The sequence below is a fragment of the Vicia villosa genome, linkage group LG1 (genome assembly GCF_029867415.1).
Source record: "Vicia villosa cultivar HV-30 ecotype Madison, WI linkage group LG1, Vvil1.0, whole genome shotgun sequence".
Classification (NCBI taxonomy): Eukaryota; Viridiplantae; Streptophyta; class Magnoliopsida; order Fabales; family Fabaceae; genus Vicia; species Vicia villosa.
The window spans coordinates 137,940,540-138,003,500 of record NC_081180.1 but is presented as its reverse complement, the minus strand read 5'-3'; the positions used below and the strand labels follow the sequence as shown (position 1 = coordinate 138,003,500).

At 36.0% G+C, this 62,961-nt stretch overlaps 2 protein-coding genes and 1 long non-coding RNA gene across 3 annotated transcripts; all 3 read left to right on the top strand.

The window, feature by feature from the left end:
• The first annotated feature begins 13,482 nt into the window (after positions 1-13,482).
• LOC131617900 (uncharacterized) lies at positions 13,483-15,541 on the top strand. Its single transcript, XR_009288700.1, has 3 exons — positions 13,483-13,866; positions 14,639-14,774; positions 15,187-15,541. It is a non-coding gene; the product is annotated as an uncharacterized LOC131617900 (long non-coding RNA).
• A 2,503-nt stretch (positions 15,542-18,044) lies between these two features.
• Positions 18,045-19,712, top strand: LOC131617888 (uncharacterized). Its single transcript, XM_058889161.1, has 3 exons — positions 18,045-18,890; positions 19,156-19,299; positions 19,482-19,712. The coding sequence occupies exons 1-3, from the start codon at positions 18,045-18,047 to the stop codon at positions 19,710-19,712; spliced, it is 1,221 nt and encodes a 406-aa protein (XP_058745144.1).
• A 6,510-nt stretch (positions 19,713-26,222) lies between these two features.
• Positions 26,223-28,529, top strand: LOC131617876 (cell division control protein 2 homolog D-like). Its single transcript, XM_058889150.1, has 8 exons — positions 26,223-26,380; positions 26,533-26,768; positions 26,860-27,001; positions 27,099-27,160; positions 27,248-27,359; positions 27,624-27,717; positions 27,829-28,037; positions 28,131-28,529. The coding sequence occupies exons 2-8, from the start codon at positions 26,533-26,535 to the stop codon at positions 28,221-28,223; spliced, it is 948 nt and encodes a 315-aa protein (XP_058745133.1). The 5' UTR covers positions 26,223-26,380; the 3' UTR covers positions 28,224-28,529.
• Positions 28,530-62,961: the final 34,432 nt, after the last annotated feature.

Genomic DNA, 62,961 nt, shown 5'->3' with positions numbered 1-62,961 from the left:
GACCCTTGATCCCATGCCAAATTTATTGATTAATGATGCATGATGTGTTAGATGACCTAATGGATGGATGCAAATGAATGCAATGCTTAAGCCAGTTAAAAACTAAAAGGGTGGGACAAATTTGGGGTATGACAGCTGCCCCTATTTAATCGTCTTAAACATTGAAGGTGAGATTGGTGCAGGCCTTTCGAACATTCAAGGTAGAAGATGATTAAATATCAAAGTACCAGAAATTTGTCCGGAAGAGGGGGTGGTGTAAGTGTTACCCTTATTTTTTGTTTTGATATCTGCTGGGGAAAAGAGAATATTGTTTTTCTGGTGGAGAAAATACAGTGAATAATTGGATTTGAATGGTGATAGCTTGTAACATAGCCCAGGTGCCAATACAAGGTTCTCAAAGGGAGTGATTGATGTATGTGACAATGATTGGAAAAGAAATAGGTTTGACAGAAAGGTAAAGTAAGATAGACGAATGTTCTAATACAAACGAGTATCGAAAGAAGATACAGACGAGTACCAAAGAAAAGACACAGACGAGTGTTTTAAAAAAAATACAGACGAGTATTGACGAAAGATACAGACGAGTACCAAAGGAACGACACAGACGAGTGTTTAAACAAATACAGACGAGTATTGAAGGAATGACACCGACGAGTGTTTGACTCAATACAGACGAGCGTTGAAGAAGATACAGATGAGTATCGAAGGAAAGACACTGACGAGTGCTTGACTCAATACAGACGAGTATCGAAAGAAGATACAGACGAGCATAAAAGGATAACACAGACGAATGTTGAGTCAATACAGACGAGTATCGAAAGGAGATACAGACGAGTACCAAGGAATAACACAGACGAGCGTTGAATCAATACAGACGAGTATCGAAAGGAGATACAGACGAGTACCAAGGAATAACACAGATGAGCGTTGAATCAATACAGACGAGTATCGAAAGGAGATACAGACGAGCATCAAGGAATAACACAAACGAGTGTTTGAGAACAATACAGACCAGTATCAAAAGAAGATACGGACGAGTACCAAAAGAATAACACAGACGAGTGTTTGACTCAATACAGACGAGTATCAAAGGAATAACACAGACGAGCGTTGAATCAATACAGACGAGTATCGAAAGGAGATACAGACGAGTACCAAAAGGAGAAACGCAGACGAGCGTTTGGAACAATACAGACGAGTATCGAAAGAAGATAGAGACGAGTACCGAAGGAAAGACACAGACAAGTGTTTTTTAAAAAAATACAGACGAGTATTGACGAAAGATACAGACGAGCATCGAAAGAGGATACATACGAGTATCGAAGGAATGACACAGACGAGTGTTTGGCTCAATACAGACGAGTATCGAAAGAAGATACATATGAGTACCAAAAGGATTACACAGACGAGCGTTTGGATCAATACAGACGAGTATCAAAGGAATAACACATACGAGTGTGGAAGAAAGATACGGACGAGCATCGAAAGAAGATACAGACGAGTACCGAAAGGATAACACAAATGAGCGTTTAGATCAATACAGACGAGTATCAAAAGAAGATACAGACGAGTACCAAAAGGATAACACAAACGAGCGTTTGGATCAATACAGACGAGTATCGAATTAACATACAAACGAGTATCAAAGGAATAACACAGACGAGTGTTTGGAACAATACAAACGAGTATCGAAAGAAGATACAGACGAGTACCAAAGGAATGACACAAACGAGTGTTTAGAACAATAAAAACGAGTATCGAAAGGAGATAGAGACGAGTACCAAAGGAACGACACATACGAGTGTTTGAGAAGCTTGGTAGATGGACTTACTGGGGATTGGGAATTGGTTTTGAAATGATTTGCCAGAACGGAAGGCAAAGGATTCACAACACGGGGGTTGGACCTGAAAATTTTGTCCGCATGAGGGAAAGTGACCACAGAGACTAGTGACGACTAGACTCGACCCAAAAGACAGCAGTACATACTGAAGAATCATGGGAATATTGATGCTTGCAAAGCATAAGACTTACATTAATCCCTCGGGCCAAAGGCGTGGTGTAACTCTTCAAGAGCGGCAATTATTCGAATTTCCACACACCAAGTATGGTTATTCAAACGATTGAAAAATGAGATGGGTTGAATGCCCACCCTCCTTCACACTCTAATCTGCACGCAGCATACGGGAAATAACCTCGGAGACAACGATTATGTCGAAGAAAGACATTGTGTCCGATCCGTGCTGGAGAGAGAAGACGAGACTTCTTCTGGGGATATATATTACTTCGTGCCTTCTGGGCACATGCAAACTGGCTTATGCATTGATGCATGTTTGGAATTCTTTGTGTGGCGTAATGCTCCACTTTGATGGATATGCTACGCTTTTGAGGATGCAATGTTATATGCAGTGAATACTATATGCAGAGTGCCCAATAAAGGCATTAGTGAGGTAAACACCAGGGATAATCCCCTTAGTGTTAAGAATTATGTAGAGATGCCAATAGATATTGGACTTTGACTTGCAAGATACCACTTCTGGTTGTTGGCTTGTAGAGTGTAGAATAACTTCTGACTTCTCACCATGTGCCACTGTTTGGAGGATTTTCAGCTTGAGAGGATAAGGCATCCAGATAATGGGACTAGACTGGGGAAGCGGAACAACTCTCAGGAGAAATAAACTCTGGTGCTCGAGGAATGGAACAACTCTCAGGAGAAATAAACTCTTGTGCTTGGGGAGAGAATATGTTTCTAGGAGAAATCCGACGCTCAGGGAGAGGCAAGATAACTCAAAAGATTGTGTCCCAAGCTTCCCGACCCATGAAGGAATTTTCCCTAAAGGATCCTTGGAGAGATTTGTCGAATCTCGACGTAACTACCCTAGATTGGTTGAACTCAAGAGAGATTCCTCGACTTGATTGCCCCAGATTGATCGAAGCTTGAAGAGATTTTTCGACATGATTGCCCCAAATATGCTGAATTTGAGAGGTCAAACCTCGATTCAATTGCCCCTGATTAGGTACGTTTTACTGGGATCCTCAGGCTTTCATTGTTTTGAAGTCAAACAAACATGGAAACACTTTACCACGCTCAACGGAGTCTTCAAACTCTTCCCCTCAGGGTAATCAAAGAAAGCATCAACTGTTCATGCCCAATGGAGTTTTTAGAGAACCTGCTTCTTGATGGTCAACATTTGAAATGATTGGATTTTCACTCCACGGGGTCCTTAAGTCTCGTTACTGTGACATGATCGAGCTCTTCACTGATTCTCATCATGGAAATTTCTTTAATGTTAAGCAAATGTTTTGCATGCAGAAAAATGTTAATTCTAAGAATGATAATCCTAATGCAAAGCCTATGTTAGTCTTGAAGTTTTAAAACTTTTTATGAAATGAGGTTGCGACCTCTTGTGACTGAATCACTAGTTGACACAACCTCGATTTTTGCATATAGAAGATAAAGCAAACGTACGATACCAACATGGATATGAGTCTCGCTTCATTGGGAGTCAGTTAAACGCTATCTCATCGGAGTGTGCTTTCGAAATAAACCCTACTTCAATTAGGACTTTTAAGGGTTGTAACTTGGTCGGGTTCACGGTTTTCAGAAAACAAAGGATTTTTAGGCTCAAAATTATTTGGTACCCACCCCCTTCGTGACGTTCTCCATTCCTAGGTTCAATTAACTCAACATGAGTGTTCATCCCTCACAAGGAATTTGGAATGGTTGAGGAATCAATGAGGTTTTTCGGACATGGCAGTCACTCACTTTCTTATTCTTTTGATTGATTACCACACGACTTTGTTTTTCGCCTGACGATTTCATCATCATTTTTTTTTATTCATTTTTTGCCATTTCTTTTTTTTTTTGCTTATTTTTTTTACAAGTCGTGTGACCTCGCTTTGTCTTTGATTTGTTGGAAGTGATATGACTGCCTCATTATTCGGTTGATGAGGGATAACCATTGTGGCATCGTCATCTTTTGACCTCTTGACGGAATAAGGATAACCATTGCGGTTTTGACATTCCTCAACCTTCTGAAGGATAACCATTGTTGTATCCTTAGATGCATATCCTTTTGGTGAGTTTTGAACACTCGATCAAGTTAAATGAATGCTACCCTGCCCCAAGGTTAAAATAAGGGTCTTTATGATTAGAAAAGAAACTCCTACTTCAAGGCTCAAAGGGGTTATCGAGGGTCTATCTCCCTTATATCTCCGGTGTTTGGGGATTTGAAATAATGCCTATACATCATCAGTAGGGTTTTATTCAAAGGCACACAATTGGAGATTTTTGCGTTTTTATTTTTCATCATTCTCCCTCAGCGTTTTGCCTAAGCAAGCGATTAGTAAAGTTGGTATCGTAATGCTAAAAACATTTTATGAGTGAAAACGAATGGATTTCTTCAAGACAAACATAATCAATGTGTTATGTTTTTCATTCAGAAATTAACAATTTTTTTACAAGCTAGCAATGCTTAAACAAACAATGAAATGTTACAAATGAGAATGCAATGAAGAATTGAATGGCCGCCATTGTTGAGGAGACTTGACTCCGTATGGACTTATTGCTCTTGAATACTTCCTGCAGTTTTGAGACCTCATAGGGACTTCAATTTATGCATGAACCTCTTGGAGTGAACGACACACAATCCTCAGTTGAATGGCTTTGTGCTCCAGCATGGTAGTCACTTAGCATTGTCATGTGTTTCTTCCAAACACTTCACATTACTTCAAAAGAGAACTCCAACAAAGATACCCAAGAGTTGTCGATTTTGCCTTACTTTAGGGATTCGAGCAATGTGAGTGATGCAATGCTCAAGATAAGAGTACGTCTTGCTTATCCCTCGATCGGGAGCCCCAAGCAACTTCCACACATGCACAAGAGATGATTACCAACTTAGCTTCAATATCCAAACCATCTGGAGTGAGTAAATGACCTTTATAGCTCTTGATATCAGGCACTAGGCACAAATACGCAATGTCTAACTCAAAGGAGTCACGACCTTTAATGGCTTTCAACCTTTTCTCCAAGAGGTCGAACCTTTTGTCAAATTCAATACTTGGAAACTTGAAGACTTCAATGATCAAATTGTTCTCATGATGTGTTTCCTCCTTAAGAGTGATAAGAATCTCAACTATGCTTCAGACATTTGAATCCATAAGACCTTCTCTTGAGGTGAGATTAACATTTGCATTTGGCTTCTGAGGAACTTGTCTCAACTCTTCGTGTCTAAGAGAAAAACTTGAAGAGCCTCCATACATTGATTCATGTTAATCCCCATTTCTGGTCTCATCTCAGTCAAAAACCTCACGGAGTTGTTCCAATGTTAACTTTTGAGCACGTAGCGGTGAGAAGTCAATTGTCTTGTTGATGTCAAAGTATGAATAGAAAGGGCCTACATAAGTTTCTGAGAGACCTATGAAATGCATGATATTATGAATGCAATGTTTCATTTCCAAGGGATCCTAAAGTCCTTTCACATTCTTTTTTTTTTCTTTTTGAAATCAAAACTTTGTTTTGTATAGAATATCTTTTCTTTCCCTTTTTTCTGCTTTTCTATTTCCTTTTTTCTATTTATTTTTTTCTCTTTTTTTTTGTTTTTGGAAATAGACTTTAGGATCCCTCATAAATGAAGTGGATAAAGCATTGATGTTATGCAATGCAAAAGCATGGGATCAATGGTCCACACAATCTGAGTGACATTTGTACAATCTCTGGTTAAATGATGTAGAACCTCTGCATAGGTCAAATGTCACGGGATCAAAGGTTCGACGCCTTTTTCGAAACACCAGAATATCAAGCACCATGAGAACAGACCAAATAAAGGTCCGGCCACAAATATGAAGAAGCAGTGGTATGTAGGAGCCAAGGTTTCCTGTCCCACCCCAATCTCACGGGTGTGTAGTCTAGACACGGACAAGTGGTCCCTAATGGTCACTAGGGTCTACAGTTCCCATGGGGTACAAAGTGTTTGAGGCAACAAGTGTGTCAGACACAGTGTTCCATGAAAGATCCTCGCCCAGTTGTGGTACCCCATGTCAAACTCGATCATAGCAAGTGCTACAGGAGTCAACATGAGCATCCACGCTAATCCTATGTGTCACTGGCCTGGGTAGTGGGCCTTTTACCTCACACAAACCCCCCACCTGCAAAACAAAGCAAAAAAATATGTGGCCCCCACGGGGACCCATAATATAGTCCAGATGCATGCGGAAAGTAAACATGATATGCACGCGGAAAATAGACATGATATGCAAGCATATATATATATATATATATATATATATATATATATATATATATATATATATATATATATATATACAAATGATGCAAACATATAAGAAACAAATAAACACCCAATAAAATAAAACAAACAAAGGCTAGGATCGACTCACTAAGTACGGACCCGCAATAGGTCTAACGTCCCCAGCAGAGTCGCTAGCTGTCGCACGCTCGCGAAAAATGAACAGAGTCGCCACCAATATATTTATCCCATAAGGGAAAGGAATATCAGAAAACCTAAGAAAGGATAAGAACAGGGTCTTCCGACCAGAGAATCTAGGTACGGGAGTCGGTTACGCGGGGGAAAAGTATTAGCACCCCTCACGCCCATCGTACTCGATGGTATCCACCTATGTTCGTTTCTATCTAAAGGGTGTATATCTATGTCTAAAACCTAAATGCGAATGCATGCAAAATGTAGGGAAAAGAAAGAATTGTACTCGCACGGGCCCTACCCCGCTGCCTACGTATCCTTTTCAGGAATCAGAGTTACCGTAGCTCGGCTCAAGATTTTCTGTTTGTTTTTGTGTTTTTTAGTTGGGCGGAGTTAACGTTCGCGCTCTTGCATAAGGGACGACCTACGATGCGTACGAGCGGAAATAACATTGCCCTTAAGAAAAGAGATGAGAGAGAGATTTTGAGTGTTTCGAGGAAATCCCTTAAGCAAGGGAAACTCGAGTTACTCTTTGGTTGGTGTTTTTTAGAAATTGGGAACTTATGCTCGAATGGTTCCCTTAAGCAAGGGAGATCCAAGCACTCGAATGATTCCCTTAAGCAAGGGAGATTCAAGCTTCCATTCTCTATTTAATGATTTTTCAACCTTTATTAATGTTTTTTAAGTGTTTTCTTTGTATTTTTTAAAGGGATTTTATTTTGAGTATTTATTAAGTGTTTTAGTGTTGAAAAAGAAAAAGAAATGATGAGGGGAAACTAACCTAAGAAAGTCTAACCAAAAATTGTTGTTTATGTACCAAGGAATATCTACCTAAAGTTATGATGGTAACGGGATAGATTCTAAAAGGAACATTAAAATGGTATTAACATAGGCCAAAGTATGGCCCAAAAACAAGCAACAAAATCACACAAGGATTATACAAAAATAACATAGAAATGCTACGAAATAAATAAAAGAAACTATTCAAGCATTAGCACAAAATACTACTATTTTTATGAGTTTTTGAAGTGGGAAACTTTACCAATTAATGACTAAAAGATTACTAAAAACCTAGAGTTTATTAGGGAAAAGAACTAATAATATTTTTTTATATGGCATTTTGTTTATGTCAACAATTCCTAAAAGAATCTAGCAATTAAACTCTAAAATATTAACTGAGATTTACCTAGAAATAATGATCTTTTTATTGTTTTTATGACCAAAAAAATGAAAAAAACTATAGAAAGGTGATGTTGTAGAAAGTACAATTCAAATGTAAGTATTTTATATTATCGTATCCACAGGGATTGGAGCGATATCAAAACCGTTCAACAATGTCTATAGTTCTAAGCATAAGGTTTCAAGTTTGTTTGGTTGAAAGTTACGGAAAGTAAAAATGCGTAAATAACGAAGGATAAGTTTAGAGGAATAGACTTGTTGGGAATTGGTTTTCATCCACCGATTCAATATGTAAATCTTAGATCATTTATACATAATGTATGCTTGTTTCAATATCATCACGTATTGCTCACAACAAAGTTCATGTCTAAACGTTTGTTGAGATTTCTACCTTATGGTTTAATCGACGATTTCTCAGCCTATTAAACGATACGGTAGCATTAAGTTTCAATACTTGAAGTGAATATTAAACCTAAATCTATGTCTAGCATTTAGAGTTTAATAGTTGTTATCTTGGATCGAGATTAGAATCGTATTTGTCAATATCAATTCAATCCATGAAATAAACGGTAAAACGAAGATAACAACGATAATGATTCAAACATAAATTATATATAACGCCATGATCAAAGAAAATACATATTGTTTGGTGAACTACGACCAATCCCAACAAGAGAGGGATTTAGCTACTCATGGTAGTTTGAAGCTCAATGGAAGATTTGAGTTGGAACGACATCAATGACGATTTCTCGACTCTCGATGTATCTCCAGCTCCTTCTCCCTAAAAACCTCTTATATTTCTATTCTACTGCTATTACAAAAGTGTTACAATGATAGAAACTGAATGAATGCTTTCTGAAATGAGTTCTGCTCCTTTTATAGCAGTTTTGGCCGCCTGAGTTCGCTACGCGAACAGAAGTTCGCTACAGCGAACGTTTGCTTCAGGGTTAAGTCTTTGTTGAACCGCCAGAGTTCGCTACGCGAAGGATATTTCGCTACAACGAATTTTTTCTTCAGCTTTAAGAAATTCAAATCTTCTAGAAACCACCAAACTTCGCTACAGCGAAATATGGTTCGCTGCAGCGAATGTACCTCGCTACTGCTTGCTGCTAGCGAAACTGGGAAGTTTGATTCTGACTTCATTCGCTACAACGAAATATAGTTCGCTGCAGCGAATCGGGCCTTCGCTACCATTCGCTACCTTTCGCTGCAGCGAATGCATTGTTTCTGGATTTTTGCCTTTGAGTGCCTGGAGTTCGCTACAGCGAAATATAGTTCGCTGCAGCGAATGCTCTGTTTTCTGGTTTTTGCTTTAAGGCCAAATCCTGCACAAAAACAAACCAAGCCAAGTAATCTTGCACAATAATAGTTTATTCAATAATTGGGGGTTTTTATGTGAGAAATAGGTCAAATAAGCAAGATAAGTGCTATGTTATAATAAGTCATTTTAGCATGAATAAAGCACTTATCAAACTCTCCCCAACTGTAATCTTTGCTTGTCCTCAATCAAAGTAAAAACAAAAGCAAGAGTTTCTAAACCACCTTCACATGATTAACCAAATTTCTCAATGAAGTATAGGAGGCACATGGCTCTTTGAAGTTTGAACATCCAAGGATAAATGTTTTATGACTTCCTTTAGTACTTAGACATATTCATGAAACAAGTCTTCCACATAAAAACCATGTCAATCAATCCAAAGCACTAAACATGTTAATCATGAATCACACTTACCACATTTTTTGTATAAGTGAAAATGATGAGGTATGTTGATCTCTCACATGACAAATTTTGCTAACATCTAGATCAATTCATACTTTCATCCAAGCAAGATATGTTGATAAGCAAGAACATAGATCACTAAGGTCTTTTATGGTTGTAATGTGGCCAAGGTACCAAGGAAGTGTCATTTCTAGGGGTAATGGAAACAAAAAGGTTGTTGATTTTTCTTTTTAGAAGAGCATTCATAAATTGTGATTCTTCTACACATATCACTCATCCTACCTTTCTTGTTTCTTTCTTTTTGAATTCTTTCTTGTTGTTCATTTCTTTTTCTTTTTTTTTTCTTTTCTTACTTTCTATTTCTTCTTTTGATTCTCATATCTCTTTATTTTCTTTTGAAGAAAGTATTTTTTTCTCTTTTCTTCCCAACTTGAACAACACCTTACTTGCTATGAATGCTCATTAAGATTTGGCAAAAGATATCATGGTTTGAAGGTTTTATTCAAGGAAAAATAGAATCTATCATTTATGAACTTTTTATGATTTTCAAAGATATAGAACAATATCCATTAAGTGGTTTACTTAATGTATTGTTCAGTTCATCAATGATAGATTCATAGTCATATGGCTCAAAAAGGGTTTGCAAAAGATCACTTACTCACAAAGGATAATGAGGCTATATTTGGTTTAGTAGTTATGCTCAATTTCAAAGAATTTGCCTTGATCCCTTCTATGTCTTTGCAATTACCAACATAAATGCAAGATTAAGCATGAATCAAACGAGTTAAAACAAGAATTTATCAGTCTCCTTAGCATATTGTGAACAATGGAAGGTTACCTCACTTTCTTGTTTTAGAACTTAGTGATTCATATGAAAACATGTCATGGCATAGGTTTGAATGAACTAGTTTTATGCAGCCTACTCATGTCATGTATATGCTAAATTCTAAGAAAGCATTAAACATGTACCTTGGATAGTGCAATCCTTTCAACTCATGTCCTTAACCTTGTTCTTTTGGTTTAAGTGAAATTGATCTTCCACTCTATGCTTCTTCTTTCAATTCATCGTTAGAGGATAACAAGCATCATGAATTGGTCATAAGTCATCTATAGCTCAAAAGTGAAAACACACAAAAAATGAAGAAGATGGCATGATTGGCAAAGATTTTTGCTGAACTTGCTGCGTTCGCTGCAGCGAAGCAGGGCTTCGCGTAGCGAACTCTGCATAATTCTGTTTTCTGCAGAATTTTCTTTGTGCTATGTCATGCCATTTTCTTCCTACTAATCTATTAATTATGCATAAAGGAAATGAAAGCAATGAAAAGTTGGGTTACCTCCCAACAAGTGCTTGTTTAACGTCGTTAGCTCGACGCCTATTTCGACTAAGCTTTATGGTGGTTTGTATGAATTCGTCAAAATGTCCTTGCCACCATACTTTGGCCTTTCTTTCTTGTCCATTTCTTTTAATGCTTCCAGGCCTAATTCATCATGAGCTTTATCTTTGGAATAATCATCCTCCTTGTGTTGAAACAATGTGAAATTGATTTCTCCCTCTTTGTGCCTTACCTTCATTTTCCTTTCATCCACGTCAATCATCATTCTTGCCAATTTTATGAAGGGACGACCTAAGATTGCAGGGCCGTCTTCATTACCGTTCATGCTTATTACCACAAAGTCAGTTGAACATTGAAAACTCTCCAATTTGATCTTTACGTCTTTCATCACGCCAATTGGTTTTGTGGTTGACTTGTCAGCAAGTTGTAATTTCATTGTCGTAGGGCTCAAATGAAGATCTTCAATCTTTCTCATGGTGTGGATAATGGAAGAAGATTGACGCTTGATCCAAGATCAACTAAAGCATTATCAAAATAGATATTTCCAATGGTAACTGGTAAGGTAACTTGTCCAGGATCGGTCGCCTTTGCTTCATCCTTCTTTTCATTGTTTTCTTCTTGATTTTCCATCACCACCATCTTTTCTTTTTCACTCTCCCCAACTTTATTTTCAACCACTTCTACTTTTATTGTTGTGATTGAATTGCAATTCTCTTTTGGATTGGTTTGAGTAGATGCGGTGAACGTACCCCATGTCAAACTCGATCATAGCAAGTGCTACAGGAGTCAACATGAGCATCCACACTAATTCTATGTGTCACTGGCCTAGGTAGTGGGCCTTTTACCTCACACAAACCCCCCACCTGCAAAACAAAGCAAAAAAATATGTGGCCCCCACGGGGACCCATAATATAGTCCAGATGCATGCGGAAAGTAAACATGATATGCACGCGGAAAATAGACATGATATGCAAGCATATATATATATATATATATATATATATATATATATATATATATATACAAATGATGCAAACATATAAGAAACAAATAAACACCCAATAAAATAAAACAAACAAAGGCTAGGATCGACTCACTAAGTACGGACCCGCAATAGGTCTAACGTCCCCAGCAGAGTCGCTAGCTGTCGCACGCTCGCGAAAAATGAACAGAGTCGCCACCAATATATTTATCCCATAAGGGAAAGGAATATCAGAAAACCTAAGAAAGGATAAGAACAGGGTCTTGCGACCAGAGAATCTAGGTACGGGAGTCGGTTACGCGGGGGGAAAGTATTAGCACCCCTCACGCCCATCGTACTCGATGGTATCCACCTATGTTCGTTTCTATCTAAAGGGTGTATATCTATGTCTAAAACCTAAATGCGAATGCATGCAAAATGTAGGGAAAAGAAAGAATTGTACTCGCACGGGCCCTACCCCGCTGCCTACGTATCCTTTTCAGGAATCAGAGTTACCGTAGCTCGGCTCAAGATTTTCTGTTTGTTTTTGTGTTTTATAGTTGGGCGGAGTTAACGTTCGCGCTCTTGCATAAGGGACGACCTACGATGCGTACGAGCGGAAATAACATTGCCCTTAAGAAAAGAGATGAGAGAGAGAGATTTTGAGTGTTTCGAGGAAATCCCTTAAGCAAGGGAAACTCGAGTTACTCTTTGGTTGGTGCTTTTTAGAAATTGGGAACTTATGCTCGAATGGTTCCCTTAAGCAAGGGAGATCCAAGCACTCGAATGATTCCCTTAAGCAAGGGAGATTCAAGCTTCTATTCCCTATTTAATGATTTTTCAACCTTTATTAATGTTTTTTAAGTGTTTTCTTTGTATTTTTTAAAGGGATTTTATTTTGAGTATTTATTAAGTATTTTAGTGTTGAAAAAGAAAAAGAAATGATGAGGGGAAACTAACCTAAGAAAGTCTAACCTAAAATTGTTGTTTATGTACCAAGGAATATCTACCTAAAGTTATGATGGTAACGGGATAGATTCTAAAAGGAACATTAAAATGGTATTAACATAGGCCAAAGTTTGGCCCAAAAACAAGCAACAAAATCACACAAGGATTATACAAAAATAACATAGAAATGCTACGAAAGAAATAAAAGAAACTATTCAAACATTAGCACAAAATACTACTATTTTTATGAGTTTTTGAAGTGGGAAACTTTACCAATTAATGACTAAAAGATTACTAAAAACCTAGAGTTTATTAGGGAAAAGAACTAATAATATTTTTTTATATGGCATTTTGTTTATGTCAACAATTCCTAAAAGAATCTAGCAATTAAACTCTAAAATATTAACTGAGATTTACCTAGAAATAATGATTTTTTTATTGTTTTTATGACCAAAAAAATGAAAAAACTATAGAAAGGACCCAATTCTAACTTGTAAAAATACAACTTCAGGGGGGTGTGAACTGGAAAATGGTGGTGCAGTCAATGAACTGACGCATGCCCAAAGGGAAGGCCCATCAGAATTGTTTGTTTTTTTGTTTCAGAATTAAAAAAAGGAGGGGGTGCATGGGCCTAAAGGAGGTGCAGAGTGAAGCAAGTACGCTAGGGCCCAGGGCATTTGTTTGACCCAATCAGATTTTTTGTATCTTTTTTTCAGTTATTGAATTAAAGTAAAAAAAAAAGAATTAAAAAGAAAATTGATCAAACGGTGCGTTTTAGGGCTAAACGCGTGTGACCTTTGAGATTTCATCTTTCAAGCTCAATTTTCCAATCTAGTTCTTCTCTCTACTTGCTTGCCTCACCGGAGCAATTTCCAGCGGACCTCTCCGCCGTCGCTGCACCATACCAACCTGAAGACTACTCGAAACGAGAGCCACCAAACACGAAACTTGACAAGAATTACTCCCTGAATCTAAACCCTTCATCAATTTCCCCTATGAGCAAGCCTAACGCATGGATCAGAGGCCACCAGTGAAAAAAAAACCTAACCATCCCCAAACCCAAAATCGAACCTAAATTCCTTCAATTATTGCAACACGAAGCTCAAACAACACCTCAATCAAAGAAGATTAAAGAGGTTTCAGGCTTACCGACCGGAGCAGTTCCGGCGACTCTTCAACGGCGATGACGGTAACAGAAAACTAGTAGCTCGACGCGAAATAAACGCGGAGTCTTGAAGAGGAACCTCAGCTTGAAGCAAATACGAAGATGGTGACGACGAACCTTAGGTAACTTGTTCCTGATTCTGCTTCGTCCTACAATTCCTTCTATCCTCTTCTTCTTCTCTTTTCTTTTTGCAATTTTCGTTCTGTTGCCTTGTGTTGTTGTTATGATGCGAAATTGAGAGTAGAGTGTTGAGGATGATGATGATCTGAGGTGGTGAGGTTGCAGTGAGGTGAGGATTGAAGGCCAAGCTCAACTGTTCAGAGCTTCCATTGATGAAGCACTGACAGCTATAGGTTCATGAGCTTTAGTGAGGTGAGGTGAGAGATTGAGAGGAATGCAGAGTGAACTGAGGGAGAAGGTGAAGATGAATGGAGTAGAAGAAAAATGGTGTGAGATTGTGATGAATGGTGAAAATGGCGTGGAAGAATTTGAATTGTGGAGGGAGATTGATTTATATAGAGTTCATGAGAGGATGTGAGCCATTGGATTAAGGAATTCGGTTATGAGATGGAGGGTGGGATTTGAATCAGTTGGAGCTGTTTGGAGAGTTAGTTATTCTGTTTTGGTGGTTGTTGGTTGAAGTTAGTTATGGTTATTTAAGGGGGGAGTTGGAAGAAGTTAGTTAACATTCTGTTAGGGGTGGTTATAGGTGGTTAGAGAGGTAAAAAAATCTGTTAGAAGTTAGTTGAGACAGTTATGGAAGTTAGTAAAATTCTGTTGTTTCTGTTTAGAGCTTGAAGTTAGTTGAATTGATGTAAGATGCGATGCGGTTTCAATATGGATAACTGAGCTATTTTTCTGATGCATTGCCTTGGTTTTCTTGATGTGTGGCAGGTTTTATTCTGGTATGCACGATGACTTAGGGCTGTACGAGTCGCATTGGTGCAGGCTCGTCGAATTTCCTTTTGCGTTTGTAGCTGGACTAGGCTCATGTATGGACCGGTTTGTGGACTGGTTAGCTGGTAAGCAGGTATGCAGAGCTAAATTTAGTAGGCAATTGGTTAGTAATAGGTTTGAAAAGTTGCTGTTAGAAATCTATTTTCTACTACTGTTAGTAATTTTGGAATAGCATGACAGTTGGTTTAGCAAAGTGCTTCGGTGATAGATGAAGTTAGATGTTAGGGAGTGTTGAATTTGATCTTGAATGTGAATTGGATTGTATGTCTTCAACTTGAATGTATCTTATGGTGAATCAAAGTTGAAATTGAATGGTATGGCTTGCGGTTTCTTTGTATGCAGGTGTTATAATATGTTTCTTATGTTGAATGAATATGAACAAAGGTTAAATAATGAATGGCTGCTGTTATTTGTTGGTCCTTGCTAATATAGCCTTGTATTAATCTTTGGATGAACCTGACTTGTTCCATTTTCCAATCATGCAGGTTGGTGGTATTGAATGATGTTTCAAACAAAAGACATGTGGTAATGGGTAAAGTGAATTTGGGAGTGGCAATGAATGAAGTTAAATAACTCACTTTTGGGGTGACATGAACGTGAAATGGTTGAAGTATGTACAGACCATGAGTTCCTATGGCAGTACGAAGCATTTGCTATTTGACATTTTGATATTTGCAGCATAGTTGGAGAGAACATGGGATTATTAGAACAAGGCAAATGAAATCAATTTGAATCAAGTTGTGTGACTATTTGAATATGCTCTTAGAATAGGTGGTTCAAGGTTTATATTTGTATAGGTTTCTTGTAGAATCTTGGACTTTATTTAAACTTTGTAATGGTTTGGACTTTTTTGGCTTTTGTAGTGAATAATGACCTTTTGACTTTGTTGGAATGTATGAATGTTTAAATATATGGACCTTGAACCCTTTGAATGTGTAGATTTTGAATGAGTGAATGATGAACTTGTACGATACGAACCATCTTTGACATGAACCTTGAACCGTGTTCAGGTGAAATCTCGATCAGAACTCGTACAAATACTCCTTAAGTTCCACCCTTGCGTGCATCTCAATTTTTTTCCATAATTCGAAACACAATTGACCCCATATGCCATTACTTGAATCCAAAGTTTAATTTAACTTGTATTTTGAAACAAAACACCTGATAAGCACACCTTTTAACTTTGATGTGATTACCCTTTTTTCAATTGTTGGATACAACCTCAGATGAAAGACCCTGATCCTACCTTGATGAATTCGGATGAAGAATAGCCCTCGTAGCTTGATGAGAAGGAAATCCATAGTGACCATCTGTCAAAACCATAATTTCACATTCGATACTTAAAGAATAGCCAGATGAATCAAGCTTGAGTGAAGTAGAAGCCTTAATTTCCAAGACCCTTGATCCCATGCCAAATTTATTGATTAATGATGCATGATGTGTTAGATGACCTAATGGATGGATGCAAATGAATGCAATGCTTAAGCCAGTTAAAAATTAAAAGGGTAGGACAAATTTGGGGTATGACAGAACCAAAATAGCCTTGTTGTAATATGGACTAAGAAATTACTTCTAGAGTCCGACTCCATACGAGCTTCGAGCAACCAAGCCCTGAAAAGGGTATTTTATTCTTTTCAATGCAAACATTAAAAAATAAACCCCATAAAATTTATCGTAACTACAATAAAAAATTATTCTATTTTAAATATAATACATTGTTAAGTACAACATTATTTTTTTATAGTATTATAATATGTTTTCAAATACAATACATCTTTAAATTATTTAATTTAATACTAAAAAATTAAACTTAAGAAAAACTAATAGAATATGGGAAAATAATGAGATAAAAATCAAAACAATTAATAACAAAATCCGATTCTGCAACCAGATCTACAATAGTTTGACACGATATACTTCCATGTGTATCTAGAAACAACCACCGAATTTTATTAAACAACAAAAGACCATTGACGACAATGAAGAAACTAATTATCGATCTGGTCACAACAAACGTCAATTGATAACAGATTTGACCAACTCGAAAAAAACCAACTGCTGCAAAAAGATCATACCATAAGAACAGAGGAACCATCTGAATAGAGGAGATCACCAACATTTTCGGGCACCTTGCCATAGAATCGCTTGAAATGGTTGACAAAGAGACCACCGACACAATGTCGACATCTCTCTAAGACTGGAAATTTGAAGTTAAGGAAGAGGAGAAGGGTGACTGGTTATAGAGAAGTCAGAGAAAAAAGAAATTTAGAGAAAGAAAAAATGCATGAGGAGCCGGAAGCACATATCTCATATAGACTTTTAATCTTTGTTTATGATGGGGGTATCCTTTATATTCTCATTAATATTATATTTGTTTTATTATAATAAATAATTAAATGAATAAAAATCAATATCGCTAATTTATTTTTCTATTTATGAAGAATTCATAGGCCTTTTTTTAAAAATAAATAAATTATTTTGTTATCATAAAAGATAAAATATAAATATAATTTATATAAACTATACAATAATATAAATTAGCTTAAATCTAATGTATAATGCTAATTGATAAACCTTGGCGTCACAAATTTTTAAGAGATGGACAATGTTACATGCGTTAAGAGGCTTAAAATTTATTTAAACGATTCACATGTATAGGAGTAACACTCTGTATAATTTACGAGTTTTTTTAGTTGAAATTGTTTGACAAAAGTAAAGTAAAACACAACAACAAAAATCTCTAACTAATTAACTATTTTTTGAATAACTTACTATTTAACTATTGGATATACATTTGTTATTTCAAATATTTTGGTTGAGATGTAATCTAAAATTAGAAGAAGAAAAATTTGCTAAACCTATTAATAGTTGGGTAAACTGGTTTTCTTCAAACAACTTGAATTGCCAGAAACCCACTTAATTCTTTACAAGTTTTTTTTTTGTTTTCTTTTGAAACTACATATGTTCAAATAAAAACACCTCAAATACAATAAATTATGATTCACTGTATGTGTTGGATATTAAAAACACATCTATTTTTGGAATATTTTCAAAATTACGACAACCTTATAGATTTTTAGTATAAATATAAGAAACATGCAAGACATTCACATATTCACAAACTTATTTTCACCCCATCTTAAATTTAAAAATTTCTTGGAAATTTGTCAAAGAGCAAATATTCACTATGGGTTTTCATGTGGTACACATTTCTTTCAAATTAACTTTCCTAATTATCAAGGACTTACTCTAATTTTAATATATCAATTTACATAAAATAATAAAACTACAAACATTATTCTTAACTAATTATGTGACAATAATAATTCATGTGCAGGTAAACATGAGAATGATCCCCAAAGCAATTACTTTTTCATTATTAATACTGGTGATTCTATCAGACACAACTTACTCCAAACAACAAATGCCTCGAAAAATTATCCACTCTGCAAAATATGTGTCTGAAAAGTTTGAAGTGGGACCCGGAGAAGTTGTGAATACAAATTTGTTTGATATTGAGTTTCCAAAAGGGCATATTGGAGTCAAAAGCTTTGATGTTGATTTAATTGATGAACAAGGGAATTCTGTACCCTTGTATGAAACATACTTCCATCATTGGTTTGCTGTAAAATATATTATAACTAAGGGGAAGAATATGTTAGATGATCCTAATCATGGGGGTCCCAATTTCAAAAGAAATGATGGAACATGCAACGACGGTATTCTTCCACTTTATTGGGGTTTAGGAAGTGAATCGCGAGGAACAGTTTCAAATCTACCACATCCTTTTGCACTTGAACTGGGTAACCCTGCAAATATTACAGAAGGATGGGAAGAGAAATGGTTATTCAGTATCATGGTTATTGATACACGTGGTACAAAAGATAGGAAAAGCTGCACTGAGTGTAGGTGTGACCAATTTAATCTTCCAGATAATTTTTATAACGTGACACGTGACATCCATGGAAAACCATTGTCCCCTGAGTATAAAGGTGGAGTCTTTTGTTGCCAAAATGGATTTCATTGCAAATTGGAAGAGGGGTTTCAAGCACCAAGGAGAAAGCTTGCATTAAGATACAAAATAACGTGGGTGGACTGGGACCAAGATCATATTCCTGTTAGATTTTATGTACTTGATTCTACCGATCGAGTCAGAACAAATGGGTCTAAAACAACCCATGATTGTCTGGTAAATAAGTTACTTAAATTAGTTTTCTCAATTTCATGATCAGTTAAATTAAGTAATTATAAATATAAAACTCCAAAGACTGAGATTTGATACCTAAGAAGGAGGTTCATGGAAACTCTAGTATCTAACATAACATATGCTAACAATTTACGTTTCCATCTAAAAGTACGATAAAAAAATCTAAAACCTTATAATAACATATATTTTAATCAATTTTCACGTTATAAACAATTGATTGATGAATATATTTTTTAATTTGTTATAGGCAGAGTATACTATTCTAGGAAACAATAATAATAACCCTATTCATGTTCAGAAAGCAAGTATCCCTATAGAAAAAGGTGGTTATCTTATATACAGCACTGCTCATATGCATTCAGGAGTTGTTAATGCATCACTATACAGACAGGTAGGTAGAGTTTATTTTTAATTTGACAAATTTTGTTGAACATGATTATATTTGCTTAATTTAGTTTTTAATTGGTGATAAATGTGCTTGATTTTGTACATCGATAAATTAGTTGTGTAATAATGCATTTTTAATATTTAATCTTTATTAGCTTAACAAATATTTTTGGATTCAATAATTAGGATGGAAGAATATTGTGCACATCAACACCAAGATACGGTACTGGGACGAAAGCAGGAAATGAGAAAGGTTATGTTATTCAAATGTCAGTATGTTATCCTAAAGAAGGTTCACTCAAGATTAAGGATGGTGAAATTGTGACTGTAGAATCTAGGTATAAAAATGAGTTTATCACGGGAGCTATGGGACATATGTACTTCTATTTGGCTGATCGATTACCATACACAACATAGACATCAAACTCTTATGATTTGTATTTGTTTGATGTAGAGTTTCATTCTTATATACATGTTATTTACCATTTTTGGTTGATATAGACAAGAATTACATTCAATATTTTTGTTTACTAGTAAGCAATTTGTATTGATTAGTGTATATTGAATACTTTGACCCTTAACTTTATTTGATCACTTAATTGCTTATGGCACTTATTTGATAAAATATCTAATATATTTAAAAAACATATTCCCACATAATAATTATTGAAATATAAAAATATATTATTTATAAAAAAATTCCATCAATCTCCCACTTGGGCGATATATCTTAATAATTATATCATAAATCTTTAGGCACGCATCTGAATGTAATTTATACTTAGATTTCAACTTTACAATATGGTCTATCTCATACATCAATAACGGGACTACCGCGGCTGTCGTCATTGACGTATAATATGACGGAACCACGACGACCACCTCATCTATTTACTTGATGATATAGATCGATATGGATGAGTGGCTTAAAAATTCCAAGCAATGTGAGCTCTAACTCATGCATATTTCTAATTGGTCCTACTTAAGTCTTTAGTGAGATCAAACTGAAGTTCCTTAGGAGCTTTTCAAAATTACAATATCTGCACATAACAAAAAACTTAACATGGTTATAGAAATAGTACCTCATGAGTTTTTATTCTTGAAGAAAATCAAACATAACATAAAGTTTGTACCAAAATAAAATCAAAGCATAGTACATAGAAAACTAAGGAAAATAGTCCCATTGGTCTAAGGAAATATGAAAATCAATTCCCATGTGACCAACATGCCCGTGAAAAACCTTAAATGACAAACCTTTGATTAGTGGATCAACTAGCATTAAGTTTGTTCCTATATCTTCTATCAAAATTTGCTTCTCCTTAACTTTTTCTCTCAGAAAAAGATACTTGATATCAATAAATTTTGGTTTTGTAGAACTCATATTTTTTTTGAGTGTAGCACAATATCAATATAGTCACAATAATACTTCAAGGGTGTTTCGATTATCCCGGCGATGTGTAGGCCTGTGATAAAGTTTTGCAGCCAAATTGCATGATTTGACACCACAGTGCAAGCCATAAAATCTGATGCCATGATTTTCCTTAATCAAACCAATGACATCCTCATGTTACTGAAGAAATACATCATATTCATCTTAAATTAAACTTTTCCTCTCTCTAGTGGATCTTCTTAATGGAAGCGGTTGAGGTAGTTGAGTTTGAACTAGAAGTGGTGCTCAAGGAAGAAACTTAGTATTGTCTTGTTCTTAAGGGAAGTTGGGAATAACATGATTGTATTTTTTAGGATCTATTTCCCAAAAAATACAGGTACAAAGATTTGATCATTGAGACAAATAGTTTCTTCATCAAAGACAACTCTTCTTCTGCTTCCTTTCCCTCCAAACTTTACATCCTCAAGGAGTGTTGCATTTCCAATTTCATAACTTTTCTTGTGATGGGATTTTAAAACTTGTACCCATAAGAGCATTCGACATATCCATTAAAATAACAGACAATAGTCTTTACATCTAACTATCTAACTTACCTTCATGGGGCCTATACGGCCTCGTTTCATCAAGACATCCCCAATTGTGAAGTTTCTTGACGTTGGGCTTTTCTCGGTCTATAACTCATAAGGGATCTTAAATACTACTTTACTCGGTACTATATTAAGGATATAAATTGTGGTTTTTAATGCCTCTCTACAAAGTGATTGGGGAAGAGAAGAATGACTAATCATATTCCTCCCCATATCCTTAAAAATTTGGCTTTCTCGTTTGGCAACTCCATTCATGTTGGGTTTTCCCGATATTGTGTATTGCAGTACAATTCCACACTCTTTGAGGAAAAGCGCAAAGGATCTTGAACGTTGTACTCCTAATCCAGCATAATGATCATAGTATTCATCACCACGACCAGATTTGACAGCCTTTATTTTATTTCCAAGTTAAAGTTCGACCTTAACTTTAAATGACTTAAACACGTCCAAAGATTGAGATTTCTCATGAATCAAATACCATTGTCCATTCCTAGAAATTTTAGGGAAAGAATCACATATATCAGTATGCATTAGTTCTAAGACATCCTTAGCTCTTTCAGCATGGAAATTCTTCTCGTTTGTCTGCTTACCCTTACTATATTAAAGATATTTATAGACCTAAAATAATGGTGATAGATAACTAGTGTATAGTAAAATGTTTTTCAGTAATCAAAGTAGTATGTCCTTCAAACTCCTTCATTTTTAAAAATATATAACAAATTAAATTTAATTTAATAAACATTTCTAATAGTATATTGCTAATCGATTAGAGATTACAAATCACCACTAATTTTAGAGACACAAATTATTATTTTATATTAAATTAATTAACATTTTTTAATCACCATAAAGAAATAATTTCTTTTAATTAATATGCTTGTTTATCTTATTCGAATTTTAGTCCGCGTAAACAAGTTTTTAACTAAAATATTAAAATCATAATTTAAATTTCATGTTTATTTTTGCATTGCCATGTTTACAACTTAAATTGTATTCAATAAAAAATTATAATTTTTTAAATAATTTTTTCATTAAACTATTGAAACAATACAAATTATTTATGTTTTAAATTGTCTTAAATTTAAAAGTAAATTATATCAAATTGATTACTAACGCAAACCCGTGCGTAAAACTTTTAAAATGGGTTACCCGACCCTAAACGAAGTGGCACTAACGGGTCTTAGGCTTGTTAGGGTTGAACCAAAATAGCCTTGTTGTAATATGGACTAAGAAATTACTTCTAGAGTCCGACTCCATACGAGCTTCGAGCAACCAAGCCCTGAAAGGGGTATTTTATTCTTTTCAATGCAAACACTAAAAAATAAACCCCATAAAATTTATCGTAACTACAATAAAAAATTATTCTATTTTAAATATAATACATAATTAAGTACAACATTATTTTTTTATAGTATTATAATATGTTTTCAAATACAATACATCTTTAAATTATTTAATGTAATACTAAAAAGTTAAACTTAAGAAAAACTAATAGAATATGGGAAAATAATGAGATAAAAATCAAAATAATTAATAACAAAATCCGATTCTGCAACCAGATCTACAATAGTTTGACACGATATACTTCCATGTGTATCTAGAAACAACCACCGAATTTTATTAAACAACAATATTCACATTAATTTATAAATAGTTATTGGAATAAAACTGTTTAATATAATAATTAAATGGATTGATGGATAACATAATTGGTGAAATAAAATCATAATTGTATAGGTAAGAGGTCCTTAATTTAATAAAGATGAAATGTTATGAGATTTGTTTTGAGATGTGCCACGTAGTTTATAGATAACATAAATGGTGAAATAAAATCATAGTTGTATAGGTAAGAGTTCCTAAATTTAATAGAGATGAAATGTTATGAGATGTGTTTTGAAAAATGTCACGTAGAAATATTAATGACGTCGCAAAATTGTTGTATGTGTCAAAAATGGTTGTATGTGGAATATATATTTGGAGTCTGTTTTAATATATATAATAATAGAAGCTTTGTGGTGAAATATTCAAACACTTGAATATTTGCTTAAAATTGTTTACATATTTTATTGAGATATATTTGTAAGCACCTCATCATTTATTAATTTAACTATTATATTTTTCAAAGGGCTAAGTACTTTCCATATTCTTTGAGACGACAAAGAGAACCATGTGAAATCAGTTCTTTGTGTTGAAAAATCTAATATATATATATATATATATATATATATATATATATATATATATATATATATATATATATATATATATATATATATATATATATATATATATATATGTCACTTTGACTAGAACATATGTTAGTAGTATTGTAATCTATTAGACTATAGTGAAAATTTGTTTGTGTGAGGGGATAAGATGTAGCTCTATGTTAAGGGGTGAACCCTGGTAAGTTGTGTGTGTTAATGTTTTTTTCTTTATCTTCTAAAATTTATGATTGACTTGAACTTCATTTAAAACAAACTTGAAAAGTTTTAAATTGATCAACACAATGCAAACCCTTCATTTCTTGTGTTTTTCCCACCTTCATGGGCTATTCAGACTTTTACCATAACACGAGTGAATATACCAAACATTCCTGTGACATAGAGAATCTTGTTTTTGAGTGGTATTGGTCGTATCGTTCCACAACGACTGCTAAATTTATTATCAAACTTGAAAGTTAGTTACGTGATCGACTAACAACTCTCAATTGCGATTCTCTTTGCAATTCAAATGATTATGCTAAGGAAGAAACCATGTCCCCCCAGTTATGAGTTCCATAACTCTTACAATCAGTGTTAAGTAAATAAGTTAAATTTCTTTGTGAGCTACAAAATTAATTAATGCACGTCTAAAATAAAAAGATGAAAGATAAATAGATATATTTGTAAAAATAATGTTGTTTGATTGATTGAGTGTGTTTAATGAAATGTACAAATGAATTATTTTCTTGACTACTGTTGTCAATAGTGCACGATTCTTCCCATTGTTGAAAAAAAATTTCACATACATTTGTCTTGTCCCCCTTTTTTCAAAGTATTTTATATTGGTCAAAAAGTACAGTTGTGTGTGTTCCCCTTACAAGTGCAGCGTGACTCAGAGGTATTAGTAGGTAAATAATATATTTTTCTAGTGAGGGATTGCTCACGGTGACGAGAAGTCATGTACGATGTTTTTTTAAGTTGTTTAAAGGACTAACTCACGTGAGGTGATAGGTCTTGTGGATGGTCGGCGCTACTTGATTGCAGGCGGGCATTTAGATTGATCGTGTGTTATGGTCATAGAATGCACAGTGTTATTTGAGGTAGTAGAAGATGTGTATGACTTAGTGCTTGTCTTTTTCCCTCTATGGGGGTGAGATACATATAGAGGGTCCCTTAGACCTAGGGTTTCCTCAAAAAGGGACAATGTCCACTCAGTTAAAGAATGGATAATATAATTCCTATTTTCAAGAGAATCGTGGGTCACTTAATGTCATTGACCTTCTCTCTGCCTGAAAGAACGTCTTATCCTACGTTCTTCCACATATAGGCCAGAGAAAACCACAGGGCGAGACGATACCTCCTCTGGACGATGTTCATCGTCGTCTCTCGTAGGGCGGTCCTATGGCATCGCCCTAGACAAGGCATTTTGTAAATATAACACTACTTATTTTATGTTTCTTTTGTTCACGTGTGCATCCTTCCCTTGGAAATTATGTTTGTACAAATAGTTGTTTTGACTATTGATGTTATAAATACATAACATAAATAAAATGTCAATTTTCCTAATTTCACTTAGATTTGATTAATTATAACATATCCACGAACTTTAAGATTATGTGAACTTGAAAAAGGTTCAACACTTTCGTATTTATTGGCTTTTAGTTTGACAAATTCTCATTAGACTTAGAGAAATTTAATTGCTTGATGTTTCTGACTAATAACTTGTTTATTTTTTAATATGTATATTATAAAAATTAAATCTTGATCTTTAATGTGATTTTTTTTTGTATAAGCTGGATAATCTCTGCGCGCAATTTCATAGACTAATCTCTCAAGTCGTGTAGGTTCATAATAGACATCAAACTCTCCTTAAAAGATTACACTGATGCGTGTTCAAAAAACTTAAAATTAAACTTTTAGTTAAGTTGGAAAAGATCATGTCATCTTATCCGAATGCTCTTTAATATGATTGTTAAACTCAAAACATTATTTAAAAAAATTGGCATAAAGAGTAGTCAAAAGGCCAAAAATAAATTATGTGCAGTTAAAATTTTGACGTATTCACGTAGTCAATATATTAAAAGCTGCAAGATCATAATCACGTGATCCATAATAAATAAGTTTAATTTTCATTTTATAATTTAAAAGATATTATTTTAAATTACATCCGTCTGATTCTAATTAGACGATCACAAACACGTGATTACGTTAATGGAGTGGCAACTAAGCGTTAAAAAATAACTGACGGTAGCAAATCACGGTAAGTCCTTGAAATTGCAAATAAGTGTTAAAAAAAGTTTTACAACTACTAAACTTTTTTTTCCTACATAAATAAATTCAAAGTTGAGATGGTCAAATCTATTCTATCACTTCTCAATAATTCTAAAATTTAAATTTAACCCTAGAATTTATTTATTTTTTATAAAAAATTGGCATGTGAATTGAATTGTAATGGAGCAAAACTTTATAATGTTGTAACTAACAAAAAGTCTAAAATAGCAAACATGAATTTGGAGCCATTTGTTTTAACTTTAAAAATAGATATTTATTTTATATTTTTAAGAAAACATTTCTTAAAAAGTAATATATTTATAAAGATTAAAATTTGAAATTTTATTTAAAATGATAATTAAATTATGTACGGGTGCTACTAAAATATACCCGGTGTACTTAGCATAAATATAAAAACCAGAGTAACTTTCCAGCCCATAGTACCAAAGAAGCATCGAAAGAGAGCGGAATTTGAAATTCAAAAGGAAAGTGTCCGTTGCGCAACGATTTTATTTCCGTTATTATATATATTTATAAATTCCTGTAAGAAAATCGCTAAATTTTCATTTCTTCAAAATCACAAAAAACACTCACAAACCCTAACCCTCTCGATCGCAGCTTCCGCACTTTCAGGTTTGTGTCTTGATTTCTCTGCTTCGTGATTCTTCAGTTTGTTCTAGTTCTTGTTGAATTAGATTTTTGGATCTAGTTTCGCTGTTAGGAGTGTCGATTATACCGTTGTTCCCGATGTTTTCATTGCTGAATTGTTGTTGAATTTGTTCTAGATGGAGAAATCAGGTGGAATAGGAGTGGTGTTGTCGGCGAAAGAGGCGTTTGAGAAGCTAGAGAAAGTTGGAGAAGGGACTTATGGGAAGGTGTACAGAGCAAGAGAGAAAGCTACTGGGAAGATCGTTGCTCTGAAGAAGACTCGGCTTCATGAGGACGATGAAGGTGTTCCTCCTACCACTCTTCGCGAGGTTTCAATTTTGCGAATGCTCTCTCGCGATCCACATGTTGTTAGGTTAGTACCTTTTTGTTCAATTTACCCTAATTAGTTTCGGTTTCAATTGGATGCGAAATTAGGTTAATTTTGTTAATGAATTCTCTATCAGGTTATTGGATGTGAAACAAGGTCAGAATAAGGAAGGGAAAACTGTGCTCTACTTGGTTTTTGAGTACATGGATACTGATCTTAAGAAATTCATCCGTTCGTTTCGCCAAACTGGGGAAAACATCCCATCCCCAACCGTCAAAGTACTGTTTATTTCAATTATTTTGCAGTATCCGACTTGATTGATTATTGTTGTTTGTTCTTATAAGTAATTGGTACTTTTTGTGGCTTTCATTTCAGAGCTTGATGTACCAACTTTGCAAGGGTGTTGCTTTCTGCCATGGACATGGAATCTTGCACAGGTACACTTTATATATCTCCCAGATAGATAGATCCATAGATTATTTACTAGTGTGTCTATTTATAACTTTGGACCTCTTTTATTAAAGGGACTTGAAACCTCACAATCTCTTGATGGACCGGAAGACAACTATGCTCAAAATTGCTGATCTTGGACTTGCAAGAGCGTTTACTGTGCCACTTAAGAAGTACACTCATGAGGTAAAATAGGGATAGATTGTTTTCGATTTGATTCCAGAACCTGATGAGATAGTTTTTATGTTCTTACTTTAAAATTAATTAACATGTTGGGGGTATCTTGATAATTGACAAGACATTGGCAAATTTCAGTAGGTCTTTATTCTAGAATAGTGTATGATATTTAATATAGTCTGCCCTGAGATTGTGTCACCCCCTTGTTGGTTTTAAATAAAAGGTGTTGTAATCCTGAAATGCTCCTGATTGCATAACTTTTGTCACTTTCAGATACTAACTCTGTGGTACAGAGCTCCTGAAGTCCTTTTGGGGGCTACTCATTACTCAATGGCGGTGGATATATGGTCTGTTGCGTGCATATTCGGTAAGGATTTATGTTATTCAACTAGGATAAGTGTTATTTCTTAGTATTGTTGCACCAGGGTTATCTTGCACCAGGGTTTTATTTAACTTACTTTCATGTGGATTATTATAGTTGAACTTGTCACCAAGCAAGCACTGTTTCCTGGAGATTCTGAGCTGCAACAACTCCTCCATATATTCAGGCTGTTGGGGACTCCTAATGAAGAGATGTGGCCAGGTGTTAGTAAACTAATGAACTGGCATGAGTACCCTCAGTGGAGCCCGCAAAATCTTGCAAAGGCAGTTCCCAATTTGGACGAGGCAGGACTGGACCTACTTGCTGTAAGTAACCCCGTGATTAGTTAACTCTTTCAATTGACTGGCGTCCGTTTTTATATTAATAATGATCGGTTTTCTTCTCTATTTTGTGTTCAGCAAATGCTCAAGTATGAACCTTCCAAGAGGATTTCGGCGAAGAAAGCTATGGAACACCCTTACTTTGATGACCTGAACAAAACCAATCTTTAGGCTATAAATGTTTATTTGCTAAAATAAACATTTGAATGTAGGAATTCTTATCATGCTTCTCTCGAGCGCATATCAAAATCTGTTTTAGGATGATTATTGTTTCATAAGCCCTTGCACATGCTACTGTGCTTACAGTTTAATTTCTACTTTTGTGATGTTTGTTATTCGGTTGAATTTAATTTTCAACTGAATTTTATCTTACTCTAGTATTCACTATTGTGATTGAGATATCCTGTATTTGATAAACTCTTTCTACCAGAAAGTTCTGTTAGTCTTCTAACAAATTAATTAAATAAGTTGAAATGACTTTTAAGAATCCAATATATATCTTAGCAAAATACTTCTGCTTGAGAATTTTGTTTCTGCCTGAGAAATTGGCTAGGTTTGAGATTTTATGACTTGTATGTGTATGGAAGTGAGTTGCTTTTTCATCGTTCCAGTTCCAGTGTAATTTCAATGTGGGTTCATTGAAAGTATCAATGTGATCCAAACACAACTGTGCTTGAAGACACCAATCAGAAACAACTTTTTAACTGCATGATTCAATTCATGCTCTAAAATCATTGGCATAAAACTTGAGGAAGAAAATCGCATATAATCTATAGTTATATTATTATACTAAACGTGAAGGAAAAAAATATTGAAGAGTAATTCAATATTCAGAAGTTGTGATGTGGGCTGATCTTCTGATGGTTACTCAGAAGATGTCGTTGACCAGAAGATGTTATCTTTTGGGTCCCATTAGCTTTGCTGTTTAGTAGTAAGGGTACTTTAGTATTTTGTAGTACTGTACTGTTTGTACCTTAGACTTGTTCACTAAGTTTACTGTTTTAGGGCTTATGTGGCAAGATTTTCTTTTCTTATAAATAGCCTTGTAGTAGCTGTCATTTATGAACAACGCAAGTAGAATATACAACATTTATTCTCTCATCTCTTTTGCGCCGTTATTCTCTTTGTCACCATCTTTATTCATTGTGCACCAACAATTGGTATCTAGAGCTCCGGTTCCAAACACAGGGAAACACGAGTGAACGTGAGTTTGTGTGACTGTGTGATTGATTTTGTTTCTGGGAAACAAAGTTGTGTTGAATCACATTTTTTCTTGATTGTTTGTGGGTTGGGAAACACTGTGTGAGTGTGAGTGAAATCTGTTTTTGTCTGCACAAGTTTAAAGATGAGTGGAAGCAACTTGAATACCAAACTTCCAGTTCTTGATGGTAAAAATTGGAATAGATGGATGATTCAAATGCGTGTATTATTTGGTGCTCAAGATGTTCTAGATCTTGTCACTGGAGGATATATTCCGGTTGCAGCGGATGCAACGGAAGAACAAAGAGAAGCGCAGAGAGAGACGAAGAAGAGAGACCAAAAGGCGTTGTTCTTCATCCATCAGTGTGTGGATGTGAATGTGTTTGAGAAGATTGCTGATTCTATGACGTCAAAGGAGGCGTGGGATATACTGGTCAGGTGTTACGGTGGTGACGTATCAGTAAAGAAGGTGAAGCTTCAATCCCTGAGAAAGCAATATGAAAATCTCAACATGAAGAACAATGAGAAAGTCTCTGAGTATATCTCTAGAGTGATTGTGATCACTAATGAGATGAAGGCTTGTGGAGAAACTCTTTCTGAACAAGTAATCATAGAGAAGATATTGAGGTCACTTACTCCTCAATTTGATTATATTGTTGTATCCATTGAACATTCTAAAGATCTGGAAACCATGAGAATAGAAGAGTTGCAAAGCAGTTTAGAAGCACAAGAGTTGCGTCTGACTGAGAGAACTTCTGAGAGAGAAGTTGAGCAAGCTCTGAAGGCTTCTTTTGTCAAGAAGGACCAGAAGCATAGACGTGGTGATAGATTCCAGAAGGAAGCCTCAACTTCTGATGATAAGAGATATCAGAAGGGAAAGGATAAGAAGAAAGTTCAATGTTACTGTTGCAAACAGTTTGGCCATTTTGCTAGAGACTGTCTGGCAAACAAAGGAAGGAGATCAGAAGAAGCAAATATAGCCAGAGGAGGATCAGATGATGAACCTGTGCTATTGATGGCTTCAGAGTCGGACAAAAGATGTTCGTCAGAATGGTGGTATATGGACACTGGGTGTTCAAATCACTTGACTGGAAACAAACAATGGCTGATAGACTTTGACTCTGAAAGGAGGACAAAGATCAGATGTGCTGATGATAAGTACCTATATGCAGAAGGTATGGGAAATGTCAAAGTCAAAGTGAAGAATGGAAAGACTGTTCTGATCAAGGATGTTTGGTATGTTCCTGGAATCAGAAGCAATCTGATGAGTGTGGGTCAGCTCATTGAGAAAGGTTTCTCAGTTGTTATGAAGAATAACCTCTTGAAGTTGTATGATTCCAATCAGAAGTTGATTATGCAATCTGAACAGGGAAGCAACAGAACATTCAAGGTGAATGTAGAAACAGCTGAAATAGAGTGTCTGAGTGCTGAAGGCTCAGAAGGTGATAGTAAGCTGTGGCACAAGAGGTTGGGGCACTTGAACTATAGAAGCCTGGGGCATCTAAGTTCTAAGAAGCTTGTACATGGCATTTCAAAGATTGTGAAGCCTGAGAAGTCATGTGAGGTATGCATGAAAGGCAAACAACCCAGATTGCCATTTGTATCAGAAGTTGCTCCAAGAGCAAAGCATGCTCTGGGAGTAGTGCACTCTGATGTGTGTGGACCATTTCCGGAACCTTCACTTGGAGGAAATAGGTATTTTGTGTCTTTTGTGGATGAGTTCACAAGAATGACGTGGGTAACTCTCATTAAGTTTAAAAATGAGGTGTTTACAGAATTCCAGAAGTTCAAGGTGAAGGCTGAGAAGCAGAGTGGTCAGAAGATAAAGATTCTCAGAACGGATGGTGGAGGCGAGTATAACTCTACAGAATTCCAGAAGTTCTGTGATGATAATGGAATTGAGCATGAAGTTACTGCTCCTTATACTCCTCAACACAATGGTCTTGCTGAACGTAGAAACCGTACTTTGCTTGATATGACGAGAAGTATGCTTAAAGAGAAGAAGCTTCCTCATAATCTATGGGGAGAAGCTGTTGCTACTGCAGCATATGTGCTCAACAGGTGTCCAACGAAGAGGCTGAAGGAAATTGTTCCTTTAGAGAAGTGGACTAAAGAGAAGCAAAGTGTTAGTCATCTGAAGGTTTTTGGTTCTGTGTGTTACAAACACGTTCCAGAAGCTAGAAGGAAGAAGCTGGATGATAGAAGCAAAGTGATGTTATTGGTGGGGTACCACAGTACAGGTGCATACAAGCTCTATTGTCCAGAGACTAACAAAGTTGAAGTCAGCAGAGACGTCATTGTGAAGGAATCAGAAGTTTGGGATTGGAAAGAGTCTCAACCAACTTCTGATGTAGAGATAACTTTTGAAGAAAAGTTAGAGTCAGAAGATGAATCTTCTGAAGACGAGTCAGAAGATGAAGCATCTTCTGAAGATGAGTCAGAAGGAGAATCTGATTCTGATCCAGATTCTGATGATGATCCAGATTCTGGTGGTAGTCATGATTCTGGAAGGGAAAACTCTGAAGACATAGGGTCTGGAGGACAAGCTTCTGGAGATGATCATGGAGGTGGTGACTCAGGAGTAGCTGACTCTGAAGTAGCTCAGCGACCACAAAGAGTCAGAACTATACCAAGAAGGTTTGCAGATTTTGACATGTTGCAAGACACGGAAGTTGACTCAGAAGGAGAGGTCATTCAGTGTGCTATGTTAGTAGATTCTGAACCAGTGAGTATAGAAGAAGCGCTCAAGAAGAAGGTCTGGCTGAATGCCATGAAAGAAGAACTTGAGGCTATAGAAAGAAACAAGACTTGGAAGCTGACAGAACTTCTAAAGAATAAGAAAGCCATCAGCGTCAGATGGGTTTTCAAAGTAAAGCTGAAGCCAGATGGATCAGTTGGTAAACACAAAGCAAGGCTAGTGGCTAGAGGTTTTCTTCAGAAACCTGGACTAGATTACTTTGAGGTGTTTGCTCCTGTAGCTAGACATGAAACAATCAGACTGGTGATTGCGTTAGCTGCGAACAGAGGTTGGTCCTTGATGCATCTGGATGTAAAGTCTGCATTTCTGAACGGTCCATTACAAGAGGAGGTATACGTGTCACAACCCCCTGGCTTTGTGAAAAAGAATAAGGAAGGGATGGTGTACAAATTACACAAAGCTCTGTATGGATTGAAGCAAGCACCCAGAGCTTGGAATTTGAAGATTGATTCATTTTTCAAGAAGCAAGGGTTTCAGAAGTGTGAGATGGAATATGGAGTTTATGTGCAACATTCTGGAAGCAATATGATTCTGTTGTGTCTGTATGTTGATGACATATTGCTTACAGGGAGTTGTCCAGAAGATCTGATGAAGTTCAAGAAGGTGCTGATGAATGAGTTTGAGATTACAGACCTTGGGAAAATGTCATATTTTCTAGGGATGGAGATTCTGTACTCAGAAGATGGTATCATTCTGCATCAGTTGAAGTATGAGTTAGAACTTCTGAAGAAATTCAAGTTGGAGAATTGCAAAGCTGCTGTTACACCGTCAGAAGTGAATCAGAAGTTGGACTCTGATTCTGAAGGTGAAGATGTTGATGCTACGGTATTCAAACAGCTGGTTGGTTCTCTAAGGTATTTGTGTAATACCAGGCCTGATATATGCTATGCAGTTGGATTGGTTAGTAGGTTCATGAGTAAACCTAAGTGGTCCCATTACCAAGCTGCTGTCAGAATCTTGAGATATGTCAAGGGAACTCTGAAGTTTGGCATATTGTTTCCTTCTGGGAGAAAGGAAGAATCAGAATTATTGAGTTATTCTGATTCTGATTGGTGTGGAGACAGAGTTGATAGAAGGAGTACTTCTGGGTATTTGTTCATGTTTCTGGGAGGCCCTATCTCTTGGAGTTCCAAGAAGCAACCTGTTGTTGCTCTATCAACCTGTGAAGCTGAGTACATCGCAGGCGCTGTAGCTGCATGTCAAGCTGTGTGGCTTCTGAATCTATTAGAAGATCTGAAGATTAGAGTAAAGAAGCCTTTGAAGCTGATGATTGATAACAAGTCTGCAATCAATCTTGCCAAGAATCCGGTGTTACACGGAAGAAGCAAGCATATTGAGACTAAGTATCATTTCTTGAGAAGCCAAGTCCAGAATGGAACATTAGAAGTTGTGCACTGTAGCACTCAGAAGCAAGTGGCAGATGTTCTGACAAAGGCGATCAAGACGGATCAATTTCTGCTCTTGAGGGATGGAATTGGCGTTGTCAGCTTTGAGTGAAGAATATGAATTAAGGGATGGTATTGAAGAGTAATTCAATATTCAGAAGTTGTGATGTGGGCTGATCTTCTGATGGTTACTCAGAAGATGTCGTTGACCAGAAGATGTTATCTTTTGGGTCCCATTAGCTTAGCTGTTTAGTAGTAAGGGTACTTTAGTATTTTGTAGTACTGTACTGTTTGTACCTTAGACTTGTTCACTAAGTTTACTGTTTTAGGGCTTATGTGGCAAGATTTTCTTTTCTTATAAATAGCCTTGTAGTAGCTGTCATTTATGAACAACGCAAGTAGAATATACAACATTTATTCTCTCATCTCTTTTGCGCCGTTATTCTCTTTGTCACCATCTTTATTCATTGTGCACCAACAAAAAACACGTGTAAACTCTATTCCTTTGATCTAATTTTTTTCCCTCCCTTCCCGCTTTTAAGTTCTTTTGAAATATCGAATCTCCATACGCTTCACTTTTTGATAAAAAACTAAAAAGAAAGCTATATCTTAAAATCTTAATTATCTTACAATAGAAGAGTATTCAACACATGAGCAATGTGCTCAACAATATAAATAAAAAAAGGAGCACGAAAGCCTTATTGAGCCATCATATAAGCATACATTACTTGTTTGTTATATAAGCATACATTACTTGTTTGTTTCAATTAAAAAAACAAAAAGAAGTGATCCAATCAGATTGTGAAACATGGCGGATAACTTCTTTAAGAAGCAAGCGAAAATAAGTGGTTCTATTTTATGATATTTGTGACATTGACAAAATGGCGAAAAAGTGTCAAGCCAAAAAAGAGGGTGGTGGCATGGTCGGTTCCAAGGTCCAGCGAGTCCGGGCATTCGTCCGGACTCAACCCCTATATTTTTTGTACTTTTTCAATTTAATAGTCGATTTGTAGACTAAACCAAAGACAAAATTAGTAAAAATAGGGTGTGAAAATTAAAACAGATAAATAATCAATGGTTTAAAGTGTTTGCCCAGACTGCCCAAAATTCTTGACTCCGCCATTGGGTGGTGGTGCTTTAAAAAGTTGTTGCTTGAACATATTATCACTCACTTTATGATATTTGTGACACTGTCAAAATGGCGCAAGCTGGTATCCAGGATAAAATATTGTATCATAGGCACCATTGTAGAATGAGAAGAAATTCTTTGAAAGGCAACTAACTATCGAGAGAAATTTATTTTAAATGTTTTCGGAGTAGAAAAGGGAAGTAGAAGGGATCCGAACAGTAGGGTATGCAAAATATTCGGTTTTAATGCCCAAATTCAAACAATTTTTAAATATCTGAATATAATTGAATGGTTATTAATCGGTTTAGTTATTAATGGTTTGGTTATCCATTCATATAATTCAGATATAATAAAATGGTTATTAACAGTTAAATTATTTTGGATTCGGTTATAATCCGGTTATTATCCAAATCCAAATATTTTAATTTTCAAAATAAATTATTTTGTTTGAAAAAAAAATTCAGAAAATTTTTTTTTGAAAATTGAATTTTTTTTTAAAAACCGGTTATAGAATCATAACCAAATTTATAACCAGTTTTGACTAAAATGTAGTTATGGTTATAAATCTAATCATTTTAAAATGGTTATGGTTTGATTTTTGAAAATAATCAACCATGCACACCCCTACCGAACAGAATACATAAAAGTGAGAGATAAATTTTTGGTGTGCTTTAAGAAAGGATAATTCTTATCTACCAAACTCAAAAAGTTGGGTAGGGAAACAGATTCTCTATCTTCCTATTCTCTAACTTCTCCTAACTTTAGGCTTATTTCATGAGAGAGAAGTGAAAAAGAGGTGAAAAATGGAGGGAAATTAAAAGAGAGAGATTTTATTATTAGAGAGAGATAGAGTGAAAGTTAGGGTGCAGTTCCCTCAATAAAGTAAGAGGATCCACACCCCCGAAATTCTGGAGTGCAGTGTTTATTTTTGTGTGTTTGTGTCAAATCTCCATAATATAAGTTGGTACTCAACAATATTCATAATAATTTTTAGTTTTTACAATGAATTATACTCAAGATTGATAGTAAAATTAAAAAAAAAAAACATGAAAAAAATTATATTTATATGAAAACCAATGATGATTTGGAGTCGACAAATGGACTGATGTGAAAGAGCAAGAAGAGAAGTAAAGAAATAAAATGGGAAAAGAAGAGGATCAAATTGATTAAATTGATTAAATAATCATAAGATTATATATTTTTGCTAGTCTTAACATAACACAAGTGGGAACTGAAGAAGCTGGTGTTAGACTAAAAGAGTATAAATATAATTTGAATATGACCACAGAACTTTTTAAGCGGAAGCAGAATCATATCTGTCTCTTGAGTGCTAATTAAAAAAACCACTATTTCAATTGAGAAATGATTCTTTTAAAAATCACAATTCCGCATTTCAAGTGTGCAAGCTATTTTCTCACTTTTTGGTCTATTGTGTCCAGTCATGCATCATGGGGACACCAATGAACTAAATCAGAATCCATGTCAATTCAATGTATTTCTATCGACATCTCTAAGATTCTCTCACAAAAAACATCTGAATAGTATTTCTATTTCAGATAAAATAATTCTCTCACTAGATTGAATTTGTTTACCTTAGAGAAAAATTTTAAGCTAGCATGTTTTTATCATTTGTGTCGGGTCAGTTTCTCTTCATTCATTAAGATAAGGTATTTTATCTTTTGATTTTATAAAATTAAAAGTTTTATTTTGTCAATATTGGTTTTCCTCTTAGAATTGAATATTATGGATCCAATTGTTTGAGACAATGTTTTAAAAATCGGACCGGTCATTAAATCAGTGAGGGTACTGGATCACTGGTTTATTGGTTGAATCACTGAGTCACTGGTCGAACCGCATGATTAAATCGGATTAAACCGGATAACTCGGTTGAATAAACCGGTCTCTATTACAATACTATATATTTATTAAATCGGTCGAACCGGATGACTTAGTCTCTAAAAATTATCACAACACCTACAAAATTTTACAATTTTAAAATATCATAATTTCACATGTTTATTTTTTACATTCAAATTCTAAATATATTCGTCACTCACAACAAAATAATACAAAATAAAAATTTAAATAAATTTTAAACCAAATCTAATTGCAAACAGGGGAAAAGTTGTTTTAAATAAGGTTTGAATAAAGTCTAATTATATTTATGATAAAAAAATCATGAAAACGACGTCGTTTTGTGCGAAAAAAGAGAGTATGCATTTGAACGACCGGTTTTTTAAAACCGCCGATTCACAGTTTTTTTTCGGTTTTGACTGTTTGTGGCCGATTCTCACCGGTTCAATAGCATATCTAATCCAATAATCAGACCAGACCGGTGACCCCTCCAGTTTCTTGTTTGACCGGTCCGACCGACCAGTTCGATCCTATTTTCTTAAATTTTAAAAACTGTTTAATTACCCTTTAATTTTTAAATTTTTGAATAATTTTTTTCATACATGTTTAGAATACTGTCAAAAGTATATATTTACCAAATTTTAGAATATTTTAAAATGAGAAGAATTAAATATAAATTTTTCAAATTTCAAAAAATAATGATAAAAGTAATGAAAATCTTTACTTAAAAGTCAAATTTTGAATTTTTTTTCAAGAAACTTTTTAAAAAATTCTTAACATGTCTCCAAAAGAGTTATTCAAAAATACACATTGGTTTAACAGTATGGACTTAAACTACGTGCATAATAATTTTGTAGGAATCAAAACATGTCATTTATTTTTATAGAGATCAAAAACAAAAATTGTTATTTTTCAAAAACCAAAAACATATTTAACCCTATTTTAAAAATCTCTCTTTAACAACCTAGCGATTTCTTTCTGCGGTGGCTTTGGTTCTCTCTGTGTCTGTACCGGTTCCTTTTTTTCTTTTCTTCATCTCTGTTTCTGTTTGTGTTTTTTTTTTCCCGTTGTTCTCGATGAATCGTGGTGGCTGGACAGATGTTTCCTATAAGAAACGTTTCGCTCCGAAATGGGACACCTTTCCTTTTGGTGGTCGTAATCGCAACCCGTCTGCTTCGCTAGGGGAGATTACCTCTATGTTCGTGTTGGAGTTCCCAGAAGGGTCAACAGCAAAGGATCTGTTTCAGCTCTTTGGGTGTTATGGTTCGGTGGTTGAAGTGGCGATTTCACCGAGGAGGAATTCTTTTGGGAAGCGGTTTGGATTTGCTCATTTTGTGGAGGTAACCGATGGTAGACTCTTAGCGGTGCGTCTGGACAATATTATTGTAGGTGGTAAAAAAATACACGTCAATTTGCCAAGGTTCAATAGGGATTCATTCAGGAGAGTTAAGTTGCATGGGGGGTCTGTGAGGGGCAAGACTAGGGCTTCTCAAAACAGGTTTCACCCTGTCAGAAATGGTATTCCTATGTCTGAGTTTGGGAAGGGTCACTCTTATGCTGAGGTCGTGGGAGGGAGACAAGAGGACAACGTTTCTAAAGTGGCGGAAAACATTATGGTGCATCAATCCTCAGAAGCTTTAAGAGGCAGGTTGGAGAGAGCTTTTGTGGGCAAAGTCCGTATTCCGGGTTCGACTCATGTCATTCAAACTCAATTCGAAATGGAAGGAGTATTCGCTGTTAAAGTGTCCCCTATGGGTAGCAATTGGTGTCTGTTAGAAGAAAATGAGGAGGGTTTTATTGAAGATCTCATTGGTGAAGGAGAGGTGTGGTGGAAGACTTGGTTTTCGGAGATCAAAAAATGGGAAGCTGATGCAGTGGATCAGCATAGAGACGTGTGGATCTGGGTTTACGGGATCCCTCTCCATGCTTGGAGTCCTGAATTTTTTACGGCGTTGGCTGAACGATGGGGGAGATTTATATGCATTGACGAATCCACGGCTAAAGGAGAGGCGTTTGACGTTGCGAGAATTATGATTAACGTGCCTATTGCGTGTCGGTTTCCTGATTATGTTCCTATTACTCTTGATGGACTGGTTTTCAAACTATTCATTAGAGAAGACGCACAGGGACTGTTTAGAGCTTCTGCTAAGGTACCGGCGGATTCGTTGCGCGATAGCAGTTCTTCTGACTCGGTAGCGGAGTGGTGGAGCGATCACGATGGTAAGGTAGGGAGTATTTCGGACAGCATTGAACAGTTTTCTGAGAAGAATATGGAAGTGGATAACGGTAAAGCTGCTGGAGGGTTACGGTCTGATACTGATGCAGTGAGGAAACCCACCGTGTATTTGCGTACTGTCAAGAAGGCTTCTCTGGAAGGCAATCTTGGTGAAAGAGGGATTTTTGACAATGCCATTGAGAATGTTAGAGGCTGTTCCCAATCTTCTATTCGTGGATTTCTGAATAGAGGGTGCACTATTCTTGAGCGCAGCGATTCTGCTTCTCACTGTTTGAGGGGTAACGAACCACCTCTCGGGTCCACTATTCTGGGGCTGAATAATAAGGTTGCTGGATCTGTTGGGACACTGCTGGAGGGGAATAAAGTGGCAGGCAGTGAGGATTTTCCTGGGACTGTTTTGCTGCCAGTTTTAGTAGCCAGCGAGGAGGATCATGCTGGGTCGTCCCAATCCAAGGTTAGTTGCACTTTAGAATGTGGGGGCTGTAATTCTTTAAGGAAGAAAATAAGGTACAGGTTTCTGGATGATGTGGGCAAGAAGTCATGTAGAGGCAAGGCTGGGGGTAGGAAAGAAAGTGTTGCTGTTTGCGCTAGGCCTAACACCAATACTGCTGTGCTGCCGGGCAGGATTGTAGAAGACAGTAGTGTGGGTGCCTCTTCCATGTGTTATGGTAATCAACAAGAGGAGTCAGATATATATAGGAATAATAATAGACAATGGGATTTTCTCAAAAGGGATGTCGGAGATAAATTATTGGAGGCAATTGTGGCATTGGGGGTGGTGGATGAGAAGGGAAGGAACAATCTTGCTAGGAAAATTGAGGATTTGGGAAAGGGAACCAATGTAGCATTGGTGTGTAGGAAGGAGAAAAACAATGTGTCTCAATGATTATTGGTTCCTTGAACATTAGAGGGGGAGCAAATGCGCTCAAAAGAAGGAGAATTAGTCATTTGATTAACAAAGGTAATGCGGATATTTTCCTTTTGCAAGAAACTAAGATTTCCAATATGGTAGAGGATTATGCTAATAGTTTTTGGAGACACTCGGAGATTGGATTTTCTTTTTCTAACTCGGAGGGTAGGTCGGGCGGTTTGATTACGATGTGGAAGAAAAACATCATGGATGTTTTGTTTAGTTTTAAGGGGGAAGGGTATTTGGGGTTGAAAGTTTGTTGGAAGGAGGACTTTTATTATGTGGTTAACGTGTATTCTTCTTGTGATTTGTCTAAGAAGAAGGTTTTGTGGGAGAATTTGTTAGACTTGATGAGAATTTACTCCGATGGGGAATGGATATTAGGCGGAGACTTTAACGCTGTAAAGAATGCTAGAGAGCGTAAAGGGAGAGTGGGAGGGAGCTACAAGAAGGAGACGGAACTCTTTGCCGAGTTCATTCATGAGAGCTCCTTGGTGGACATTCCGTGTAAAGGGAAGAAATTTTCGTGGTATAGCGGAGATGGCAAGTCTATGAGTAGGATTGACCGCTTCCTAATATCCAACGTGGTGGTGAATCGGTGGGACGTTATTGGTCAATTGATTGGCGATAGAGATATTTCGGATCATTGTCCAATTTGGATTATGTCGGATAAATGTAATTGGGGTCCGAAACCGTTCAAGTTCAATAATGAATGGTTTTCCTTCGATTCTTTTATTCCTTTTGTGGAAGGGGAGTGGAAGTCTTTAAAAGTGGAAGGAAGAGCCGATTATGTTTTGAAAGAGAAACTCCGGATTTTAAAAGATAAACTCAAAAAGTGGAATAAGGAAGTCTTCGGTAAGATTGATTTGGATATAGACAAAGGTGTTCGAGACATCAATATTGGTGATGAAAGGTTAGCCTCCTTCCCTAATTCTAATTCTTTTCATTCCTTGGAAGAGAGTGTGGAGGCTAGAAAAGAGGCGAGTAGTAGTTTTTGGAGAAACTTGAGAATTAAAGAGAACATGCTTCTTCAAAAATCTAATTTGAAATGGCTTAAAGAAGGAGATTCTAATAGTGGTTTTTTCCATAAGGTGGTGAAGAGTAAAAGAAGGCATAATCATATCGGTCCGATTCTTGCATCGGGTTCCTTGGTGGAGTCGGTGGAGGAGGTTAGGGAGGAGGTTTTCAAACACTTTGAGAACAAGTTCATTGAATCGGAGGTGGATAGACCGGTGTTAGATGGCATTTCTTTCAAGTCGATTAGTGGGGAGGAGGCGAGGGAAATAGAGAAACCTTTTCTTGAAAGTGAAATTAAGAAGGCGGTGTGGGAGTGCGGAGACTCTAAGAGCCCGGGGCCAGATGGCTACTCTTTCCTCTTTATCAAGAAATGTTGGAGCTTTATTAAAGAAGATTTCATCAATTTCTTTAATTACTTCTTTCTTGGGAAACCCATCTCAAAGGTAATCACTTCCTCCTTTTTAACTTTAATTCCAAAGTCTAATAATCCTATTGGATTAGATGATTATAGACCTATTTGCCTTGTTGGGTGCATTTATAAAGTGGCGGCGAAGTTATTGGCGGGTAGATTAAAAGGGGTGTTGAATTCTATTATCTCCACTTGTCAAAATGCTTTCGTTCCGGGTAGGCTTTTGTTAGATGGGGAGGTGGTGGCTAACGAAGTGGTGGATTATGCTAGAAAGGAAGGAAAGGGGTGTATTTTATTCAAAGTAGATTTCGAAAAAGCTTACGACAAAGTTTGTTGGAATTTTTTGAGATATATGCTTAAATGCATGGGGTTTGGAGATAGATGGTTGAAATGGATGGAATTACTTGTCTTTAATAGTAATATGTCGGTGTTAGTGAATGGTTGCCCAACAAAGGAGTTTGTAGTGAGTAGAGATTTAAGACAAGGAGATCCTCTTTCTCCTTTTCTCTTTGTTATTGTGGCGGAGGGATTGTCGGGTCTTGTGAGAAAATCTATTGAGGTGGGACATTTTCAAAGCTTTTCGATTAATGGTTCTTGTTCGGTGGATATGCTTCAATTTGCGGATGACACCTTAATTGTAGGGGAGAGTAATTGGAATCATGTTTGGGCTTTAAGGGCGGTGCTTCGGGCCATTGAACTTGTGTCGGGTCTTGGAATTAATTACCACAAAAGCAAATTGATTGGTATTAATTCTAATATTCACTTTTTAGAGGCGGTTTCTCATTTCTTCTCTTGTAAATTAGAAGATAGCAACTTTTATTTTCTAGGTATTCCAATTGGTTTCAACCCGAGGAAAGAAGCTACGTGAATTCCTCTCTTGACTAAGTTAAAGAATCGTTTGGAAGGGTGGTCAAATCGGTTTCTAAACTTAGGTGGTAGGATTACTCTTTTAAAGTCCGTTTTGAGTTCTTTGGCTATTTTCACTTTATCTTTTTACAAGATTCCGAGAAAGGTGGCTATGAAGATCACTAGTATTCAAAGCAATTTTTTATGGGGAGGAGTAGAGGAGAAAAGAAGGATTCATTGGGTTAAGTGGGATGATGTCACTCTTCCCTTGCATAAAGGGGGTCTTGGAGTCAAAAACATTAATTTATTTAACTTGGCTCTCCTTAACAAGTGGAGATGGCGGATTGTTCAAGGTCAAGACTCTTTGTGGTTTAAAATTTTGCAATCGCGGTATGGAGATGTTTCCTCCATTATGTTTGGAGGAGGTGGAAATAACAAGAAAGCTTCAAAATTCTCCTTTTGGTGGAAAGATATTTTAAAAATTATTTCTTTTTCTTTCTGGGACCCCATTGTTGATTCTTGTAGGTTCTCCGTTCATAATGGTTTCTCAATCCCTTTTTGGGAAGTTAGGTGGTTGAATGACACTTCTTTGAAAGACTTGTTCCCGGATTTATACGGCATCTCTCGGCTAAAGTTTGTGTCGGTAGCGGCCATGGGTGGGTGGAGGGATGGTGTTTGGGTTTGGGGAGATTTCGGGTTGTCGATGTTAGAGGTGGGAGAGTTTGGTTTGGAGGCGGAGCATGCGGATTTTCTAGGGCGTGTGGAGGGTTTGGTTTGGTGGAAGGAGGGAAAGGATTCCGTTGAGTGGGACTATTCCGAGGAGAAGGATTTTTCGGTTGCTTCTTGTTACACTTTCTACAACAATCTTCGCATACCTTTTGGTCCACCTAATAGGAATGTTGAAGCTTTTGGTTTGTTGTGGAATTTGGATGTCCCTTTCAAAATCAAGGCTTTCGGGTGGAGGCTTTTTCTAGATAGGCTACCGGTGAAAGATTTATTGAAGAACCGAGGTATTTCTATTCCCTTGGAGGATTTAAAGTGTCTTTTTTGTGGCAATTGCATGGAATCTAGTTCTCATTTATTTTTTAGTTGTTTGGTTGTGAAATATATTTGGAGTGAAATAGCTAAATGGGTTGGTAAAGGGGATAGTATAGAATTTGAGTGTTTATCAAATTTTATGGATTGACACTTGTTTTTTCATAGTAAAAAGGTTAACCATAGGAAATTGGGAGTGGTGTGGCTTGCTACCACTTGGACTATTTGGTTGGTTAGAAATGGAGCTTGTTTCCGGAAGGATGTTTGGAATGTGAATAATACCGTTTGGAATGTTAAGCTTTTGGCGTGGAGATGTCTTTTTGCGGGAAAATTACGCACCCCAATTACTCTTTCTACGAGTTTTGCATGGATCCCTTGCATTTTTTGTCGTAGCCGTAATTGGTTTGTAATTTTCTTTTTTGTCGGGTTTGTCCCGTTTCCTCGTGTAAACAGGTTGGAGAACCCTTAGTTCTCCGTTTATTAATATATCTTGCTTAAAAAAAAAACCTAGCGATTCTTCCAGTTAATAGTTAGACTAATCTAAAAGGCTGGCCTCTGTTTTTGACCACATGCTAATAGCTAGAAATAATGCAGCCAAGGCAACTAATAGTGTGTGTGATTTGTAACCAACAAAAAGTGTTATACTACTATAAATAATAACCAGTCATTTAAAACATGATTAATCTAAATAAAAATTGAAGCAACCGTCCAATTGGACACAACAAGCCACCACTAAGCATGCTATTAACTGCTAATTAAGGTAAGAAAGTAGATTTGGATCTTATCAAAATTAAGTGCTACCACAATGTTAGCACTTACGATCACCTACCACTATAGGTCAAAACCTATTGAATCTACATCAAATTGCATTACTATAGTACTAGATAAAAGTTGTCACTTCACGAAGATGATACATGCTTAGTCAACTTGTCATATTTATGAAATCAAGAATATTCCATTATAAAAGGACATGGAATCATGCTACCTCACCCAAACTAGTTTCTTGCCTAGTTGATGCTATGCATATGAGATTAAATGCTGGCCACTGAATGCGATATTATGACACTCACTAGTAAATGTCCTATACTATAGTTAGTTTAATACTATTAAAATAGTAAATTACTATGATATGGAGCAAATAAAAAGCATAAGAGAGGGAGGGAAATGAGGGAGAGGAATTAGTGGCTTATTGTAGAATGCACTACAATAATATTTTGATAATAATAAAGCATACCTGATCGGGAAATGTGACCTATTGGATGATTTTGTGTTGCTATTTACAGATTGACAGTGATCTTTACTCCATTGTTGAAAAGTGAGCACTCAGGTACTAAAGATTTTAGTAGAGAAAAATTGTAAAAAATCCCACTAGATAAAAATTAGAAATGAACAAATTTCAACTACTAAAGATTGTAGTAGAGAAAAATTGTAAAAAAATCCCACTAGATAAAAATTTGAAATGAACAAATTTCAACTACTAAAGATTGTAGTAGAGAGAAATTGTAAAAAATCCCACTAGATAAAAAATTAGAAATGAACAAATTTCAACTGTTTGATTGAAATCGACCAATTCATTATATTTTTTGTGCAAATGATTTAAATTAAGTTGGATGTCGGATTGATTCAATTATTTAATTTAAATAATATATAGTTAATTTGGTCGGACTCTTCAAAAATCAAATTCGACCGAACTCAATTAATATTAATTTATTTTTATTTTTATTGCTTTAGATTGATCCATTATAAAAAAAATGAGGTTCATAGTTGTTATGGTATTATTTTTTATAATTTAATAGTGAATTGTTTACTCATAAGAATACAAGAAAATGTCATATAAAATATTCAATGTTATATAATTTGTGGTTTAAAGTAGGGGTGACAAACGGGCATGCCCGACCCATTTTGGCCCGTCCCGCAAAAATCCGCAAAAAATGGGACGGGATTGACATATTTGAGAGTGCGAGTCTAAAACTTTGCTGCAAAAAGTGAGCGGGGGGTGGGGAAGGTCCGCATGCATTGAATTTTTTATGCCTAATAATAGTAAATTTGTATGAAAAAACTCATGTTCGCAAAATCTCAGAAAAAAATGGGGCGAACACATTTAAGAGAGTGGGTCTAAAACTTTGTTTCACTCTGCGAAAATATGTGGGCAAAACGGACTTTTTCTACGGGTTGGGTCTGTTTTATCACCTCTAATTTAAAGTATGATAATGATCAAATTAATGTTAAAAGATGTTAGAAATATTATCACGTAATAATATATTTTTTTCAAAAATAAAAATAATTCTTCTTTATGCTTTTCTAAAATTTCGATAGTTTATATTTTAAATTAAAAAACAAATAATTGGAAATTTATAAAAAATAACTTTTATAGATTTAACCTAATAAATATTGAATAGAACAAACCCAGCTGATTCTTGGAGTACTTATCCATTGATATTTGAGAAGAATTTGACTCCAAATAGTTTTTGCTTTTTGTTGTACTCAAATGTCTCATAGAGATTTCACTTCCTCACTCTTAAATATTTCCTCATATAAATTTTTTTATTAATTTTTCTTCTTCTATCATAGAAACATGATACTCTATTTCTCTCTCAACCAACTTCTTCTCAAATTCAGTATCCTTTTCAATAGCATTCCCATAAAGAATTTAAAATTTATCAATTGAAACATGAGTATACCAAAAACAGTGACCGAAATATTTTTTAACTACAATAGTACTTTCATATCTTTCATTTAACTATAGGCAACCAATTTTTATTTTTATTTTTAAAAGTTGTTGATTTATAAGTATCAACAGTTTTTGTTTACAAATAAATGTTGCTGATAGAATTTGAATCTGGATCAACAATTTCTTTAACCTAACATGTAATTATCAGCTGAGCTACCCTAGTACCCCACCCACCTCGACTAGGCAACCAATTATTTTAATAGTTGTTGAATTTGAGTTTCCAAGTTTCAGACGGAGGCGTCAATTTATTATTTTTTGTTGGATCAACTATCGAACAATCAGATCAGATGACCTCTAAAATTAAGAAAAAATAAATTAGGTAAGATTTTTTTTTTTAAATAAGAAAAATAAACAAAATCGAATAAATTCTTCTAAATTTCTTTGTTGAAGTGATCAACAATCTCTAATGGCGTCACCATATTGTTCGAATAAAAATTGTGATGTTGTCATTTTGCCCAAAAAAAAATTTACAATATGTTGAGTATATTTTAGGAAAAATTACACCCATCTTCACTAAGATGTATGAAAATAACCCCGACATCCCTTCTAATTTTGACTTCCCTTCTAATTTTAAAATATGCACTAACCTCTTCTAAGATATATTAAAATGACACCGACACCCCTCTACTATTTAGTGATAGTCAACATTAAAAAATTTCATTAGTATATATAAATTTAGAGAAGGTCTATGTATATTTTAAAACTAAATGATGTTAGTATCATTTTAATAGGCTACAACGGAGATAAATGTAATTTCCTCTGTATTTTATTATCATAGCTAAAATGTTAGGAGGGAAACAAAATTTCACCTAAAAGGTTATGAAAATTAAAAAAAAAGTTTAAACTAGATTCTAACTGTAACTAGAAAAATTAAATTAGATAAGAATATATTTTTTAATAAGAAAAATGAACAAAAACAGATAAACTCTCCTGAATTGTCTTATTAAATTAATCAATAATCTTCTAAAAAAAATTATTTTATTGGTGTAAAAATTGCAATGCAGAACCGTGTAAACAAAACTCACAATTTGGTATCAATTGTTAATTGATTTAGTGGTGATTGACGCTAGATTTGATCGGGAGGACCACAATTCGATTCCCCACAACTGAAATCGGAAGGGGGGGGGGGGTGGAATCACTTAATGCTAGAACTGACCTCCAAACCGAACTATACCGGTGGGGAAAAGCCAAAAAAAATCACATTTTGGTGAGTATATTTTGATATCATATCCACAATGATTGTACTAACTTTGTACAATTAGGGATGACAATTTAGCTCATACCGAATGATATCCGCAAAAGATGTCCACTACAGATTGAGTAAAAACCTACAAAATAGGTATGTGCATGGATATAGGTAGTTACCCGCTAAAATAAGCATGTACAATGCGAATACGAGTATCTTAGCGTCCACCCCGCCTCATAGCCGCACAACACATAATTATATATTATCATTTTTACTATTATATAAAAATACAGGTCTATCAGTTTTAAAAATATATGTCGATATTAAACTATTATTTGTAACACCCCAATTTAGTATATATCATTTATTTAGATTTTTTTTAAATTTTGTGTGATTTATTTGATTGATAAATATTAATAATTAAGTTATTTTGTGTGGTTGGGGTGTGTGACCATGAGGTAGAGGGGTGTGGAGAGTAATTAGAGACTAGTGGAGAAATTAAAATTATTAGAACTATTTAATAATTAGAATAAAAATGATTTTTGTGACTTATTTAACTAAAATAGAAGAAACGAGAAATAAGGGGTGAAGTCTGAATTATGAAAAATAATGAGGACAAAATAGAGCGTTAGAGGGGTAAGTGAAGGTAGAATGAGGGAAAGCCTAATTGAAGAGTTGGTTATCATAATAGAAGAAATAGAGATTAGAGAAGAGTTTTTCTATCAGTACGTGGAAGTTGAGAAGAGGCACAAGAGAGGCAAAGGTTAGGAGAAGGTGAAGAGCAATCAATCAAGGCTTAGAATTCCTGCAAAAGTCCAAGATAAGGGTGGAAATTCGGTTTAATGATAAAGGTATGAATGGAAGGATAAAATAGGATTTACTTTTCTTTTTGATTGATGATGAATGTTGATGTTTGTTGAATGAAATTCTATTGTATAGTGTTCATATATGTTCCCCATTGACGAGGTTTGAAGGTTTTAGAAATAGATATGATATATGAGGTTTTTGATGATAATTGTTAAAATTTTGAATTGATGTTAATTGATGGATATATGATGAAATTAGGATAACCACTACAAAAAATAAGTTGTGCAGTGACGTGATTTCCATGCCACAAAATGGAATATCACGTCACAACACAAAATTAGCGACGTGGACATTTATGTCGCTTAGGAGGACGTGGCAACTTTGTTGTGTCATGATTATCACGTCACTAAATAGTGACATGGAAATCACGTCGCAAAGTGATACACAAAAACCAATAAGTTTTGTCTGTTGAAACAGACAGCGCCAGAAAAAAGCAGGATGGCACATAACACGGAAAAAAGTTGTGGCGTGGAAAGCATGACACAAATTAGCGACGTGGATATCATGTCACAAAATATCTGATTAATTTTAAAAAGTAGCAACGTGATATACATGTCACAACTTAGTGACATGTATAACACGTCATAAACGTTAATTTTTTTATAAAAAAAATTATTATTATTATTATTATAAAAAAGATTTTATTTTTATTCAATTGAAATAATAATAATAAACAAAATGATATAATTATTATTATTATTATTATTATTTTATTAAAATTATTATTATTATAAAAATATTTATTCAATTGAAATAATAATAATAAACAAAATGCTATAATATAATAAACAAAATACTAAAATATATTGAATTTATAATATAATAAACAAAATGTTATATAAAATTAAATTATGCAACACAATTTCAAATTTAAATAAAAATAAAATTAATCCTAAGGGTCATCTGGATCGGGATAATTCTCAAGGTTCATATCTTCATCATCATTCTCTCGCTCATTTCCAACCACTCCTACGTTTCCACCAAACGGTTGACTACCACTTCTTTGTTGGAACTGCATAAATAACCGCATTTGCTGCTCCATCTCTGCTTGCCTCTTCGCCATTGCCTTTATTGGTTGTTGTTGCGCCTCCATTTGCGCTTTTAGCGCCGCCTCACGTTGCACTTGCTCATCCATTTGGGATTTTAGCGCCGCCTCACGTTGCTCTGACTCACGTCAAGCCTCAGTTAGGGCTAATTGTCTTATTGTTTCCATTACTTGCGGTGACAATTGTGCTGGACGTGACGATCCTTCCCCATCTCTAACTCTTTCAAATAGAGTTCTATCCCCACTTCTCAAGCTTCCCGTCAAATTTCCACCACCAAAAAAACATTCATTAGGCCCTTTTCTGCCAACGACTTCATTCCGAATATAAAAATCAACATCTGGATGAAGCGACTCTCCTTCTCTAGGAGTATATTGGGGATTATTGATCAAAAATGTTACAAGCAATGTTTGATAATCCTCCTACACAAAAAAATTAAGTATTTAACTTAAATTAAAATATATTAAATAATAAAATAAAAATTAGTTGTCATGTGATTTTTATGCCACAACATCAGAGTTGCCACATGAAAATCACGCCGCAACTTTTTTAGTTGCCACGTGAAAATCACGCCACAACTTTTTTATTTGCCACGTGAAAATCACATCACAAAATTGCCATTAAATATAAAAAAATAAAAATTGAATAACTTACCAAAGCTTTTCGTGTACGCTCATCAACATAATCACCAGATTTTTTTGTCCGAGTTTCTTTAACCATCTCGACCATAAGTGGTTGTCTCCCTAACCTCTTAGCCTAAATAATAAAATTAACTTTAATTAAAAACAAATAATTAATCAAAACATAACTTTAAAAAGTGGTAATAATTACCATGCGTCGAGAATGTTCGTAAGTGCTTATACTTCCAACTGCATTAAGGTGACCCCCTTTTTCAGATGCCCTAATTTTTTTGGCATTTTCAGATTTAGCCTTAAATTCGTCTGATCTCCAATACACAAGAAGTTTATCAAAAACTTCTTGGCCCAACCACTCGGGACGACTACCATCACGTTCACAACGCTTCCTAACACGTCGCAACATGTCGGAAAGTCTTTTTGATGTTCTGCTATAATAATTTTTCTTAACAAGTTTCTCGCTTATTTTATCCCAAGTACACTTTCCCTGATGACATTTAAATAAACTGTTAGAAAACTATAGTAAAAAAATTTAAATAAACAATGACTCAAGAAGTAAATTAATTATACCTTAAAACAATTAAACCAAACATCTTTATTTGAAACTTCTCCAAAACTCGTCCAAGCTTCTTTATATATTTCTTGAATCACATAGTACACACACCTGACAGCAGTCCGACTCGGCCCAAAACTAAAAAACAATATTTTTAATTAGCATGCATTAAATATAAATTTATATTTAAAAAAAGAAATGTAAAATTAATTAAAATTTAATATATAAGATACTTAAGAACTTCCTGCGGGCCAAATATAATATCTGCCGTCAATGATATGAATCTCTCTCGGATCATCCTCCCCCTGAGTATCGTCACCATCAGACTGATCATCGCCTCCATGCGCAGTATCATCCCCATCCGGCTCCATATGATCATCCTCACGTGTAGGTATTGTTAGAACAAGATTTGTTCTGATCAATTATCTTAGTTTTGATGATAACAATAATATGAATTTTGCTTAAGATAATATGGTACTCTAATCCAATGCAATTTCCCTTTCAGGAAATATATATAAAGAGTACGCATAATTCAGCGCTCAGAAGCTTTGTCTCAAATGGTTCAGCATGCAACATCAGAACATGGTTTGGCAAGACATCAGAAGATGGTCGAAGCAGAATCAGAACATGGGTCTATGGAAGCATCAGAAGAACAAGAGAACAGAAGCACTGAAGTTCTGATGGTATCACGCTCAGAAGCACTTCAAGGTCAGAAGATCAGAAGATGCTATGCACCAAGCTGTTTGACTCTGATGATATTCAAACGTTGTATTCACAAACATCAGATCAGAAGAAAGTACAAGTGGCAAGCTACGCTGTCTGACAAAAGGAACGTTAAAAGCTATTAAAGGCTACGTCAGTAGACACAGCGTGAACAAGGCTCGAGGTAGTTGACAAAAGCGTATAACATTAAATGCGATGCTGTACGGAACACGCAAAGCATTAAATGCATTCAACGGTCATCTTCTCCAACGCCTATAAATATGAAGTTCTGATGAGAAGCAAGGTTAACGATCCTGAACAAAGATAATTCAAATTAACTTGCTGAAACGCTGTTCAATCAAAACTCAGAATCTTCATCTTCATCAAAGCTCACTACATTGCTTTTGTAATATATTAGTGAGACTAAGCTTAAACGATTAAGAGAAATATCACAGTTGTGATTATCGCTTTTAAGAAGCATTTGTAATACTCTTAGATTTACATTAAGTTGTAAGGAACTAGAGTGATCGTGTTGATCAGTAGACTCTAGAAAAGTCTTAGAGGGTATCTAAGCAGTTGTTCCTGGAGTGATCAGTGTGTGATCAGAAGACTCTGGAAGACTTAGTTGCGGACTAAGTGGAAAACCATTGTAATCCGTGCGATTAGTGGATTAAATCCTCAGTTGAGGTAAATCATCTCTGCGGGGGTGGACTGGAGTAGTTTAGTTAACAACGAACCAGGATAAAAATAACTGTGCAATTTATTTTTATCTGTCAAGTTTTTGAAGCTACACTTATTCAAACCCCCCCTTTCTAAGTGTTTTTCTATCCTTCAATTGGCATCAGAGCGCCGGTTCTAAGGTGCAAGCACTTAACCGTGTTTAGAAAAGATTCAGGAAGAGAAAAACGCTTCAGTAAAAGATGGTTGATGAAAGTGAAAAGTCTACACCTACACCTGCATCTACATCTGGCTCTGCTGAGCAATACAACGGTAACAATGGTTATACTAGACCGCCGGTATTTGATGGTGAAAACTTTGAATACTGGAAAGATAAACTGGAAAGTTACTTTCTGGGTCTAGATGGTGATCTATGGGATCTTCTGATGGATGGTTACAAACATCCAGTAAATGCCAGTGGCGCAAAGCTGTCAAGGCAAGAAATGAATGATGATCAAAAGAAGCTTTTCAAGAATCATCATAAATGCAGAACTGTTTTGCTGAATGCTATCTCTCATGCTGAGTATGAGAAGATATCTAACAGGGAAACGACCTATGACATATATGAGTCCTTGAAAATGACTCATGAAGGAAATGCTCAAGTCAAGGAGACTAAAGCTCTAGCTTTAATCCAGAAGTATGAAGCCTTCAAGATGGAGGATGATGAAGACATTGAAAAGATGTTTTCAAGATTTCAAACTCTTACTGCTGGATTGAGAGTTCTTGACAAGGGATACACCAAGGCTGATCACGTAAAGAAGATCATCAGAAGCTTACCCAGAAGATGGGGTCCTATGGTGACTGCATTCAAGATTGCAAAGAATCTGAATGAAGTTTCTCTGGAAGAGCTTATAAGCGCCTTGAGAAGTCATGAAATAGAGCTGGACGCAAATGAGCCTCAAAAGAAAGGTAAGTCTATTACATTAAAATCAAATATCAAGAAATGCACTAACGCTTTTCAGGCTAGAGAAGAAGATCCTGAAGAATCAGAATCTGAAGAAGAAGATGAACTGTCCCTGATCTCCAGAAGGCTAAATCAACTCTGGAAGACCAAGCAAAGGAAGTTCAGAGGCTTCAGAAGTTCAAAGAAATTTGAACGTGGAGAATCTTCTGATGATAGAAGATTTGACAAGAAGAAGGTCATGTGCTATGAATGCAATGAGCCTGGACACTACAAGAATGAATGTCCAAATCTTCAGAAGGAAAATCCCAAGAAGAAGTTTCATAAGAAGAAAAGTCTTATGGCAACCTGGGATGAGTCAGAAGATGATTCAGAAGATGAGCAGGCCAACTGTGCGCTGATGGCGACAGAAGATGACGGATCAGAATCTACATCAGAATCAGATTCTGAAGAGGTATTTTCTGAACTTACTAGAGATGAGTTAGTTTCCGGTCTAACTGAACTTCTGGAACTCAAGTCTCAGATTAGTCTCAAATACAAAAAGCTGAAAAAGCAATTTGAATTTGAAACAAAGAAGCTTGAGTTGGAGAATTCTGAATTAAAAGAAAAACTTTTAAAATTATCCAATAATGTTGGATCTCCTTCTGATTCAGAAAAATCCACTCCCAGTCTAAACCATATTCTGAAAGAATATGATTTAAGTTTCAGGAAGTTCTTGTCTAGAAGTATTGGCAGAAGTCAGCTAGCTTCTATGATATATGCTGTGTCTGGAAACAAAAGAGTTGGCATTGGTTTTGAGGGTGAAACCCCATACAAACTTGAACCTGTTGATGAAATGAAAATTACATACAAGCCATTGTATGATCAGTTCAAGTATGGCCACTCCCATGATATTAGGCACACTTCACATGCTCAAAGTTTTCACATAACACACACCAAAAAGCATGTGACACAACCTAGGAAATATCATGAAACTCACATTAAGAATTATCATGCTGTTCCTCCTTCTGCTTACAATGTTAAACCTAAGTTCAATCAGAACTTGAGGAGAACTAACAAGAAAGGACCCAAGAAAATGTGGGTACCAAAGAAAAAGACTATTTCTTTTGCAGATTCTCCTGGTGACAAAGAAGATAAAAGTCAACATGACATGTCTCCTGGACTCAAGTTGATCTCAACACTTGAAGGGAAGAAAGACTGTCTTCCAAGTTCTGGTACTTAAATCTGTTGAAGAAACTTGTCTGAAGGAGATCAGAAAAGATAGTTTATCAGTCTTGAAATCATTTGTCTTGTTTGTTTCTCAAGCATTGATGTTTCTTTCTTGATTATTTTGATTGATCTAAATGCTACAAAATAGACAATATTGAAACATTGATTGTGGTCGAATCAATAAACATCTGTTTTGATGATAAACTTGTTTCTGATGAAACAAAGCGCTTAAGAATTTCTGCAGATACAGTTTTGTCTTATCAGAAGCTGCAGAACAAAGAAGTGAACCTCCAGAAGCTGTGTGTATCAGAAGTAATGGATCAGAAGATCATTCAGATTTATATCAACACACTTCAGAAGGAGTGCTTCCAGAAGAGAAAGTTAATCAGATAAGAAGCTGCGATCAGAATCTGAAGGCGTAAAGTCTATTCTGAAATTTACAGCTGTCATCTATTATCTGATGGTGAACACGTGTCTGTACGGTTAGTACAAAGCGTGCAGTTGAAAAGACGCCGACCTAGGTAACTGTTTTAAATCATTTCATTTACCACGTTCTCTCTCCTCACGTCATTCATCATTTAATAAAATTGATTTCCTTTGATTCTGGAACTGTTCAATTTATATTTCTTATTATTCTCCTTTTCAAATCCGTCTCTATATATTCTTTTCAAATCATATCTTACATCTTTTTCGCTCCCTTGTCTCTCTCTCTCTCCTTGCATTCTCTCGTTTGAAAAGTTCTTAGCCGTTTTCTAAAAACCCTAATCGAAAACCCAGCCCGTTCTTCTTGTTCGTTTTTGTTCATTCTGCATCCATGGCTGCCTTCTCATCCCAAAATGCTGAGTCATCTGTTCCTCATCATCTCCAAGAAGAAACTTTGCAACTCACTCCTGGTTTTGCATGCTCCATTCCTAAAGATGAATTGGAAGTTCTGTGTGAACTCATGGTTGACTTTGACAACCTTGAAGAAAACCAATTCCACCTTAAAGAAGACATCATCTTTCAAGGATGGACCTCGTTGTTCGCTGAGTTTGTTGGTCCAGTTTATCCGGACCTTGTCAAGGAGTTCTGGGTACATGCTGTGGTTGCTCCAAAATCTATAATTTCTTTCGTTCATGGAAAGTTTGTCGTTATTACTGAAAACATCCTAAGAATGATGTTTGACCTGAAGAACCTTGAAGGGGTTTTTGAGTTGGATCAAAGGGCAGATATGGGAAATGTTCTATCCACTCTTTATCCAAATGTCAAGAAAACAAAATATGTCAAGGAATTGAGAGATGTCTACAGAATCTGGGCAAAGATCCTTCTTGGATGTTTCTACCATAGGAAATCAACACATGCCTCGGATTTCATCAGCAATGATCAAAGGTATATTCTTTATTGCATTGCCACTCAGAAGAAGGTTGATGCGATTTACATTATCTTCAATCATATGTGGAAAGCAGTAAAGGACTCCAGAAACGCCTTCAGAAAAGAAAATGGTGGAACAATCATTCCTTTTGGTAGAATTATTTCAAACCTTCTGGTGCATTCCAAAATTGTTGAGAGTCTGGAGTCTGAAGGTATTATCAAAGACCTTGCTGTCTCCTCTGGAGTCTGTCTGAATGCTTTTTCCTTGAAGAAGATGAAAATTATTGACACTATTCTCAAAGTTCCTAAACCTCTAGCTGGAACAAGAATCAGAAGAAAACCAGTACTAGCTGACTTTGAAACCTTCTTCAATAGTGAGGTACCTGATGTCAGAACCAAGTATCTGAAGTCACAAAAAGAGGATAAGAGTCTTAAAGATCAAGACAAAGGTGCTCCTATTAAAGTGAATCGTAAGAAGGAAGAAAGGACCAAAAGAAAGTTTGATCATCCTGCTGCTACCACCAATAAAGAAGTGATCCCAGAAGAAGTCATTGCAAAGGCTGCTAAGGCTGTCTCTGCTGATTTTGAGAAGAAAAAGAAGGAAGCTGAGAAAAAGAAGAAGAAGTCAAATAACGATGCTGAGATTGTTGAAGTTGTTGAGAAGAAGAAAATCAGAAAAAGAAAGATGATTATTCAAGAATCTGATGAAGAAAATATCTCTCAAGAGGCTGAGAATCAACCAGAAGTTCTGGCATATGTCAGAAGAAAAGAAATCGCTAGCGGCAAAACAAAGATTATTGAAGAGCCGAAGAGTAAGAAGCAGAAGAAGACTGAGGATGTGGCCAAAGCCTTTCTGAGAGGTTCCAAAGGTATATGCATTTCTGAACCTAATTCTGTTCCTGCTGTTTGTTCAGAAGCTGCACCAATAGAGATTGTCCCTACACCTGAACCAGAAAAAGCCACATCAGAATCACCTGTTCTTGTCCATGTTCTTACACCTCCATCTTCTCCTTTAACTATTCCTTCCTCTCCACCTACCATAAATCCTGTTCTGGATATACCACCCCTTCAAACTCTCCTTCCATCTCAACCTTCTCTCAACGCCACTCTTGAACATACTCCCTCCACCTCTCAAAACATTCCTTGTGATTCTCCTTTTCCAACCTCTGCATCACATGAGCAGCTGCTCCGTGATTGCAACTACACTCCCAAGCCTCGTCCTGAAGCTGAAGTGGTAGTGTTAGATTCTGATACTGAAGCAGAATCTTCTTATAGGTTGGATAGAGAACCTCATCCGTACTTCACTTCCAAACCTGCCTTTTCAAAAACCCAAATAAAATCCCGCCCCGTATATCCTATTGGTGTAGTTTTTGAAAACATAAAGAGGAATCTCAGAAGTACCTTTGACACTCTCAGACTCGCTGAAAGTTCTGGATTGAATGATGTTGCTATGCGGAACTTCTGGAGGATCTTTCGCAGAGAATCAGATGCTCTGTTTTTAGAACTTCAGGAAGCCTGTGTAGCTGCTGCACCACGGCCTCGTGGAATTCTGAGGAATTATGAAGACTTCTGGTTTGCTCGTCTCAAAGGAAGATATCTTTTGGAAGAGAAGCCCTTCTTGGATGAGATGGAACAATTAAGACTCGCTGCTGCAATGGAAGCAAATCCTTGCAGGGATATTGTTATCTTTATTCCTAAACACCCTGTTCTGCTAGGAGACTTCAAGACTCTCTTTGACTATCTGAGGGAAAACCCGTCTGTGAAAGACCCAAGCTTGGTCATTCCAGAAGTTGTTGACCCACCAGAAGTTGAAGGTCCTTCTGCTCCAAGGAATCTAGCTGCCATTCTTCAGGCACTTGAGAATGGAGAATCTGAAATTCCTGCTGCAGAATATGGAGATGCTTCTATGCAAGAAGCAGATGCTGAAGATCATGTTGCTAAAACTGTTCCTGTTGAGGAAATCCCTGCAAATGATCTATCTATGGAAGCTGCAGATCAACATGCTATTCCTGTGGTTGAAAGCGGTGAAGCTTCTTCTGATGAATCTTCTCGTCTTGCAAGGACTCTAGAAGCAATTCAGAAGAGACAGGATGAGCAAAGCTCACTCAATGATCAGTATAGTGCTTTCATGGTGAGGCAAGAAGGACACAACAATATGGTTCAAGAGATGCTGACCAAGATCTTATCAAGACTAGGGCCATCTTAGATTGAGTCTGTGTTGTTTCTTTCCTTTCGTTGCATCTGTCTTTGTGCATCTAATCTTTCTTCTTCATGTACTTCTGTACCTGCTGTTTGAACTTCAATGAAATCAACTTCTTCCTCCATGTGTTTCTTTTTGTTTATCTCTGAATTTTTTTTTGCTTTTTGATGATATGACAAAAAGGGGGAGAAAGATAAATGATAAATGATTTGATTTAATCAGTTGCTCTCACTGACAAGAACTGCAAGTTCTATATGGTTTAAGTGTTTTGCAGGTATACTGAAGAGAATCTTCAAAGCAAACACAAGAAGCAAAACCATGGAAACTGAAGCAAGCTGAGTGCTATCAAGCTTCAGAAATTAGAAGCAAGAAAGAAGAATGAATCAGAATCACTGATAATAGAATTTGATCTATATTTGTCTATTTATTCTGACAAAATTCTATTTGCTCTGATACATATAATGTTATGGCTCTAATACATTATTTGCTCTGATACATTATTTCAGCCTATATGGCTCTGATTCATATAATGTGTTCAAACATACATTTTATGTTCTAACTCGTTCATGCTGACTTTTGTCGTTTAGTTTTTGTTCTGTAACATTTCAGGATGTAGAGATGTTCAGATGATGCTCTGGTACATTCAACAATGTTCTGATACAAATCTAGCATGAAGTGATGTTGGTAGAAATTCAAAGCTCTGAAGCTATCCGAGGGAAGCAGAAATCAGAAGCTGCGAATGTTCTAAAAGATCCAGAAAACTCAAGTTCTGAAGCTGTCCTGAATGGAAGCAGAAATCAGAAGCTGTGAATGTTCAGAAGATCAAAGAAATTCAAGTTCTAAAGCTGTCCTAGATGGAAGCAGGAATCAGAAGCTGTGAGTGTTCTAAGGATCTAAAGAAATTCTAGTTCTGAAGCTGTCCTATGGAAGCAGAAGTCAGAAGCTATGAATTCTCTGAAGACAAAAGCTTATATGATCGTCTCTACCGAAATAATCAGGGAAGTCTTTTATTAAAGTTCTTCGAGTATTTATTTCAGGGGGAGATTATTTATCTCAGGGGGAGATTGTTAATCTCAGGGGGAGACATATTCATATGCTTATGCTATAGCTGTGTAATTTGTCTTTTGCCATCTATTCTTTCTGATCGCAAATTCATATCATTTATATATGTTTTTGTCATCATCAAAAAGGGGGAGATTGTTAGAACAAGATTTGTTCTAATCAATTATCTTAGTTTTGATGATAACAATAATATGAATTTTGCTTAAGATAATATGGTACTCTAATCCAATGCAATTTCCCTTTCAGGAAATATATATAAAGAGTACGCATAATTCAGCGCTCAGAAGCTTTGTCTCAAATGGTTCAGCATGCAACATCAGAACATGGTCTGGCAAGACATCAGAAGATGGTCGAAGCAGAATCAGAACATGGGTCTATGGAAGCATCAGAAGAACAAGAGAACAGAAGCACTGAAGTTCTGATGGTATCACGCTCAGAAGCACTTCAAGGTCAGAAGATCAGAAGATGCTATGCACCAAGCTGTTTGACTCTGATGATATTCAAACGTTGTATTCACAAACATCAGATCAGAAGAAAGTACAAGTGGCAAGCTACGCTGTCTGACAAAAGGAACGTTAAAAGCTATTAAAGGCTACGTCAGTAGACATAGCGTGAACAAGGCTCGAGGTAGTTGACAAAAGCGTATAACATTAAATGCGATGCTGTACGGAACACGCAAAGCATTAAATGCATTCAACGGTCATCTTCTCCAACGCCTATAAATATGAAGTTCTGATGAGAAGCAAGGTTAACGATCCTGAACAAAGATAATTCAAATTAACTTGCTGAAACGCTGTTCAATCAAAACTCAGAATCTTCATCTTCATCAAAGCTCACTACATTGCTTTTGTAATATATTAGTGAGACTAAGCTTAAACGATTAAGAGAAATATCACAGTTGTGATTATCGCTTTTAAGAAGCATTTGTAATACTCTTAGATTTACATTAAGTTGTAAGGAACTAGAGTGATCGTGTTGATCAGTAGACTCTAGAAAAGTCTTAGAGGGTATCTAAGCAGTTGTTCCTGGAGTGATCAGTGTGTGATCAGAAGACTCTGGAAGACTTAGTTGCGGACTAAGTGGAAAACCATTGTAATCCGTGCGATTAGTGGATTAAATCCTCAGTTGAGGTAAATCATCTCTGCGGGGGTGGACTGGAGTAGTTTAGTTAACAACGAACCAGGATAAAAATAACTGTGCAATTTATTTTTATCTGTCAAGTTTTTGAAGCTACACTTATTCAAACCCCCCCTTTCTAAGTGTTTTTCTATCCTTCAGGTATATGTGTGGTAGGTGAGGTGTGTGACCCTCCAGTCTGCTGAAAGGATGGGGGCACCTGTGTGGTAGGCGAGGTGTGTGACCCCCTGGTCTGCTGAAAGGATGGGGGCACCTGTGTGGGAAGTGGAGTGCGGGATCCCCAAGTCGGCTGGAAGCTTGGGGGCACCTGTGTGTGATGTTGAGTGTGGGATCCCCAAGTCGGCTGGAAGCCTGGGGGCATCTGTGTCGGACGTGGGGTGTGGGATCCCCTAGTCTGCTGGAAGCCTGGGGGCACATGTGTGGTATGTGGAAAGTTAGGTGGAAAGCTAGATTCTGCACTATGCTGGTATGATGAATAACTAGGTCCTCCAGTATGGTGGAACGGATAGCTAGGTTCTATAGGTGGGGTAATAAAAGATGGTGCCACAGACATAGGATACTCCTGAGAGGAGAGTAATGACGTAAGAGGCTGAGTGCTGGCCATGGACATGTGATCTAACTGACTCTGTGGGGAGGACATACTGCTGACTGAGGTGACTGGCATACTACTATCCTTGGGTGTCGGGTCTTCTGACCCTTACCCTTCTCAGATCGGGTTGGCATATTACCTATTTATTGAGAATACACAATTAATCAAATATATACATTTACATAAATATATTTAAACATGTTTCTCATATATATTCATTAACACATTCAATGGATGGTTCATTAAGTAAAATTACAAAAAAAACACATTCTCATCCAAATACATTTATTATTCTAAATCTACATGCTCTTCATCCATATCATTATCATAATCTAATGTGATATTATCCTCGGACACAACGCCTTCATGCTCTTCATCCACATTATCTTCAACCAACAATATAGAAGCATCAACTTCATACCCCTCATTTGTTGTATCAGACAAACTGGTAATTTGCTCAACTGCAATGACATCATTAATTGGTCCAACTTCATCAACTTGGTAAGCAAGATCTTCCACTAGATCGCCAGTTTCAATATGGCCCAATGGTTTTGTTTTTATTACAACACACCACCCCCGTTTATATGGCACAAATGAAGGATAAGGAACATAATAAACTTGCCTAACAAGATGTGACATTATGAAAGGGTTATACTCTCTGTACCTTCGGTCCATTTGAATCTCAACAGTACCGTATGTCGTGTCTATTTTTGTGCCTCTAGTTGGATCATACCATTCACAATAGAACAAGACAACTTTATTCTCCGAGTCCAAGTAATTGTATACCAACTCGTACATTTGTTTAACGAAGCCATAGAATTCATCTTCACCCCCATCTGTAACTCCTTTTACAAATACATCACTGTTTTTGGTTTTTTTCCCTTCAGTCCAAGTCTCAGTGTGAAATTTATATCTGTTCACGAAGTACGTGTGCCATTCGTTTGCGCTTTGAATAGGGCCTTCAGACAAATTTCTCAAATGGAGTATTTTTGGAGTCGGTGTAACAATGCATGACAATCTCTCCTTAAACCATGTTGAAAATTATGCATGAATGACACCAGATGTTGATTGTACACCGATGCTTTGAAAATAGACGTTGTTAAATTCCCTATAAAAAATATACTATAAGTTTCAAGGTAATAATATTTACATACTATAGATAAAATTAAATAGTTGGGTATACTTACTCAAGATATGGTTTAACTTCAACGCAGTTGATCAAGACATGGACATGTGCGGATTGCATTTCTTGTTGGGTCAACCAATGAACACCTTTCTTTCCAGATGGACGACCTGGAAGCCCAAAGACTGACAAGGTGAATTGACTTCTTTCGTTTACATTTACAGGATTTCTTATGATTCTTGGAGTTAACATCGAACTGTTGAAATAGTGACTGCAAAAATGTGATGTCTCCCGATGCAAGTAATGTGAACATATTGATCCTTCAACTCTAGCTTTATTTTTCACTGATCGCTTAGAATCACCCATAAACCTTTCAAATGGATACATCCACCTATAATGAACAGGTCCTCCAAGATAAAATTCGTATGCAAGATGCACAGGTAGATGTTCCATGGAGTCAAAAAATCCAGGTGGAAATATTTGTTCCAACTTACAGAGAATGACTGGAATATTCTGGTCCAACTTAATGATGTCATCCACTCTTAAAGTTGACGCACAAATATCTCTAAAAAATTGACTAATTTCATTTAGTGGATTAAGGACATGTTTGGATAGAGAACCGAACGCAATTGGAAGCAATTGTTCCATAAATATGTGGCAATCATGACTTTTCATACCATGCAACTTCCCAGTGTTAGCGTCGGCACACCTTGCTAAATTTGAAGAATATCCGTCAGGCATCCTCAATTCTTTTAACCATCCACAAACTTCTTTAGCCTCTTGTGAAGTCAGGGTGTAACTAGCATTGGGTTTTAATAATTTTCCATTCGGTTGAGGCTTCAACTCCAACTCTTTTCGTTTACACCACTTTTTCATGTCATGTCTAGCCTTCTCATTATCTTTTGTTTTGTCTTTAACATCCATCATCGTGTTAAATACATTATCAAAAAAATTCTTCTCAATATGCATAACATCCAGATTATGACGCAACAAATTATCTTTCCAATACGGGAGGTCCCAAAATATACTTCTTTTTGTCCAATTGTGTTAGACCCTGTATCCTAGAATTCTACATGCCTTACCAATATCTGTGAATTTTGGTAGGTGGCAAACTTGGTCCCATACTGCACCCGGTGACAATCGGGGCGGAGGAAGATCTATTACCACTTCGTCTATTTTGAAATTTGTCTTGTTTCTTCGATAGATATGATTTCTTGGTAGGAATATTCGATGACATTCAAACCACGAGCTCTTCCCCCCTTTGTCTAAGGTAAACTCCTTAGAATATCCCATGCAATGCAGACAACCCATTTTGCCATGTGTACCCTAACCAGACAACATGCCATATGCTGGAAAGTCGTTAATGGTCCACATCAAGGCTGCTCGCAAAGTAAAGTTTTGTTTACAGGATATATCATAGGTGCATTCTCCAATCCACAATCTTCTCAAATCATCAATTAGAGGTTGTAAGTACACATCAATTCCAACTTTTGGACTCGACGGTCCTGGAATGATACATGTTAGAAACATGTACGGTTTTGTCATGCACATCTCAGGAGGGAGGTTGTAAGGGGTTACAATAACTGGCCAACAAGAATATGCAGTTCCAGACCCTTGGACATATGGAGTAAATCCATCAGAGCATAATCCAAGCCTGACATTTCTAGGTTCTGCGGCAAAATCAGGATGTATTCGATCAAAGTGCTTCCAAGTCTCGCCATCAGATGGATGTCGCATAGTGCCTGGACTTGTTTTGTTTGTATGATGCTATGTCATCTGACTTGCACTATGCATTGAAACAAACATTCTTTTTAACCTTGGTATAATCGGAAGATAAAACATGGACTTCACTGCTACACATGTTTGCTTACGATTAACAGCTTTAATTTGAATTTGATATCTTGGACTTTCACAGAATTTACATTCCTCAAACAATCCATCATTAGTACCAAACTCATTATCATAAAACAACATGCAACCATTAATGCAAAAGTTAATTTTTCTTACACTTAAACCTAACTTCGACACCAACTTCTTTGCATCATTAAAAGTTGTAGGCAAGTTGTCTTTCATAGGAGTCGAGTCCAACATCATTTTTGTGATGAATTCTAAACACTGATCAGGA

Excerpts from the sequence above, each read along its gene's own strand:
- LOC131617888 (XM_058889161.1), top strand. The coding sequence starts at position 18,045 with ATGAGAATGATCCCCAAAGCAATTACTTTTTCATTATTAATACTGGTG. Across the intron at positions 18,891-19,155 it reads AAACAACCCATGATTGTCTG|GCAGAGTATACTATTCTAGG; the intron begins GTAAATAAGTTA and ends AATTTGTTATAG. Across the intron at positions 19,300-19,481 it reads ATGCATCACTATACAGACAG|GATGGAAGAATATTGTGCAC; the intron begins GTAGGTAGAGTT and ends TTCAATAATTAG.
- LOC131617876 (XM_058889150.1), top strand. The coding sequence starts at position 26,533 with ATGGAGAAATCAGGTGGAATAGGAGTGGTGTTGTCGGCGAAAGAGGCG. Across the intron at positions 27,360-27,623 it reads TTAAGAAGTACACTCATGAG|ATACTAACTCTGTGGTACAG; the intron begins GTAAAATAGGGA and ends TGTCACTTTCAG. Across the intron at positions 27,718-27,828 it reads GTCTGTTGCGTGCATATTCG|TTGAACTTGTCACCAAGCAA; the intron begins GTAAGGATTTAT and ends GGATTATTATAG.